Genomic DNA, 72,089 nt, shown 5'->3' on the forward strand with positions numbered 1-72,089 from the left:
GATGAAATGATGATGAGGACAAAACAACACCCAGTCCACGCGCAGAGAAATTCTCCAATCCGGCCGGGAATCAAACCAGGGCCCACTTGCACGGGAGGCAAGCACATTACCATTCATCTAAGCAGGCGGACAGCACTATCCCAGATGACCATCGTCAAGGAGTATGGCAGCAAACAAGGAGGAGGTCCCAGTCTTCCAATGTTTTGGAGAGGCATAGCGGTGTTATTCCTGGTGTCATGTTGTGGGCAGCCATTAGGTATGACTTCTGGTGACGACTGGTAGTGACTGAGGAAATTGTGATGGCAGAACAGTACATCACAGACAACCTGTATCCTTATGTGTTACCTCTCTTGTGACAAAATCGTGATTCCCTTTTTCAACTGGATAATGCTCCTCCACACATAGCACATGCCTCTGTGAACAGTCTGTATGATGCTGAGATACGCCTATGACCAGTAAGATCCCCAGGTCTGTGGCCAATAGATCATATGTTGGACCAGCTTGGACGTCCATTCCGTCTAGTGCCAGTACTCAGCGCACAAAGGACCAATTGCGACAACTGTAGACCAGCTTGCCGCAAGAGAGAATACAACAGGTTAATGAAACCCTTCCCAGGTGAATCAGAGCAAGCACCTAGGCCAAGAGGGTGCAATGTCTTGCGATATGTGGGCTCATATTGCCAAGTTCTTTGTAAATTTGATTCCCTATTGTAATCGCTGAAGTAACATCACATACCCTTCAGTGCAAGAAGTTTAATTTCATTTCCTCTCCCCTTTCTAGGTCCTAAACTCTTTTTCTCATACAGTTTATTAGAATGTTTTTACTTCCTCAGTTTTATCTCATATTTGCCCTTCTTTCCTTTTTCCTAACAATTGTGTTCTCGGTTTTCCTCTTATTAAGTTTAATCCCACAGCATTGACATGTTGCGTTCAGATCTTCTATCATGGTCTTCGCTGTTAGCTAAAATCGCCAGATAATCAGCCAATTTAACAGTTTGAACATATTACTGAACCATACTGATTAGAATAACAGGGAAACAAAAATATTGTCTGACAGTTGCACACTAAATATTCATGAAAAAATTTGCCTGCAGTTTTGCGTTGCTCATTAGTTACAATCAATACTCATCACTTTGTGTCTCAAGTGTGATAAGTGTGATCCATGAATTCGTTAAACCAGGAAATATCATGCATTATGGTTTGCTAAAATAGTTGAACTGATGTGTGACAGAGTTGACCTCTAACAAGCAACCGCTTGAGTGCGAGGTCGCGAAACGCCAATGATGTTTCCAGCATTCGACGCCCCACATATTGCCTACAGTGCAGCCACAATGTTGGCTGCTAATTGCAACAGGCGTCGGGACTGGAGGTGTCCAATGCTGAGTACAGCATGAGATATGGAGCATAGTTGCACTACTTAGTGGACGAGTAACTCACAACAGTGTTACAGTGCTAGTGGTGTCGATACAAAGCAGAGTAAAGGCAACGATAAATAAAGCAAACATTGCAATATATCTACAACAACAACTGCTGAAGTGACATTTCACCGAAAGGAGCCCAAGGAATTTCGCAGAGAGAGGGAAGTGGTAGATGAAATATCAGCATTTCTGCAAGATGAGTCACTGGAATGTGAGGTATCATATACGCTCGACTGTGCGGACAATTGTGCATGAGGAGTAGAAGGATGACGATACGTTCTTAACAAGTGAAAGTGATACTGAAATAGGCTCCGAACCATGTAGTTCATCACCCTTGTCAGACAGATAGCCACAAATCTCGTCTCCAGTGAAACATAGTGAAGGACAGTCGTTGTCCAAGTAGCGTTTACTAAACATAACTATGTACATGTAAGACCATCTGCAGCATAGTAAAAAAATACAATTATGAACAGATTTGGAGTAAGTCTGCAGTAATACGACCGCGTAATGCATAAGAAAAACTACGGATATTCAAGGCGCGGCAAGGCGCATTTGTTAGAAGAACTGGTGTTTGTCCATTTCAAGATTGCTCCAATACAATTAACAGAATGTGCGTGATAGTGACCTACTGCGTTATGCACATCAAATTACCCGCGACATAGATTACAGTGATTTCAAGGGAAGCAGTTGATGGTTGCATAACTGCAAACAGTCCTTCAGAATTGGAAGACGTAAGATAACTAAATTTCAAACAAAGCCTCAACTTGACGATGCACAGCAAACTTCGGAATCGGCCTGAAAATAGGTAGATAAATTAGAATACCAGTGGTGTTTGTTATAGGATTCTAGTGCGAGTCGTTTACGAGATATCGTATTTTGAAAAGCTCCCACACCAACACTTGTACAATACCTGTGGTAGCACGCACTAAAGAACAACACACGTGCATACAGTCGTAGGTGGATGCTGACCAGCAACGAGACAACTTTTCATCACAGGTTGTGTTCAAAACGACCACCGGCAGCTGCAATACACGCTTCCAGTCTCGTATGGAATGAGTGCTGCACACCTGCTAGCATTTCAGTGATGTCCGAGCAGGCTGCAGTAATACATCGTTGCACATCATCGGGTGCAGCGTCTTTCAGCTTTCCCCGCAGAGCAAAGTCTACAGGCGTCAAATCCGGGGAACGGACCGGCCAACGTACAGGTCATTTGCGTCCAATCCAACGGTTTGGAAACAATTCATGAAAACATGCTATAGTACGTCGTGTACTATGGGCTGGAGTGCCGTCATGTTGGTACCACGAGTTCCTCCTAGTCATCAGAGGAACGTCTTCTACCATCCCTGGAAGATGTTCTGTTAGAAGGCTGTGATACTTGAGTGCGTTCAGTGTTCCGTCTACGAAAAACAGGTTCACTACCCCACACCACACCTTTACCCTCCATGGACGCTGACGTTCCACTTGACGAAGCCAATGGGGACTGTCAAGCGCTGTTGGATGCTGTTAAAGCACATCATTCTGTTTAAAAATTCACATGGGCTTCCGTATATCGATCGATACAAGAGGTAAGATTCTTTATTGCATACTGAATTACGTGCCCCTTAGCGTACTATCATTTGCCAAAAACCTCGTTTTGATACTTGTTCAAATGGCTCTGAGCACTATGGGACTCAACATCTGTGGTCATCAGTCCCCTAGAACTTAGAACTTAGGTTTAAGTAGTTCTAAGTTCTAGGGGACTGATGACCTCAGAAGTTAAGTCCCATAGTGCTCAGAGCCATTTGAACCATTTTTTGGGGAGCACAACTCAGAACGACTTACAGCAACATCAGGTACAGAAAAGACAGGTAATGCAGTGCCGGTGTCGGATTGCATCATCTGATCACCAGGATGAGAACCCGTAGAATCCCGTTGTCCCACCGCCTCAAGGTGGAGGAGGGTTGGTATTTCACTGGACACAGTAAAGACTGGTCAGCAGGCAACCACTCTGCGGGAACATCTGAACACACGGTGAAGTGGGGGACGCAGATACAACACACATTTCAACATCAACAGAAGCAGCTACATCATCTCTGCAAATACTGAAATCACAATGAACGTCAGTAGACAACTCAGTACCGCCAGAAGGTGCACCCTCTGTCAACGCCGTATCAGAAGAACGAGACTGGAGAGGGACGCTCTCGAAATCTGTACCGTCCTCAGTCTGACGGCGTTCGACTTGCGCTGCAGGAGCCGTCGTCGCCTAATGGACAGCGGCCGCACCGGGACGGTGGAAATTCGCGAGGAGTACGGGGTAACGTTGCCCCAACATCGCTTAAAGCTGGAGACTGACTGTCAGTAGCCTGTGAACACACTATGTCTGCTAATGTTAAAGGAAGACATTCCTGATAAGACGACATCAGAACAGTAGTACGGCGTGGACAATCGGATCTGAGATGACCGCTTTCGTTACAGATAAAACAGGTTCCTCCTTGCCCTGCATACGTAACATGGATCCGGTAACCACAAACATTTAAGTGGGAAGGAATATTCTTTTTAACGCCCATGTCCACAGCCCGGATACCATTATAACACTGGAAGCGATGTTGTGCTGACCAGCGTTCCCATCGGATATGCCCTATGACTCCAGACGGAAGCAACGCTGTTTTAAGAAATGAATCGTCCACTTCAGGAGGAAGGTTATAAATTCTAACCGGAGTATACTCGAGTGCCGCATTTTCAAGGAGGACTTGACTAACGGAACCATCTCGATGTGTAAACAACACTTTGGAACCAACCCGAGAGAGAAGCCGTTCTACTTGAACGGGATCATAAAACTTCATAAAGAATGCATACAAATCAGAATCAAAGTAAGCAGTATCTACCTGATCAGGTGTAACACGGACAACATCAGCCAACCAATCGTGAATTTCTAAAGAGCCGGGATGAACACGACGCGTACTCTTGTCAAAACTGAAACAAACAGTAGCTCGACGAAGAATAGACTTAGAGTCGACAGACACCATGGCGCGGGCAGAAAACACCGCCGCCGAGAGAAAAACGACAACAAACTCCGCTACGTAACTACGACGAGACTCCGGCCGATACACAAACAAGACTGCGCTGCGGCGCAGACGGAAGTTAACTACGACCAGCTCGCTCGACGCGCAAGGCGACACATTAATTGGGGTATACGTATTTCTTTTTATTATTAGTTTTGCATTCTGTCTTCTAGATAGAGAAGTTTGTGAAAAATAACGCACAATCATCTTCTACTGGTGACATATGGTTACCTTTCGATGACGTTTATCTTTATTTCATTGCATCCCTTTAGCTCTTAGGGCTTGCCAGCATATTGTTTGTCTTTTTTATAAAACTTGATCAAGAAGTTTCCGTTCCAAGGCAGCACAGTCAGGAACCGGTATGCTAGTCAGCAAAGTCGCCTTGAGCATTGAGGCAATCACCCCATCGACGCAAAAGGTTGAAGATACCCGTTTGCTAAAACACCGTGTCCTACGTGCGGAAAACCATAACTGGCTGCTGCACATCCTCGTCCGACAGGACTCGTCCAACCTTCAAGGTACACTACTGGCCATTAAGATGCAGATGATAAACGAGTATTCATTGGACAAATATATTATACTAGAACTGACATGTGATTACATTTTCACGCAATTTGGGTGCATAGATCCTGAGAAACCAGTACCCAGAACAACCACCTCTGGCCGTAATAACGGCATTGATAAGCCTGCGCATTCAGTCAAACAGAGCTTGGATGGCGTGTACAGGTACAGCTGCCCTTGCAGCTTCAACACGATATCACAGCTCATCAAGAATAGTGACTGGCGTATTGTGACGAGCCAGCTGCTCGGCCACCATTGACCAGACGTTTTCAATTGGTGAGAGATCTGGAGAATGTGCTGGCCAGGGCAGCAGTCGAACATTTTCTGTATCCAGAAAGGCCCGTACAGGACCTGCAACATGCGGTCGTGCATTATCCTGCTGAAATGTATGGTTTCGCAGGGATCGAATGAAGGCTAGAGCCACGGGTCGTAACACATCTGAAATGTAACGTCCACTGTTCAAAGTGCCGTCAGTGCGAACAAGTGGTGACCGAGACGTGTAACCAATGGCACCCCATACCATCATGCAGGGTGATACGCCAGTATGGCGACGACGAATACACGCTTCCAATGTGCGTTCACCGCGAAGTCGCCAAACACGGATGCGACCATTATGATTCTGTAAACAGAACCTGGATGTATCCGAAAAAATGACGTTTTGCCATTCGCGCACCTAGGTTCGTCGTTGAGTACACCATCGTAGGCGCTCCTGTCTGTGATGCAGCTTCGAGGGTAACCGCAGTCATGGTCTCCGAGCTGATAGTCCATGCTGCTGCAAACGTCGTCGAACTGTTCGTGCAGATGGTTGTTGTCTTGCAAACGTCCCCATCTGGTCACTCAGGAATCGAGAAGTGGTTGCACGATCCGTTACAGCCATGCGGATAAGATGCCTGTCATCTCGACTGCTAGTGATACGAGGCCGTAGGGATCCAGCGATTCCATATTCTACTAACAGTCATTGGATGTCGACCAACGCGAGCAGCAGTGTCGCGATACGATAAACCGTAATCGCGATAGGCTACAATCCGACCTTTATCAAAGTCGGAAACGTGATGGTACGCATTTCTCCTCCTTACACGAGGCATCACAACAACGTTTCACCAGGCAACGCCGATCAACTGCCGTTGGAAACTTTCCTCATGTTAGCACATTGTAGGTGTCGCCACCGGCGCCAACTTTGTGTGAATGCTCTGAAAAGCTAATCATTTGCGTATCACAGCATCTTCTTCCTGTCAGTTAAATTTCGAGTCTGTAGCATGTCATGTTCGTGGTGTAGCAATTTTAACGGCCAGTAGTGTATTTTTGAAGGGACCGAAGGCGCGATAATCGCATGGGAAGAGATGAGGACTGTAGAACTGGTGCTCGAGTGTCTGCCACTTGAGTGGACTTAAGCTTTACGATGATCGAAGGACGTCTTGTGTCGAATCGCGACCAGAGAGAACTTGCTCTTCGGCAACCAATAAAAGAATAACAGCACTTGCTCCTGTTTGGACACATTGGTAATAACGTCAACATAGTTCACTTTTCCGCATTTACCGCATGAATGTCGGAATGGCAAGAATGCCACACTAATTCCTTGCCTACATGTCGGTGATTATATACCCGCATCGGAGTCCTGTCACGTTATGCTACGCAGTCAAACAGAAACTTTTGATCGCCCTTTATAGAATTTCATCTGTGATTTTTAATTGGATAATGCTATCACTATCCATCGTTCATGCCTTTGACTCTTTCTTTAACATCTTGGCGTTATTCTACTTATTCGACTTCTTTCTTCATTACTTCTCACCCATGAGTGGATGAACGTGTGAGACGCGTACACTTTGTTGTAAAAACGTTGTAGTCCTAGACAAAACAGCTCTTTCCCTTCCTTTTGTTCCGTAGCTTCTTGTACAAGGTACGTATGGAAGTTTCTTGCAGCGTAATCGGTACTTCTTAGTGCATTATTCCGAATCTTGTATCTTTCGAGTTTTGGCCGCAGAGTCCCATGCTGGCAATACATAACAGAATTTAAAGTTTTATGGGAGTACAGTGGATTCGTAAAATACTGAATCGACACATATCACATAAAGAAAAGTGTTGGACCGCCAGGATAAAGATCTGTAGCATCTTACACGTTATGTTTCTAGCTGTGCCAGAGGTATAATATCGTACCGAAACATTTTACTGCCTTCGGCGAAGGAATCCGTTCCCTTCTGTTCCGCAGAACTTGCTCTCCGATGAGTCTATGTTTACGACTTTTGGGCGGCCACATTTCGTCAGACAACAGTACAAAAACCAATGCGTTATCTTGACCAGTATACATGTTTGGCAATGATCACTTTTGAGACAAGCTCCCCTCTTCATTAAAAATATGAACGCCACTAACACAATGACACTGTTACAACTGTGTGTGTATGATGATTGTGTTTGTGTTATATTTACGTACACTATTACCTTTGCTTCTACTTCTGGATTACCTCAGGGAAGTGTATTGGCGCTTTGCTGTTCATGTTATGCATTAATAACCTGGCAAAGAATATCAAAATAAAGGATTTTTTTAAAAAAATGATGCAGTTATAAATACTGAAGTAATACCTGAAAGAAGCTGCAAAATTATCCAGTCAGATCTCAATGAAATTTCAAAGTGGCGCAGTATTGGAAATTTGTTTTCAGTGTACAGAAATGAGAAATTATGTACTTCACAAAACAGAGAAAATTAGTACTATGACTTTAATATCAATGAGACACAACTGGAATCAGCCATCTCATACAAATACCACTGTATAACGATTTGTATGGATAATGGAATAATCACAGAGTCTCGGTCGTAGGTGGAGCAGATGACAGGCTTCGCTTCATTGGGAGGACGCTGGGAAAATACTATCAGTTTGCTAACCAGACTGCTTACAAAACATTTGTGTGTCCCACATCAGAAACTTAGTCAAGTGTATAGAACACATACCGAATAGTACTAACATAAGATACTGAACGTGTTAAGAAACGGGCAGCAACATTGGTCGCAGATTTGTGGGAGTCACGGGAGAGCGTCATGTAAATGCTGCAAAACCAGCATCAGTACACGCTCGAAGATGAACGCCAGTTATCCATCGAAAGCCCACTTATAAAGTGTCAACAACCAGTATTGAGTGAAGAATTTAGAAACATACTTCAAGCCCCTATGGATCTGTCCATAGGACCGCGAAGACAAGATTAGATTATGTTCATATTTGACATTTCATTGTCTGAGAACACCATTAATTACTATGAAACTCTTAATCTGCGTTGCAGTTAGGCGTGGCTCAGCCCCATTTTGAGAGATCCTGTAGTTGAGTTGATTTGGGGGGAAGAGACCAAAGAGCGAGGTCATCGGTCTCATCGGATTAGGGAAGGTTTGGAGAATGAAGTCGGCCGTGCCCTGTCAAAGGAACCAGGAATTTGCCTGAAGCGATTTAGGGAAATCACGGAAAACCTAAATCAGGATGGCCGGACGCGGGATTGAACCGTCGTCCTTCCGAATGCGAGTACAGTGTGCTAACCACTGCGCCACCTCGCTCGGTGATCCTGTAGTGCCTGACATTTTTATCACTTGGCCTTTACAGGGATTGTGGCTGTCATCACATCTGTGCCAACGAAGATAAAAAAGAATGAAGTACAACCTAACACACACATTTTCTCAGTCAGACGTCGAGAGTCACTCACATGCTGATCCGCTCTCCCATGACAGCGTAGCCATCCGTCTTCATCACCTACTTGCAGGGGCTGGTCGCCCTGTAGATGAGATAAAAATGAAAGCAGGACAGGGAAAGCTAAAGTAAGTGAAATGTCTTAAGTAAAGTTAAATGTGAATGTATTTTGTGAACAAAAATAAACATAAATTGAGGTAGCTCTGACAAACAATTATACTTTTCTACTAACATTTACAAATGATTTGGCGAGTTGCTTGCCCACTGTAGGAGAGATACCACACACGTAAAGAAGGGTGATATTGTAGTGGCCTTGTTGCTAAGAACGACGCTCGCGGTGCCGAATGCGAGCGGCGCTTTCGGTATGACTGCATGGTAACAGCTACCGTAACAGCTGAATCTCCCAACCACCTACCACGCTCCGTACACGTTGCTGCTTCCATGAGGTTCGAGAGAAATTCGTGTTGAAATAAGGCGCTAACTTCCATGTTGCAACCACAATTCCTATATCTTCAAGCGACTGCATAAATTGAGACCTGCAGATTTATTTATTTACTAGCTGAGTACCCGACTTAATACGTTTATGTGTTAATTTCAGTCATCTACTAGTCGATCTCTCCCTTCCCTCTCTCTCCATTCATCTCTCCCTTTACCCCCTCTCTGTCTGTCTCCTCCTGCCCCTTCTATCTGCCCATCTTCTCCTCCTCCCACTCCTCTTTCTTCCCCTCCTGTCTCTGCCTGTCTCTTCCTCCCCCTGTCTCTGTCCATCTCCTCTTTCCTTTCTGTGTTCACCTCTTCTTCTCTCCTCTTTCTGTCATTTCCCCCTCCCCTCTCTCTGGCCATCTCCAGCTTCACGCTCCTCTCTCCACGTTACCACGCCCACTTCAATAGGAGGCTGGTAGTTCTGAACCCCACGGTATTTCTGTACAGATCGTAACTAATATGTGTACCAAATTTGGCTGTAATCGTTCCTGGGGTTCAGAATGAGCCTTTTACCTGTGACTTTGCCCACTTACGCACAAGTCAAGTATACACAGTTGACCATCGAAAATGCAACGCCAAGAAGGACTGCAATTATGACAACCATGTTGAATTAGGAGATAACACGCTTTACAAGATAACATGGTTGAAAATACAGCAAAATGTGAAGTGAGGAAAATGAAATCGATACTGAGTGTTGCCGCCATTGCTGGCTATAACAGCTGTAAATGTCTCGGCATTGAATCAAAGAGGCTCTGTATGTTTTGAAGGGGTATAGCAAAATGTTTGGGTTGGGTTGGGTTGTTTGGGGGAAGAGACCAGACAGCGAGGTCATCGGTCTCATCGGATTAGGGAAGGACGGGAAAGAAAGTCGGCCGTGCCCTATCAAAGGAACCATCCCGGCATTGGCCTCGAGCGATTTAGGGAAATCACGGAAAACCTTAATCAGGATGGCCGGACGCGGAACTGAACCGTCGTCCTCCCGAATGCCAGTCCAGTGAGCTAACCACTGCGCCACCTCGCTCGGTAGCAAAATGGTTCAAAATGGCTCTAAGCACTACGGGACTTAACATCTAAAGTCATCAGTCCCCTAGACTTAGAACTACTTAAACCTAACCAACGTAAAGACACCACACACATCCATGCCCGAGGCAGAATTCGAACCTGCGACCGTAGCAGCAGCGCGGTTCCTGACTGAAGCGCCTAGAACCGCTCGGCCACATCGGCCGGCCAGGGTATAGCAGTGCGTACTGCTTCCACATATTGAAAGAGTTGATCTGGTGTAGCTGCGGGTGCTGTATACCGGGCCAGTCGTTCCGCAATCATCGACCAGACGTTTTCCATAGGCGAGAGATCGGGAGAACAGGGACACCAAGGCAGCAGCGCAGTCCAATGGGCGACGAAGAAGTCTCGATCATTACGTGCTAAGTGTGGTCGCGCATTATCCCGTTGCAATGTGGCCGTCAGTAAGCTCCGAACGTCGGAGATGTAACTTTGGCCGGTTAATGTACCGAAAATACGTGCTAGAGGGGAGCGGGAGTGGAATCTAATACCACCCCAGGCCATAATATCGCGTGCAGGACCAGTATCACTATGCGTAAGGCAACAGTTCCACAGTCTGTCACCATGGTGTCTCCAGACTCTAATCCGACCACAGTGGTTGTGCAGCCAGAATTGCGATTCGTCGGTAAACACAACGTCGTTCCATTCGGTTGTCCATATAGCGGGTGATCAAAAAATCAGTATAAATTTGAAAACTCAATAAATCACGGAATAATGTAGAGGGAGAGATACAAATTGACACACGTGCTTGGAATGACATGGGGTTTTATTAGAACCGAAATAATACAAATGTTCAAAAAATGACCGACAGATGGCGCTTCATCTGATCACAATAGCAATATTTAGCATAACAAAGTAAGACAAAGGAAAGATGATGTTATTTACAGGAAATGCTCAATATGTCCACCATCATTCCGTAACAATAGCTGTAGTCGAGGAATAAAGTTGTGAACAGCACTGTAAAGCACGTCCGGAGTTATGGTGAGGCATTGGCGTCGGATGTTGTCTTTCAGCATCCCTAGAGACGTCGGTCGATCACGATACACTTGTGACTTCAGGTAACCCCAAAGCCAATAATCGCACGGACTGAGGTCTGGGGACCTGGGAGGCCAAACATGACCAAAGTGGCGGCTGAGCACACGATCATCACCAAACGACGCGCGCAGGAGATCTGTCGGACATTTTGTGAACTTTGTTTTTTTTCTTTTTTTGTTCTAATAAAACCCCATGTCATTCCAAGCATGTCAGTCAATTTTTACCTCTCTGTCTACATTATTCCGTGGTTTATTGAGTTTTCAAATTTATACTGACTTTTTGATCACCTGTTATATCGCTCATCGCACCATTACCGCTGCAAAAGCCCGTGGCGTTGACTCACTCTGCTGCAAACAAGGTCGAAAGGTATGCGCGGACTGTGGTTGTTGGGCGACAGACCGAATTTGTTATGATATGGTTCGTTGGTTCGTAATGTGGCAGAGCGATCCATCACCGCCATGTGCTCAGTATGCCTGACATCACGTGCACTGGTGCAGCGACGTGGGTGCAGCTATCCCGTCGGTCCCTCATTCCCGCCTGCATCCAGCGATTACAGATCCGCGTCAAAGTCGCTTGGTACCTTCCGAAACGATCACCGATTTCTCTAAAGGATAATCCGCAATCCCTAAAGGGCAACTATTCTTCCTCGATCGAACTCCTAAATGTGCTCTCTCTCTTCTACGAAGCATACTGAAACTGCTTGCTTAAACCAACTGCATGTCAGAACAATTCCAGTATGTGCACACGGCCGTCTGTTCCCCCTTTATATACACTACTGGCCATTAAATTTGCTACATCAAGAAGAAATGCAGATGATAAACGGGTATTCATTGGACAAATATATTATACTAGAACTGACATCTGACTACATTTTCACACACTTTGGGAACATAGATCCTGAGAAACCAGTACCCAGAACAACCACCTCTGGCCGTAATAACGGCCTTGATACGCCTGGGCATTGAGTCAAACAGAGCTTGGATGGCGTGTACAGGTACAGCTGCCCATGCAGATTCAACACGATACCACAGTTCATCAAGAGTAGTGACTGGCGTATTGTGACGAGCCAGTTCCTCGACCACCATTGACCAGCCGTTCTCAGTTGGTGAGAGATGTGGAGAATGTGCTGGCCAGGGCAGCAGTCGAACATTTTCTGTATCCAGAAAGGCCTGTACAGGACCCGCAACATGCGGTCGTGCAATATCCTGCTGAAATGTGGGGTTTCGCAGGAATCGAATGAAGCGTAAAGCCACGGGTCGTAACACATCTGAAATGTAACGTCCACTGTTCAAAGTGCCGTCAATGCGAACAAGAGGTGACCGAGACGTGTAACCGATGGCACCCCATACCATCACGCGGGGTGATACGCCAGTATGGCGATGGCGCATACACTCTTCCAATGTGCGTTCACCGCGATGTCGCCAAACACCGATGCGAACATCATGGTGCTGTAAACAGAACCTGGATGCATCCGAAAAAATGACGTTTTGCCATTCGTGCACCCAGGTTCGTCGTTGAGTACATCATCGCAGTCGCTCCTGTCTGTGATGCAGCGTCGAAGGTAACCGCAGCCGTGGTCTCCGAGCTGATAGTCCACGCTGCTGCAAACGTCGTCGAACTGTTCGTGCAGATGGTTGTTGTCTTCCAAACGTCCCCATCTGTTGACTCAGGGATCGAAACGTGGCTGCACGATCCGTTACGGCCATGCGGATTAGATGCCTGTCATCTCGACTGCTAGCGATACGAGGCCGTTGGGATCCAGCACGGCGTTCCGTATTACCCTGCTGAACCCACCGATTCCATATTCTGCTAACAGTCATTGGATCTCGACCAACGCGAGCAGCAACGTCGCGATACGATAAACCGCAATCGCGATAGACTACAATCCGACCTTTATCACAGTCGGAAACGTGATGGTACGCTTTTCTCCTCCTTGCACCAGGCATCACAACAAAGTTTCACCAGGCAACGCCGGTCAACTGCTGTTTGTGTATGAGAAATCGGTTGGAAACTTTCCTCATGTCAGCAGGTTGTAGGTGTCGCCACCGGCGCCAGTCTTGTGTGAATGCTCTGAAAAGCTAATCATTAGTATATCACAGCTTCTTCTTCCTGTCGGTTAAATTTCGTGTCTGTAGTACGTCATCTTCGTGGTGTAGCAATTTTAATGGCCAGTAGTGAAGTTCTAAGTCTAGGGGACTGGTGACCTCAGATGTTTAATATAAACGGTGTATACGTTTGTCTTATCTGTACCATTGTAATTTTTATTTTTCTACATTTCGTATAGGATGCCCTACTGCAACACAAGCAATGTAAAACGTGTAGAACGCCTGGTTAGGTGTAAGACAGGGCCTCCTGCTTTTTAAACCCCACCCCACTCCATCTGTGTCGTACCTTCACAGTGCTTGTTTCCAGACAGTAAGAGACATGTGTATCAAATTTGGCTGAAATCGACTCAGTGCATCAGGAGGAGATGTAAAACGTAAAAACATACATACATTGAAGCGTCAAAGAAACTGGTACAGGCATGCGTATTCAAATACAGAGATATGTAAACAGGTAGAATACCGCGCTGCGGTCGGCAACACCTATATAGGTTACTGTTGCTACAATGGCACGTTATCAATATTTCAGTGAGTTAGAACGTGGTGTTATAGTCGCCACACGAGCGATGGGACACAGCAAAAAATGGTTCAAATAGCTCTGAGCACTATGAGAAAATGGTTCAAATGGCTCTGAGCACTGTGGAACTTAACTTCTGAGGTCATCAGTCCCCTAGAACTTAGAACTACTTAAACATAACTAACCTAAGGACATCACACACATCCATGCCCGAGGCAGGATTCGAACCTGCAACCGTAGCGGTCGCGCGGTTCCAGACAGAAGCGCCGAGAACCGCGCGACCACACTGGCCGGCTGGGACACAGCATCTCCGAGGTAGCGATGAAGTGGGGATTTTCCCGTAAGACCATTTCATATCAGTAATCCGGTAAAACATCAGATCTCCGACGTCGCTGCGGCCGCGAAAAGATCCTGCAAAAAACGGGACCAGCAATTGAAGAGAATCGTGCAACGTGGCAGAATTGCAACCCTTCCGCAAATTACTGCAGAGTTCAGTGCTCAGCCATCATCAAGTGTCAGCGTGCGAACCATTCAACGAAACATCATCCACTCGTGTACCGTTGATGACTCCCCGACACAAAACTTTGCGCCTCGCCTGGGCCCGTCAACACCGAAATTAGACTGCCGATGACTAGAAACATGTTGCGTGGTCGGACGAGTCTCGTGTCAAATATATCGAGCGAATGTACGTGTACGGGTATAGAGACAGCCTCATGAATCCATGGACCCTGCATATCAGCAGGGGACTGTTCAAGCTGGTGGAGGCTCTTTAATGGTGTGGGGCGTGTGCAGTTGGAGTGATATGGGACCCCTGATACGTCTAGATACAACTCGACAGGTGACACATACGTAAGCATCCTGTCTGGTTACAGGTATCCGTCATGTCCACTGTGCATTCCGACGGACTTGGGCAATTCCAGCAGGACAAAGCGACACTCCACAGGTGCAGAATTGCTACAGAGTGGGTCCAGGAACACCCTTCCGAGTTTAAACATTTCCGCTGGCCACCAAACGCCCCAGACATGAACATTATTCAGCATATCTGAGGTGCCTTGTAATGTGATGTCGTCAGTCAGACGACCACACCGCCGTCTGAGAGATCTATCCACCGGATGCGATTCTCTGGATAAACGGAACAGAAGAACGGCTGTGTTAGCCAAAGAGTACACAGCCTGTCGCACTACTTATGCTCGTCGCGTGGCGGCGCTAGGCCACTTGATGTGCAGCAGGCGAGTAGTGCAGTTGTGCCAGTCTACAGTTCGTAGCCGCGCTCAGTGGTCAGCCAGCGCCGATGTTAGTCATCGTCTGTAGCTCAATCATTGCTGCCATCAAATCTTTGTAGCTCCGTTCCAAGTTAGTCTTCAAATCCACCAGATTGGACATTCAAGGTTACAAGAGATTAATTCGTCACTGCAAGATTTGTGACTCGTAAATTATGTCATTCTACAGACGCTTAGTCTAGTCGCGTCTCCTTATAATTGTCAACCAACTGATCACGGACTATAGCAAAGTTAAGTAATAAATACTTTCTTATTTTGTACTCCTGCTAATTCATTGTGTTTTCCTGTTGCAGCTACCAAGGAGTCTTTGCATAGTAGAACCCACGTTTCCACCTCCTTGGTTACCTCATATTTGCCACCTCATGTTGATGGACTCGATTATGGTGAAAGATGGAGAGCCATCATGTAACGTGCTGTTCAGAAGAGATATCCACCCCCTCGTACTCTCACGGATTGATGGCCAGCCTTGCAGGATTCACGGTGTCAATTCCCTATAGCACTACTTCAGACTTTAGTTGAGCCCATGTCACTTCGTGTTGCGGAACTTCCGCGTGCTCTCTGGGGTTCTACACGATACAAGGCATGTGTACCAATTTCTTTGGCTCTTCAGTGTACGTCCAGCTATTTTTATAATATGAATGGATTTATTTATGTATTGCTCATTTTGCCTGACCAGATCGATTGTCCGAAATTTTGTTACTTCCGGCGCCACCCCGCAGTACATTTCCATGGGAGGCAAAGGGGTGCTCGATACCAACATAACTTGAGGGTGAAGCGTTAACTGTTTCTGAGGCCCCAGACCGTAGGAGCCGCTCGGTCTTTGAAGTTCAAGTTACAGTGCTTTTTTGACCTCAAATCTTCGAATCTCGTGAAAAACTTTTGACTTCGCACCGGCGTGGCCTCTGGTCACTCTGAAAGGGGCGCTTTTAAGAAAATTTGCTATCTTGAGTGATTTTAATATTAACTTTGTGGTGAGCGAGACAAATGTTTAGCGCCCTCCAGCCGATAGTCTGCAGTGCGGACATGACACTGGCAGAGTTCGTTGGCCAGACAAAATTAGTTTTGATACACAAATTGATTTAATTAATGAACTTTTTAATTGCGCAGTTGACAGCTCTGTGCTTGGTACCGATAATTGTCGGAATTATGAATCTGTAATCGGATATCTGGATTAATTTTGTTTGAGTCTCTCTCTGTATTTGTTTGTTCTGGAAAAGTCAGTCAGGGTGCCATCGCCACGTGCTGTGTCTGTCCACTAAAAGTCTATGAGATACACTCCCCATTTCTTACTGTGCATGTACTGCACCCATTGTTGAACCATTGTCACCAAAGTTTCAAGCATTTAAGGCGCACAGTGTGTTCACCTTCTTCACTAGAATCTGAAGGTAAGGATCTCATTCCGCCCATAGTTTGCAGAAAATGGACCTATATGCGTGTTTCTTCGGTTTGCATGTTCTTGTTTCACATATTCGGCTATTTTTTTCCTTTCGCCAGCGTCTCTTTTATTTATTTATTTATTATTTTCTGTCCCTGTCTTCACTGACGGACCAGTCAAAACCGCAGATTTAATTTTTCTACGGTTGGTTTTTCTTTGAACTGAGGCTGTGACTGTAGATCTTGCTGATTGTCTTACAGCATAAAAACAATAATAACATCCACTCTCCCCAACCTGAAAGTGACAACGAGACACATAGACATTAAATTAATGATAAAGGGACACGAATTGTTGCTCAAAAAGCTGTTGTCTCTCCCAGACAACATGTCTATATGGATTCACATTCAGCAAATCTTTCCCCACACATCTTCTTCATGAAATACAAAAACCATAGAGAGTAAGTGCAGTTTCTTTCTCGTAGTAAATTCTACTCATTCTCCAGCACCGTTGAAGTTCACCAGCGCCGCTTGCCAGGTCGACCTTCACCGCGTTGTGACCTTTGAAGCTAAGAGGGTAAGATATAAAGGCTTAGCGGGAGAACGAGTGGATGATAATGACATCGATCAACACACAAAAGCCGTTGATAGCACGGAAATCTTGCATCTGGCGTCAATCACAGTTAGAGCATTCAACTCAGAACGATAACGATCATCCATGGCCCACGGAGTATGGACCTTCCATCAGAGATACACGTCAAAGGCCGCTGTAAACAATGGTGCCAACGCTTTCGATTTCGCTGCAGTTTCGGATTGGCAGTTATTGCGTGAACACCATAAAAATTCTTGACAGAGCGCCTGCGACAGGCTAATGACTTTCTACACGCGTTCTGGTGGAAGGTGAATAGCAGGAAGGAACCATAAAAAATTCCTCATGTACGCTGTACAAAAAACAAGAACCACGGGGATCCGTAATTTTAGCTCATCCAATTGACGTCGACGTGGCTGATAATTACGAGAAACAGATTTTTTGAGTTACAGAAATGTTTAAAATTCATCATTACTTTATGGTAGGATAGCTCTTCAAAACAGTAATATCACTGTAACTAGACATGGTGACACGAAAAAAATAAGCAGCAGCACGAAATGCAAATAACCGGGAGCAGCACTAGTACGGGCGATGGACTGAATTCTACATTCTGTGTATATCAATAATGTAGGCGAAGATTGTTCTACGAATGCCATCTCCGTTATAACCACTTGTCCTAAACACTTTGAGTAACGTATTAAGCGAACGAGGTGGCGCAGTAGTTAGCACACCGGACTCGCGTGCGGGAGGATGACGGATCAAATCCGCGTCCGGCCGTCCGGATTTAGATTTCCCGTGATTTTCCTAAATCTCTCCAGACAAAAGCTGGGATAGTAGCTTTGAAAGCGCACGGACGATTTCATTCCCCACCTTCGTCTCAATCGAAGCTTCTGCTCCGTCTATTGTGACCTCGATGTCGAAGGGACGTAAATCCTAATGCTGTTTCCTTTCTTTCTCTTCTTCAATGGATTAAACGCGTATACTTTCATTTGCCCCCATACCCGAGGCCAATAACGCACACAGTTGCGATGGAGGTTTTCCGAAAACTAACAGTAGAATAACTTTTCTTCATGAATATTTGGCGCACGAGGGAGGGAACCTAGTGACACGTAATTCCTTATCAGTATAGCTTGTACCGATAAACTTGACCCATAGTCGAAAGGAAAGACGATTACTGTTAATCGTACCGTCGACGACGAGTTCATTAGTGACAGCACAAACTCGAATTTGTGAAGGACGGGGAAGGAAATCGACCGTGTCCTCTTCAAAGGAACCAATCTGCAGTTCACGTTAAACAATTTAGGAAAACTCTAAATCTGGATGGCCGGGCGAAATTTGAATGACAGTCCCCGCTATTTATTACCATTGCGGTACCTTACTTCATAAGGTCAGAGCATCGGGCTGTTGGATGAATACGTTCATCTCCGTAGTCTCGTTGGTGCTATACAAGAAGACTGTGCTATTTTCGGCCAGCAAGCTTCACTATTCCCAATATTTTCCTTCAGTACTAAGCCTTAACGAAACAAACGCGATGTTATAGTGCACAAGTATTCATTACAAACGTCCGTACGATACAAGTTTATACTTGACACTTTATAGCTTGTCGGTAGAAGGGAACGACAAACTACGTACGCAATTTAGCATTGCGGGCTGTATGAGTAGCCCGTAGCATTCGTTGTCCGATTTTGACGTGTAGTTTTCAGGAGTCCTTCGACTTCCGATGTTTTGCGATCTACGTCGTATGCCAGTGAACACATGTATTCTGTTAACTCCGTAAGTTAGCCTCAAATCTTAAAATAGCACACATTTTCATTATCGAAATGTATTCGCAGATCCCAATAGGAAGAACCATCAGTTATATCAGGGAATTAAGTGAACGGCGATAATAAAAATTTGTGTCGGACTGGAACTCGAGCTCGAATTTTCCCGTTTTACGTGAGCTGTCGCCTAAACTGCCTTTTTTTTAGTGGAACTGTCGTAGGTGAAAAGTGGACAGGGGATCAGTATACGAGATATGGACACAAAGAAATGGAAGGCTTAAATGGCCACAGAATAGAACTCATTTTATTTGTCGACAAAAAATAAATAAAACTTTTCCATGATGTGTCTCTGTCGCCAAGATTTTAAAACATGAAGGGATACGTACTAACTGCGTGAAAAAAAAAACACAAGGGAACACTCCCGCTCATGCGGCTTCGATACTCCACGAAGCCGCCGCCCCATCTTCTTGACATGTTTTTTCGTACTGTTTTTTAGGTACCGTTATCTGTTCAAACACCTGCGTGTGGATGCATCACATTCATCTCCTGCCATGAATAATCACGTTGCGGAGCGGATCGTGGAACATGTTCCGCAATAAGTTCGGAAAGTAGTGACTGTACTTGGGATTCTTCACAGTAGCACAATGGTGAAAGTTAAAATAGTTTTAAAAAATCCATGTGACTTATGACACCAACTCCAAACTAAAAATGAATCTCATGGCTTCTGATTCACTTGACGCAGTTTGTTTCGTCCTCGTGTAAAAAATATCGTCCTGGTAGAGGACAGTGCGTGAATCGACAGAAGAGAGCGACACGCGTAGAAAGAGAGCCAAAATTTGACGCAAAAAATACCAGATCTCTTCCGTCCGCCCACAATGTAGCCGTCGTTCGTCTGTGTCATGAACGTTGCATTTCACGCATAAAGGCGAATCGATAAGCTGGATCCTGTGTAGTCCCTCTCGAATCATTTGTTTTTTGTTCGCCATGACGCACCAGGTCTGACGTACGTCCGAATCTAGCGTTACCGCGTTGACAGTGCGCCATACTACCCTCCAATACAATTCAATTCGACGACACCGGGCGAAGCAGGGTGCGATAGATGTCACTGACCGTTGGTAAACAAGAGATGGGGAGAACGCCCCGTAGATGGCTATACTCCAGATAAAACCTCCCCAGAACCGAGTGGGGTAGCGCAGTGCTTAGCACACTGGACTTACATTCGAGAGGACGACGGTTCAAAACCGCATCCGGCCATCCAGATTTAGGTTTTCCGTGATTTCTCTAAATCGATTAAGGCAAATGCCGGAGGGTCAAGTGAAGATGATGCCAGAGCTTCCATCAGTAGCCCCGTGAAAGTGGTCGGACCTCGCGGCCAAAGCTTGAGGTGCATACCAACGTAGGAGAACACCATTAGATCATAAACATTGAAAAGGCCATGTCTGCCGCGTTCTTTAGGAAGAGTGAAGGAGTCGTACCGTGCCTTAATAATCATTCCAGGGCTAACAAATGAACCGAATGCCGCCATGAGGCTCCGGACTATGTGTTTAAGCACTGCTAGGGTCTGCTACATGGAGAATTCTGGATGCCAGATAGACATTGATAAATTAGATCGACTGATGAAGGTCCAAATCCCGGGGACGATTATCACAAGTCCAGCACGGATATGTTGCAAAAGTCTCCGATTAAAGGTCGTCGTGCGTGAGATGTCGTCCGTGAAGTCGATCCCAAGACAGTGGATTGTACCGTACAGTGTGAGTGGAGCGAAGCTTGGAGGTGTCATCCCAGTGGCAATATTCAAGGCCATCGATTTATGCACATTTAAACGGCTCCCCGAAGTTCACCATGAGTGGCTAACAAATCCATAATCCTGCGAACATCATATTCGTCACGAAGTGTTAATATCAACTGTTCCAATGTTCCATCTGCTAAGAAGAACGATGCAATGCTTCTTCTGAAGTGCATTAAACTGCACCGTTCTTCTTTGCGACACAGGCACGGCAATATCTTATTTATCCGCCGATACCAGGCAGCCACTTTCAGTTAAAATGTCCTCCTCTGTACGGGAATTACATAATGTGTGACACAGGAGCGACAACATATAGAAGTGTGGGTCTGGCCGTGATTTGTGAACGGTTAGCCAAAGCGATTAAGGCGACCGCTCGTGGAAAGCGGGAAATCCGGCACAAATTTTCATTGTCGTCATTCCCTTGTACAGCTGATAGTTATTCGTATTCGCAAATGCGAATACATTTCATGTATATCCTAACGGCTGTGGCCGCCACAGTGCCTGTTCCTTCGGACAAGCATGCATGTATGCGTGCTTTCAATCTGAAATATCGTCCGCCGGACACCATAGTTTGTGCAGGAGCAGCTACTATCCGTTTTGTATTATTACAGAGGCCTCCTCTAACATTTTTAAAATAATATTTGACAAACGCACGGATATAGCATTTTGTTTTTAAAATTCGATAGTGAATTAGTGAGTTCTGTGACATATACCAGTATCCGTGACAAAGAAACTGATGTACATTGTTCTGAACTGAAAATATAAAACTAAAATAAGAACATTACTATCTTATGCTTTTCTCGAGAGATAAATGAAGACTTTGGCTTATTGACTTGTGTGAACTGAAATTTTGCCAGAGGAATATCAGTCTGCCGCGAATAACTTTCGCTGTCGTAACTATCATTTCCAACGAAGACAGAACTAAATCATATAATCATTTAGGTGTAAGCTGACACATATGCACAGACAAAACGAGAAGAGTTCAGTTTTGTGGGATCGTAGGTTACGATGCCATGAGTCGATCAGATAGAATGGTACACTGGATTGCATCTGATGTGTGAGTGTGGGTGACAGAAATGGCTCTGAGCACTATGGGACTCAACTTCTGAGGTCATTAATCCGCTAGAACTTAGAAATAGTTAAACCTAACCAACCTAAGGACATCACACACATCAATGTCCGAGGCAGGATTCGAACCTGCGACCGTAGCGGTCTCGCGGTTCCAGACTACAGCGCCAGGAACTGCACGGCCACTTCGGCCGGCGTGGGCGACAGAGAAATAAGTCATTAGGAGTAGGAGAAATTAGGATTCATGCTGGACCATGGTTGTGAAGAGGGATGACCAGGGAAGGACGAGGTGCCCTAAATTGCGGAAACAGTGTCGAGGTGTGGGTTAAATTTGACGTGATGGTGGATTTCGCTGTATAGGACAGGTGAGCTGTGGTTACGGTGGGAGAGAACATGGAGAGTATGTAGGTGTAGACTCGGTTGGATGTGTTGATACAGACGCAGCAGCGCATCACACTCTGAAATTTGAGGATAAATGATGGGACTGTTGAATTCAGCCTTGTAGTGGGTGTAGGGTACGCAGAGGTGTTCATTGTAGATTAGCAAGGGTAATTTATATTCCTATATAAAGACAAGTGGGCGCTTAACGTTGTTACCAAAAATCTCGAAAAGTTCTTGACCGACTTACCTCAAATTTTTACCCGATGCTCTAATAAAGATATGGCATTTCAGTCTTTGATCGCTATTTTCTTATTTTCAATGACCGGTTTCAGGCTAGCTGCCCATCTTCAGATCTGTTAGACAAAGTTAAAAATATAATTAACAAGAGAGATACATTTACTGATAGAAATATCGTAGTTTACAAAAAGAAGAAATTTTGGAATGTATTAAATGCCAGCATACCATATATTGCAGTTACAGTGTTAACTTGTCAGTACAGAACTATCGGTTCACTGTCATAACTAAAGTAAATTTTAATCTGTTAAAAGCTCATATCGCAGTTTTGGAGAAACCTGATTGGAAACAGTAAACAGTGCCCTCTACCTATAAGAATTGTGCATATGTTATTTTCTGCCGTACATATTGATGGCGAATATACTTTTTAATAAAACAATTTTTTTTGAGTGGGCTATGAACCGAAATAATTTACACTAATATAAAAAAATTATAAAGGAACTTAAAAATATAATTAAAATGTAGATATTCTTTCGAAAATGTGCGTTTCCTCTTCTTTGTATTGATTGGTGGTGGAGAGGGTTTCCCTACGTCAGAACGTATACAACGCCACGCCAAGTCCTCTTCCGCCGCGCCCAATTCACCTCGCCGCCAGTACGCTGAGGGCCGTTCCGCTGCAGCTGGTTCTTACTGGAGCGTGCTGTTCCATTCTAGAGTAAGCCTAAAACAGGTCTTTAAAAATTTCATAATAACTTCTGTGCATGAAATCACTTTGCTCATTAAGTAGTAGATCTGGGTTTTTTCTTTGATTAGCGTATATTTCAATCTCTTCGAGCACGTTAAGATAGAGACTTTTTGGAGCTTTATGTAGCACCTCCATTTTTTTCATTTATATTACTCACTTCATGTTTACTATTTTTTACATGCGCTCCAAATGCTGTCCGATTGCTATGACTGCAATGTTCCCTGTATCGAATTTCAAAATTCCGCCCTGTCTATCCTATATAATAACTGTCACATTCAGCACATTTGATCTTATATACTCAGGAATTGTTGTATTTCATTTGCTTTGTCGTTGCTGGCTTATGTCTTAGTCTATGTGCCATTTGCCCTTCATTCTGGAATGCCACTGCGATGTTTTTTGGAAAGCATTTAGCAATTCTTTCCGACACACGCCCTTTGTATGTCATGGTAACAAACTTCTTCTTAACTTTAATTTTCCTGGAATCATTATTGATACCAGCGGATTTGTTTTTGATCTTGTTAAACATACGTGTAACATCTTGTGCCCTGTATCAATTAGCTGCTGCTACTTGCTTAATAATACCTAGTTCTTTCTGCAACTCATCTTCCTTTAGTGGCAATCTCAGTGCTTTGTTGCTCTGTATAACAGATCTGAAGATGGGCAGCTAGCCTGAAACCGGTCATTGAAAATAAAAAAAATAGCGAACAAAGACTGAAATGCCATAGTTTTATTTAAAGAACGATCGCGGAAATCCCATTAAGACAATTATGTTTTGATAAACTCTAATAAAGGTTCGGAGGGAGATTACGTGTGCTTCTAACTTCTCTGTCTCAGCACTTACCCAGTCCTCGGCACCCACTCCTGGATCGACCCAGCAGTCCAGGGAGCGACTGTAAACGATAAACGTAAAACAAGGCAAGATAAATTAGTGTACCATCACTGACGAGTATCGAAGGCTGGAGAGAACAGCGAGACCTGGAAGACAGTGCGGAAGACTGGAGAGAACAGCGCGTTCTGGTAGACAGTGCGGGGCCGTGGTACTTGCAGCCACTCTCACGTGTAATCGGGCCCACACGACCAGCCCACAGCTGAAGAGGCGCCGTCTGCGGGAGCAAGCCACGGTCGCGCCACGAAGCCCGAGAACCTCTGGGCATTCTTTCATATCGATACTCGGACTGAATGGGAAATCGGGATCACTATCGGATACTAAAGAAACATATGTGACTGCAAAAGCTTTCTAAAATGTCATTCTACGTATACAGCAAAACAGCTTTCAAGTGTCAGTGCGAAGTCGTGTGACTAATATGTAAAGACCTCCTGTCGACGTAACGCGTCCTCCCTCACGTAGTAGGACGCACTGAGAGCAAGACGGACAAGCCAGTGTGCGACGTGTAGTGAGCACTGGCGAGCTATCACTCACGCAGTCTGCTGCAAGAAACTCTGCGGCTGTCTGTAGAAGCAACGGCGGCAGCCGCTGTGGGAAAATGTAACGGCTTTCTCACCGACACGAGCAGACAGGCTCAATCAGTGCTCGTCCTTTACTCTCCACTTTCTAGTCTGCAGCCAAATCGGGAAACTTGGCACTCCGGCAGCGTCGTATTGTTTCCGCTCCACGTCTCGCCGTGTTCTGAGGTGGCAGGTCTTGCATCAGTACTGTACGCTGCTACCCACTGACGTTCGCGGCTCGCACTGAACATGCACTAAATTTCAGTGATTGGAGCCTGTTTCCTCTCTTTGTGTAGCAAAGACATCTCCGGGACCCAGTATGGACATCGACAGCCTCGTCTCCTACACTGATTACCTCTTATTTAGAAAACAACGATACGTCATGCGCAGCGAAAAGTGCGTCTTGAGTGAATTTTTTTCAGCTACAGCATCTGCTCCGACGTAGCACGGTCCACTAATGATTGGCAACTGCATATCCGTGGCTTAGCAATCACTTAAACGAAGTGCCAGGAGGAGTTTCCCGTTGTCGCACTCATCAGTTACTCGAAGTGAAGAGAATCTATTTGCCATTCGTAAAACTTTCCTCCGTTTGTATATTTTAACTGTCCGTGTACTATGTTTATGAGGAAGATATAAGAAAGTAGCCCAAAATTTATCTAGACAACTGTGAAAAACTGCCTAAAAAGCACAACCAGAGTTTACTGTAACAGATACTGTTCTTTAATGCCACGTGTACATTTGAACTGAGTTGTGATTTCCCTCCAGGCGTGGCTCGCCTACATGTCTCGCTACCTAGCTCATTCTACATTGTGTATTACATACAGGGTGAAAAGTATTGAAACCGACAAACTCTGGGAGGTTGTAGGGGACATCAAAACAAATATTTTTCCCTCATGTCATTTTTTCCTGAGGAGTATTTAAACTAGTAGAGGAAGATTTCTCTGGCGGCAAATCAATTAAATCAACAAATACTTTTCCATTTTTTTTATGACCAAGAGAGAACAGATTAGCACAACCCAGTTTCAATTACAGTAGATTTTCAAAAATGTGTCCATTGACACGTAAACAAAGGTTACACCGTCGAATCATGTTCTGTCTGACACGGGCAAAAACTCCAGGAGTACCCTGAACTGTTCCTGCTGCTGCTGCTACTATCCGGGCAACCAGATCCTCTTCTGATGCAACAGGAGTTGCAGAAACAAGGTTGCGCATCTCTCCCCACACAAAAAAGTCCAGAGGGGACATATCTGGGGATCGAGCAGACCATGGTACAGGACTACCTCTGCCAATCCACATTTCTGGGAACCGTCGGTCCAGGAATCGAAGCACACGACGGCTGAAATGTGCCGGCACCCCGTCATGTTGGAACCACATACGTTGTCTTGTAGGGAGCGGGACGTCTTCCAGAAATTCTGGCAATGCTCTGGCGGGAAAATTGTAATAGTGCCTGCCATTTAATGGCCTAGGTAGCAGATAAGGCCCACTTAAACAGTCCCCAGCAACACCGACCCACACATTAACGAAGAACCGCACTTGATGAGCGCTAGTAACTGTGGCATGTGGGTTATCCCCACTCCAAACATGCAAATTGTGAATGTTGAGGACTCCATCACGCCCGAACGTTGCTTCATCGGTAAACAACACAGATGATGGAAATGTAGGATGCATTTCACACTGTTCCAGGTACCACTGCGAAAACTGTACTCTGGGTGGATAATCAACTGGTTCCAGGTTGTGGGCACGCTGTAAGTAAAATGGTCGTAACAAGTGCTCTCGAAGGACTGTTCTCACATTCGTCTGATTCGTCCCCATGTTACGTGAAATTTTACGAATGCTGATTGAAGGCTCCCGCTCCACATGTTGCAAGGCAGCGTCCTCAAATTGCAGCGTTCTTATCGTGCGACGGCGTCTCTGTCCAGGTAATCTGCTAAATGACCCGGTCTCACGCAGACGTTGGTACACAGCAGCAAAGGTCGTATGATGCGGGATACGGCGATTAGGATATTGTTGTTGATAAACCCGCTGTGCACCAACCATATCAGTGTACTCACTCCAGGTGTATCGCTCCACTAGTAAACAGAGACAATGCACTCCTACACTGGTGGACAGCAGTTGTCTAAAACTGAAGAGCGTAATACGCCCTCTAACAACTGAAGATCGTAATACGACCTCTAACAACTGAAGAGCGTAATACGGCCTCCACCGGTTTAAATAATCCTCATATGAAAAAATGACATTAGGGAAAAATATTTGTTTTGATGTCCCCTACAACCTCCCAGAGTTTGTCGGTTTAAATACTTTTCACCCTGTAATAATATCATGAAGACAATTAATACGCGTGCCATATCCGTCGTGAGATACACTGCAGGCATCGTCAACTGGACACAATTAGAGCTGGATAATCTGGACAGGAAAGCAAGAAAACTTGTAACTTAACCGCTTGTCTGCTTCTCCCTATCGGAGTGAATCTTCCTAAAACTGTCTACCAAAACCTTCCTAAAATGCTTACCAAACAAATTAATTCCAGAATGAGATTTTCACTCTGCAGCGGAGTGTGCGCTGATATGAAACTTCCTGGAAGATTAAAACTGTGTGCTCTCTTTCTGTAGCAAGGACATCTCCGAGACCCAGTATGGACATCGACAGCATCGTCTCCTACACTGATTCCTTCTTATTTAGAAAGGAATGACACGTCATGCGCTGTGAGAAGTTTCAGGAAGGAAGTTTCAAACAAATTAATTCCTAACGTAAACTCGTGTACTGTGTAAAACTCTGACTATACGGAATTATATAAAGACTTAATACGATTTGATCAACACTGTCTACAAACTGAAGCCAACTATTTCTATAAAAACGCTACTCAACACTGCTCAACTTAGAATGCGTATAGTTGTGCTTGTGCTCTCAGGCAGAGGCGCTGTAGCAACACGAAGATATTGTAGCAATCGCCAAAGACTACTCAGCTACATGGTTTTGCTCTGTGTGAGCTATGCATATCGATATACACTTAAGAAATGGAATTTACACAGTGACCAAATTAATATGCATACATCACAAATCCATGAGAATATGCCACGCTCTTCGTCCTCACAGTGACGTCATCAGGCTGTACCTGTCCAGAAAAACAGGCGAAAAGGACTCAATTTACCATCTACTGGCGGGAGTATAAGCCAGAAGAAGTTGCCGAGAACGAACGTACCAGATTACTGTGGGATGTCCAGCTTCGGAGAGACTGATTTCTGGAACACATTACACCAGATGTCACAACTGTGTAGAAAAATAAACGGTGGACCATTGACTTTACCATCTCAACTGATGGCAGAATCGACGAGAAACAACGTGAAAAACTTACCGGTTAAGAACTGTTGAAAGTCGAAGTACAATGTTTCGCATAAACAAGTGAAAGTCGCCCCAGTGATTCTCGGCACACTAGGAGCAGTGTTAAAAGATCGTAATGGGCATTTCAAAACCATTAGCATCGACAAAATATCTCTCTGCCAACTACCAAACGCCACTGCACAAAATATCCGTCGATACACCACGGCCACGCGGGATTAACCGAACGGTCTCAGGCGCTGCAGTCATGGACTGTGCGGCTGGTCCCGGCGGAGGTTCGAGTCCTCCCTCGGGCATGGCTGTGTGTGCTTCATAGTGGTCTCATTTGACAACAATAATAATAATGAGAAATGAAAGCCACCGACGATCCCTAATACAAGTGGGTAAAACACATTTGGTTGAAAACAATGACAACATTTATCTGCCAATCACGCCGATAGTGCGCCTCTTTCGTCTGTATCCCAGGTTCTTGAATATTTCTTTTTACCTACACGAGAAACATAGCTGTTAATTTGTTAGTGAACACCACGGTCAGCCAGTGCAAGCCAAAACGTCACGCGTGCAGTGTGTGCAGACCAGTACGGACCAAGGTCCTGGCCTGTTACTCGTCTTCGCTCAGACTTCGCGGAAGTACCCAGAACAGCGTGACATTTCAGTAGTACAGCGGTGCGTCATTTTGCGGTCGGCACAACTCTCTGACTTCTGCAGAATGGTTGTGTCAGCTCTGTTTACCCTCAGCTATTTGTTCGTGTGATGAAGGACGTTCACGGGTCCAGTGGCTATTTGCACAAAAAGAGGTAATCTAGGGATCTATCGTCACAATCCTTTAAAAGGAATGGGACTGACACAAGAGAAGGATGTCAATTCTCAATTCGCACAAGCGACGAGTAGCGCTTATTTGCTACAAAACGACACTATAGTGCGATGCAGAAAGAATTTAATATTTTAGATGACGATGAAATAGCAAAAAATCACGATGATCAACAGACAGGATTCACTGTTTTGTACATCAAGAAGGACATTGTGTTAAATTTTCTGACATGAAGAAATTCGTGGTACAAATACTAAAATTTCTGAAGTCCCAGCTTTTAATCCATTTTCAGCTACAATTGAAGTGAACGAAGAGTACGAGGACTTCATATATTATTGAAAAGTACGTTGGTTAAGTCAATGGGCATGCTTGGAAATATTTTTTCTATTTAATCTCACTATTGTTGAATTTATGACGGAAACAGGAGTGCAGGAACGAAAATTAGAATATCCGGAATGGATTACAATTTATAGGGCAAGGGCGGCACCATCCCACGTTGCATTATTGCCAAATTTATTCATGATGGCGGATCCATGTGGCGGTCATAGATGTGGCAACATCACAGTGACATCATGGTGGGAACTTCAAATTTTGGGGGAAATAGATGAACTGGGCTACCTCCACTATCCCCTAACCCCCTCCCCTTCTCCCTCCCCTCCCCTCCCTCTCCACTCTCCTCTCCTCACCCCTCTGGAAATTGATGGGAAAAGGACTCAGTCAGTGCTCGTCTGCCAGATGGGATGGATGTAAGTCTTTCTTTGGCATACATTGCTCCCCTCCCCCGTCAGAAAATTGGCAGGAAAAGGACTCAGGCTGTGCTGGGCTGCCAGATAGGAAGGACGTAAATCTTTATTTTGCATTCATTGTTTATTTAAACAATTTGAGTTGTCATAGACGACAGCTTCATCCAGTGCGTTCACCATGAGGACTGGAGTCCAACTGACATAGTTCACAACACCACAAACAGAGGGCGCTTTCGTCCCTCCCCCTCTCCCCTTTTGTGACGTAATCCAAGAAGACAGTATGCAAAAAGTGGTGGCAAAAGGACTCAGTCTGTGTCTAGCTGCTGGAATGGGAGGATGGACGTAATTGTATGCTGTGTTCAACGGACAAGATATCTGTTCTGGAGAAGGAGGAGTATATTAGCATCTGAGGACTGTGTTGACAGCAATGATATTTGGTGAAGACGAATGCACTTCACGAAATAATGAAGATAGGGCTAAGTTACTCTTCAAAACTCATGCTGATAAATGCAAGTGCTGTAACCGTAGAACAACTGATAACAGTTCAGTCATTCAGTCAGTCTTCCAAAGTGCAAAAGACAAGATCTTGACCCCAGAGTCTCTGCAACCCACTAGAAAAGAGGCAATACGCCGGATTATGCCACAAAAATGGTGCGCCGGCTTACAGCACTGTCATGCGGTAGCTGCTAAGCACTTCCTGTCGTGTTGGAAATACCCACGGCCTCCTTCCTTCCCATCCCTGGCACATGGATAGCCTTTGCCACTGAAGCGGAATATTGTCACATACATAACTCGAAGATATCACAGGAACTAAATGTACCATTGCACAAAGAGAGGGCTTTGCAAACGATGTGAGATTATTTAGACAATTGCACGTTTTGTTCCGAGGAATACCACCACTGCGACACATGAGCAGCAAGATCGTGGCACGCTTGTGAAACCACCTCTGACACGCTTCGCGAGTTTTTGTGGGAAATACACTAGTCTTTGAGTATGAGCTGCTTCATGAGTTTCTAAATCCAAATGAATACGTCTCTAAACGCACTTTCAAAGGATCGCTCCATAGTAATTTTCCTCAATTTCGCGACGTATACCACAACACATGAACACTGACACTAAAAAACGTCGCTGTACACTTGTGAAACCTTCCTGAGACACTTCACACGCTTTTGTGGGAAACAAATCCCGAAACCGATATCAGCTGCAATATCTGATTTTACACACCAAAACGATGATATTTGGAAGTCAAAATAAATATCTCTGGAACTCTAAACAGGGCCAACGGCCTTGCCGCAGTGGTAACACCGGTTCCCGTCAGATCACCGAAGTTAAACGCTGTCGGGCTGAGCTAGCACTTGGATGGGTGACCATCCGGTCTCTCGAGCGCTGTTGGCAAGCGGGGTGCACTCAGCCCTTGTGAGGCAAACTGAGGAGCTACTTGATTGAGAAATATCGGTTCCGGTCTCGGAAACTGACATACGGCCGGGAGAGCGGTGGGCTGACCACATGCGGTGTACCGTAGGTCTCTAGAAGAGCGTAGCGTTCCAAAGGATTGGAAAAGGGCACAGGTCATCCCCGTTTTCAAGAAGGGACGTCGAACAGATGTGCAGAATTATAGACCTATATCTCTAACGTCGATCAGTTGTAGAATTTTGGAACACGTATTACGTTCGAGTATAATGACTTTTCTGGAGACTAGAAATCTACTCTGTAGGAATCAGCATGGGTTTCGAAAAAGACGGTCGTGTGAAACCCAGCTCGCGCTATTCGTCCACGAGACTCAGAGGGCCATAGACACGGGTTCACAGGTAGATGGCGTGTTTCTTGACTTCCGCAAGGCGTTCGATACAGTTCCCCACAGTCCGCAGCTCGTGGTCGTGCGGTAGCGTTCTCGCTTCCCACGACCGGGTTCCCGAGTTCGATTCCCGGCGGGGTCAGGGATTTTCTCTGCCTCGTGATGACTGGGTGTTGTGTGATGTCCTTAGGTTAGTTAGGTTTAAGTAGTTCTAAGTTCTAGGGGACTGATGACCATAGATGTCAAGTCCCATAGTGCTCAGAGCCATTTGAACCATTTGAACCAGTTCCCCACAGTCGTTTAATGAACAAAGTAAGAGCATTGGACCATCAGACCAATTGTGTGATTGGATTGAGGAGTTCCTAGATAACAGAACGCAGCATGTCATTCTCAATGGAGAGAAGTCTTCCGAAGTAAGAGTGATTTCAGGTGTGCCGCAGGGGAGTGTCATAGGACCGTTGCTATTCATAATATACATAAATGACCTGGTGGATGATGTCGGAAGTTCACTGGGGTTTTTTGCAGATGATGCTGTGGTGTATCGAGAGGTTGTAACAATGGAAAATTGTACTGAAATGCAGGAGGATCTGCAGCGGATTGACGCATGGTGCAGGGAATGGCAATTGAATCTCAATGTAGACAAGTGTAATGTGCTGCGAATACATAGAAAGATAGATCCCTTATCATTTAGCTACAAAATAGCAGGTCAGCAACTGGAAGCAGTTAATTCCATAAATTATCTGGGAGTACGCATTAGGAGTGATTTAAAATGGAATGATCATATAAAGTTGATAGTCGGTAAAGCAGATGCCAGACTGAGATTCATTGGAAGAATCCTAAGGAAATGCAATCCGAAAACAAAGGAAGTAGGTTACAGTACGCTTGTTCGCCCACTGCTTGAATACTGCTCAGCCGTGTGGGATCCGTACCAGATAGCGTTGATAAAAGAGATAGAGAAGATCCAACGGAGAGCAGCGCGCTTCGTTACAGGATCATTTAGTAATCGCGAAAGCGTTACGGAGATGATAGATAAACTCCAGTGGAAGACTCTGCAGGAGAGACGCTCAGTAGCTCGGTACGGGCTTTTGTTAAAGTTTCGAGAACATACCTTCACCGAAGAGTCGAGCAGTATATTGCTCCCTCCTACGTACATCTCGCGAAGAGACCATGAGGATAAAATCAGAGAGATTAGAGCCCACACAGAAGCATACCGACAATCCTTCTTTCCACGAACAATACGAGACTGGAATAGAAGGGAGAACCGATAGAGGTACTCAGGGTACCCTCCGCCACACACCGTCAGGTGGCTTGCGGAGTATGGATGTAGATGTAGATGTAGATGCCCCTCCATATCCGCATCCAGTGACGCCTGTGGGCTGAGGATGGCACGGCGGCCAGTCGGTACCGTTGGGCCCTCATGACCTGTTCGAGAAGAGTTAAGTTTTTTTAGTCTAAACAGGACGCTCACCTGGTTTCCAGTTTTAGCAGTAAATTTACACTGTGCGATGCCCAGCTTTCAGTCAGAGCCAATGGATTGAAACATGTTAATGTCGGTTTAGAACCTTACGCAGACCTCGGAGTCGTGATGGAAGAAACAAAATGCGTGGCGGTGTAGAAAGCTGTGCCATACGCTGTTTGGATGCGTCACAGCAGAAAAAAGACAATGTATCAAACAACAACACAGAGAGCCTCTCTTGTGACTGATAGCCTGTGGGATATGGTCCTCCTATAGTACAGGCGCTGACACCTGTGTCTATGGAAGCAGCTTCGATCACTGAGTGGATCAATAGCTGTATATTTAATGGGGTCGGAGCATATTCACGATGCAAGCACGCAAACAGAATTTGTTATATATCGTGAGACAGGTTACAGTAGTGGAGCTTTAAAGTTTGTAGTTTTTTATTCTCGGTTGGATGGTGCGTGACAGAGAGAATGTTTGGGTGACAGAAGTGAATGGAACCTGAGGGACTGCAGTACCTGAATGTAGTTTGGAAACATACAACAATGCAGCAGCAAAATCCTCATCCTTCTCTCAGTTCCCATACTGTCTTTATATATCCTTGTGTTGCAGGAGAAAGTTTCGTTTGGTGCTGGCCTTACACATTGTACACGATTGGTGGAGCTACGACAACATGATCACATTTCCACCAAGCGGTCAAAACATGGTCTTGTTGCATTAACTCAGATTACCCTGTTTCTAAACAGGTTTCAGAATGTGGTAGATATAGCGCTCTCCGACTTCTTCTCAGTTCCGACTTAAACTGGAATTATCACATGCACAAAGTTGCAGGCATGGCGAGGTAGAGACTGAGGAACAGTTACAGGATGCATAGGGACTGTCTAAAACCACATTCAAGTTTTACGGTAGCAGATAGGTTCAAAAAAGGTGACTCGATTCGAGAAATGAGAGTGCCACGAATATGATTCACTAGTGGCTGTAATCATTAAAAGACATCTCCACAGGATCCAATGCATGTATGTGGTTGAATGGAAAGATTTGATTTCAAATTGCAGACAGCATTTCTACCAGAAAGCGTAACATTATAAATCTGAAAAGCTAGTGTACATTACTTATGACCTCAATCTAGCATTGCATTTTTTTAAAGTGATTCATCACATAGCACACCATCTATTGTATGTGATTATTCTCAATCAACCATCACATATAACCCCGTGGATATATAGCAGAACCTGTGACAGTGCATTGAGATACAGTGTGTTACAAATACTGGAGAAATATCTTGTGGCCTCAAGACGGAGTTGCAAATACCAGCTTCATACAATGTTCCTGAAAGGACCAGACGTTGTACAGAGTTTCAGGGAGAGCATAAGGGAACAACTGATAGGAATAGGGGGAAGAAATACAGTACAAGAAGAATGGGTAGCTTTGAGGTATGAAATAGTGAAGGCAGCAGAGGATCAAATAGGTAAAAAGACGAGGGCTAGTAGAAACCATTGGATAACAGAAGAAATATTGAATTTAATTGATGAAAGGAGAAAATATAAAAATGCAGTAAATGAAGCAAGCAAAAAGGAATACAAACGTCTGAAAAAAGAGATCGACAGGAAGTGCAAAATGGCTAAGCAGGGATGGCTAGAGGGCAAATGTAAGAATGTAGAGGCTTATCTCACTAGGGGTAAGATAGATACTGCCTACAGGAAAATTAAAGGGACCTTTGGAGAAAGGAGAACCACTTGCATGAACATCAAGAGCATTGATGGAAACCCAGTTCTAAGCAAAGAAGGGAGAGCAGAAAGGTGGAAGGAGTATATAGAGGGTCTATACAAGGGCGATGCACTTGAGGACAATATTATGGAAATGGAAGAGGATGTAGATGAAGATGAAATGGGAGATACGATACTGCGTGAAGAGTTTGACAGAGCACTGAAGGACCTGAGTCGAAACAAGGCCCCCGGAGTAGACAACATTCCATTGGAACTACTGACGGCCTTGGGAGAGCCAGTCCTGACAAAACTCTACCATCTGGTGAGCACGATGTATGAAACAGGCGAAATACCCTCAGACTTCAAGAAGAATATAATAATTTCAATCCCAAAGAAAGCAGGTGTTGACAGATGTGAAAATTACCGAACAATCAGTTTAATAAGCCACAGCTGCAAAGTACTAACACGAATTCTTTACAGACGAATGGAAAAACTAGTAGAAGCCGACCTCGGGGAAGATCAGTTTGGATTCCGTAGAATTACTGGAACACGTGAGGCAATACTGACCTTAAGACTTATCTTAGAAGAAAGATTAAGGAAAGGCAAACCTACGTTTCTAGCATTTGTAGACTTAGAGAAAGCTTTCGACACTGTTGATTGGAATACTCTCTTTCAAATTCTAAAGGTGGCACGGGTAAAATACAGAGAGCGAAAGGCTATTTACATTTTGTACAGAAACCAGATGACAGTTATAAGAGTCGAGGGACACGAAAGGGAATCAGTGGTTGGAAAGGAAGTGAGACAGGGTTGTAGCCTATCCCCGATGTTATTCAATCTGTATATTGAGCAAGCAATAAAGGAAACAAAAGAAAAGTTCGGAGTAGGTATTAAAATCCATGAAGAAGAAATAAAAACTTTGAGGTTTGCCGGTGACATTGTAATTCTGTCAGAGACAGCAAAGGACTTGGAAGCGCAGTTGAACGGAATGGACAGTGTCTTGAGGAGGATATAAGATGAACATCAACAAAAGCAAATCGAAGATAACGGAATGTAGTCGAATTAAGTCGGATGATGCTGAGGGAATTAGATTAGGAAATGAGACGCTTAAAGTAGTAAAGGAGTTTTGCTATTTGGGGAGCAAGATAAATGATGATGGTCGAAGTAGAGAGGATATAAAATGTAGACTGGCGATGGCAAGGAAAGTGTTTCTGAAGAAGAAAATTTGTTAACATCGAGTATAGATTTAAATGTCAGGAAGTCATTTCTGAAAGTGTTTGTATGGAGTGTAGCCATGTATGGGAGTGAAACGTGGACGATAAGTAGCTTAGACAAGAAGAGAATAGAAGCTTTCGAAATATGGTGCTACAGAAGAATGCTGAAGATTAGATGGGTAGATCACATAACTAATGAGGAGGTATTGAATAGAATTGGGGAGAAGAGGAGCTTGTGGCACAACTTGACTAGAAGAAGGGATCGGTTGGTAGGACATGTTCTGAGACATGGAGGGATCACCAATTTAGTATTGGAGGGCAGCGTGGAGGGTAAAAATCGTAGAGGGAGACCAAGAGATGAATACACTAAGCAGATTCAGAAGGATGTAGGCTGCAGTAGGTACTGGGAGATGAAGAAGCTTGCACAGGATAGAGTAGCACGGAGAGCTGCATCAAACCAGTCTCAGGACTGAAGACCACATCAACAACAACAACCATGTTTCTTAGCCAAATCACTTTTTTAAATTCAATGATTTTAATACTAGCTTATACCACAGGTGACGTGCACCCGCACTTTTGGTCTGTTAATACACATCCCAGTGATCTCCATGTATATTCAATGTCGCAGTATTTGTGTGGAAGACGACTTCATTCAGAATCAATACCACACCTCGACTTATAAAACCAGTATAGTTTTTAACGTGGATATTTGCGTGTGCCAGTAGAACCAAGACCGCTTGTGACAATAACATAGCCGTTGCGATCGTGTTTTTAACATCTGGTGGCTTGTAAGACGATTACGTCTCTGTTCCTAAGACACACCGGTACCACTCGCAAGAAAAAAAAACAAATGAGACACATCCATCCATCTCGGATTTTCGTCCAGTACTGTTTGGCATCACCAGCATTCAGTTATTGGCTAAGTATTATACTTAGTAGTAGGGGATGCATGATGGATTCACTGTGATCAGCAGGCCTATAAAGTATATATGTGTTCCAACATGTGCAGAGAAAATGACTATGTCCTGTTTAAGGAAGGTATGGATTTGATGTGGAAAACTGCGATAGCCTTAAGAGGAGTGTAAGATTATTTTATGTGGAAAATTAAGTCCAGTCATAAGTATGGTACAGATATTTCTTTTTCCAGAGCCACAGCTGTCAGGACTATGTATTTCTGATACTATGCTCATTGTCGAATGTTGTCAGACTGAGGCTGCAACCGTACATTTAATTTTATTTACAGCAATAAAATATATGTGGCTGATTTCTTAGGACGATTCTGTCTGGGTTGTGGGGCGCATGGTAGCAGTGGCCTGTCACCAGAACGAGTTTGACGTCTCCAGCTTATGGTGGGAGCCGTCAGGACTGGAGAAGCTGGCTGGGATGCAGGAATGTAGCTGACCTAACTGTGTTGCACTCTAGAAGGCTGAATAGTGAAATAATACTCAGTACGTGTTGGACAGCGTTTGTGATCGCGTATGTTCTCTGTGGAAATTTGAGAAGATTCAATAAGGGCTGTGTTTGTGCTGGACAGTTATTTCTTCACATGTAAATTGTCCGGTTGACTGCTTCTAAACATTTCCCGTCTGTATTTGGTTGAGAGAACATAAATTGTGTTGTGTACATTTAGATGGGGAAAGACGGATGAAAGACACGTTTGCTGGTTCTCTAGACATGAGAAACACCTTGGTTGACTTTGTAACATAGAAGGATGATTTGGAATCTGTTGTATCAGTGACTTCGGTATTCATGGGTAGAACTACTAGTTTCCTCTATTTTTTTGAGTTTTTACATAAAAATTTTCGCAGACGAGATAAGTTTCTAGTTACTCAGTGGTTTGGAGCATATTCTACCTCACTGCATCTCACTGAAGTTCCGGGTTTCTAGAGAAATAATTTCCACTATTTATCTTCGGAATTACACTGTGCAAGCAATCGTAAGGTACTGTTACGTGCTTCATATCGAGAACTATAGCGTAAACGGTATGATGTTCTGGCAATCCACGTGAAACTACATGTGTTCTTGTAATCCCAGAGTGTGGAGATGAGTGTAGAAAGGCAGCAAGCAAGCAGGTCAGGACCGGAAACAGTAACGCCTTTGTGCCAAGGGCAACCACCCCAGCCTTTGTACAACAGTTTGGAGAGTGACTACAGTCCGCTGAGGGTGCTCTGTTCGCATCTCTGGCAAGCATGTGAAAGGGCAGTTGACACATGATGGCTGACCACTGTGGATGACCGACCGACCTCGTGGAAAATATCCAGTGCTGCTAGAACTATATACATGCTAATGCTGTCTGTCTTTGTGATTATGTAGAAGTGTCTGGTTGTCAATAGCTATATGCAGGATGCAGAAGTGATGATTTTGTATTGTCCAGGACACGAATTGTGTTTACTATAACATCGATATGGTATATGGTGATTTAGCCCAGTTGGAGATCGGTTTCACGCTGAAAAATTCAACCTTTTCTCAACAGCAGCAGGGTAGTGTAATTGACTGATGTTAAAGAAAGTACGAGGTTTGAAGAATTCCTTGTAGCCTTGCAGGAATTGCAACGATAGTTTTATAAGTTTTATAAAGGTTTTAAGGACACTGCCAGTTTTACATCTACTTTCGAGTTGTTTTCAATAATATTTGCCGTTTCATTTGAAAGTGCCTCTGTGCATGTGCGGATATAACTGACTGACCTGCAAGGTAACTCTAGTTTTAATTACAAATCTTTCTACTTTAAAACTGTCCAGGATGTCTACATTGCTTTTCTCAGGTACATTTTCCAAGTCTTCATAATGAGGTTGCACAATTAGTACAATATTTCAGTTGACGTATTTGTATTTGTCTGAAAGATCTTTTTTCGATTACGAAACTAAATAAGTCACGATTATTAGGCGACTTGAGTGCGAAACTCTGTGCAACTGTCTGAATCTCTCTATATGCCGACAGTTTTTACCAGATAAAAACTATGTTATGTTATCGGCGTTCCCAGCATTAATTCATTGAAACTGAAAACTTGTTTCGTTTGTGGTCTCTGTTGTTGCGAATTGTGAAGTACAAAACCAAATCATATGCAGTACTACCGTGCTGCTATTTAAATACGGCGCATTCGCTGTTTTCCAAGATATAGTATGAATCCAGGATATAGTATCAGGAGTGACCTGGATAAAATAGGAGCAGAAATTGGACATACAAATGTCGCGTTTGTGGAGGTCCTTCAGCGCCATGATCGGTCCTGGGTAAACAACTGCTGTAAGGCATGTTAACATTGAGCTGAACAGAATGCTCCAGACACCGCCAAAATCTCACGTAAGTGTTGTTCCAGTTGATGCTATTGGTAGGTGGAGATACATTACACATGGCCTGCACCTAAGTGGGAAGGAGAAAGGTAAGTTAGCTTCTCTATTAGCAGATACTGGAAACTGGGCGGTGGGGGGGGGGGGGGGGGGAGGGGGGCACAATCACACAAGGAGTGATCCCTGTGGTTAATGTGGTTAATAGGACCAGGCAGACAGGTTTTTTTTAGGTTAAAACCAAAGTCCAGACAGACAACAATCAAGAAAAATAGAATAAAAGAAGCTTCATGTACAGTAAATAGGGATAAAGCTAAAGGTTGTATCAATTTACTTCATCAAAATATCAGGGGAATAAAAAATAAAGTAGATGAGCTGTTAGTGTGTTTAGATGATCTCAATAATAAGAATGAGATTGGTATACTTTGTCTATCTGAACACCATGTAACTGTGGGAATGGAAAATGTCAGTATAAATGGGTATAATTTAGCATCTTATACTTGCAGATCTGGCATGGATAAAGGAGGTGTTGCCGTTTACACAAGACAAGGATATAAATACAAAACTGTAGAAGTAAGCAAATTTTGTGTCGATCAGCACTTTGGATTTGTGTATATGAACTACAGCTAGGTTGGTTGGTTGGTTTGGGGAAGGAGACCAGACAGCGTGGTCATCGGTCTCATCGGATTAGGGAAGGATTGGGAAGGAAGTCGGCCGTGCCCTTTTAGAGGAAGCATCCCGGCATTTGCCTGGAGTGATTTAGGGAAATCACGGAAAACCTAAATCAGGATGGCCGGACGCGGGATTGAACCGTCGTCCTCCTGAATGCGAGTCCAGTGTCTAACCACTGCGCCACCCCGCTCGGTACAGCTAGATAATATAGTGTTGATATTAGCAACGGTGTACAGGTCCCCATTACGAGATTGGGAGCTATTCATAAAAAAAGTTTGACTTCCTATTAGGCTGTCTGTCAAACAAAAAGAAGAAGTGGTGATTTCAATGTAAACTTTTTAAGCAATTCTAATAGTAAAAGTGAACTAAAAATGTTATTAATGACATATAACTTAGATTCAGTGATCAATTTCCCTATACGTATAGCTCAAGACAGTAGCAATAGATAATGTATTTGTACAGCAAGAGGATGTAAAACTAACACATGCTTTCCCTGTGATAAATGGTTATCAGACGATGAAGCACAACTGATTAACTTAAAAAACTTAGTAGGGGGTACAGTTCAGAAATCATTAAGTAAAAGTGTAAGTTTGGTCCACCCAGTATCTATAGAGCACTTCAGAGAAAGTATAAGAAATGTTAAATGAGAAGATGTATATAATGAGACAAATGCCACTGATAAATGCAACATATTTCTTGATAAATTTACACCCCTTTTTGAACATTGTTGCCCCGAAAAAGTTACTAAATATAACACCAAACAGTTTTCAAAGAAACCTTGGATCATTACAGGTATTAAAGTGTCTTCAGAAAGAAAAATAAAATTGTATGAGACAGCAATAATTAGTAAAGACCCAGAAGTAATTTTGTACTTTAAAAATTATTGTAACATACTAAGAAAAGTTGTCAGAAAATCAAAAAATATGTATATTAGAGATGTAATTAACAATTCGGGCAATAAAATCAAATCAGTATGGAATGTTGTTAGAAGAGAGAAAGGAAAAGTAACCACTAGGGTAGTTAGTATTACTATTACAGAGAATGAGTCCACCTTAACCAACAGTACACAAGTAGCTAATATACTTAACAACCATTTTCTAAGTGTAGGTCAAAAAATTGTTGAGAATAGTCCAAAAGAAAAAGCCGAGCAATACATTGAAGAGTCAGTTTTGAGAAATCCTAGTCAGATTAATTTTCATCTAACAACCACTTGTGAAATAAGGAAAGTCATTAAATCTTTGAAGAATAAATGTTCTGTTGGAGTAGATGACATCTCTAACAAGATATTAAAACAATGTGGGGCATCTACAGCTGATGTTCCGAGAGACATCTGTAATATATCAATAACCCAAGGTATTTTCCCAGGCAGGTTAAAATATGCCATTGTCAAGCCTCTCTACAGAAAAGGGGACACCACAGATGTCAATAATTAGCGGCCAGTATCCTTGCTTACAGCATTTTCAAAAATAGTCGAGAAAGTAATGTGCTCAAGAGTGGTTAGCCATCTCAACAGTAAAGGGATACTTAGTAACACACAGTTCTGATTTCAAAAATGCTGTTCCAGTGAGACAGCAATATACAATTTCACTGCCAACATAATAAAGTCTTTGAATAGTAAAATGTCACCAATAGGAATTTTTTGTGACTTATCCAAAGCGTTTCATTGTGTGAACCATGACATTTTGTTACAGAAATAGCATATGAGTGGTTTAAGTCATATCTACAGAACAGGAAGCAAGAAGTTTCTATGTATGGTTTACGAGATTTAAGGAAGTTTCGCAATTCATCTAATTGGTGTGAAATTACATTTGGTGTTCCACATAGTTCGATCATGGGTGCTCTTCTGTTCTTGATATAAGTGAATGACCTCCCTTCTGATCTGAAACAAGAATCTAACCTGACACTGTTTGCTGATGATACAAGCATGATTATTACTCCAGCAAAAGAAACTCCAATAGAAAATGATACAAAAAATGTCTATGTAATAGTTATAAATTGGTTTACAGCGAATGGCCTTGCTCTGAACTATGAAAAAACGCAGTACATCCAATTTTCTACTGCAATAAGTACAGTTCCTTCAATAAATATAACACATCATCAGAAGTCAGTAGTCAGGATAGAACATACTAAGTTTTTGGGTGTACATATAGGTGAGAATCTTAATTGGAAAATTATTATTTTGGCTATCCTAAAGCGACTAGGTTCAGCAACTTTTTTCAATCAGAATAATTGCTAATTTTGACGATACTGAAATAAGCAAACTAACGTATTTTGCATACTTTGACTCTCTGATGTCATACGAAATAATATTTTGGAGTAACTCAACACTGAGGCAAAAAGCATTCACTGCTCAAAAGAAAGTAGTTAGAATAATGTGTGGGCTCATACTCGCACATATGGTAGGCATCTGTTTAAAAGGTTAGGAACTCTTACAACAGCCTCACGGTACACTTACTCAGTAATGAAATTTGTTCTCAACAACATGGACCAGTTTAAAAACAACAGTGACATTCGTGTTTATAATACCTGAAGAAAGAAATACTTACACTACACTCTACTTGACCTATCCTTGGCACAGAAAGGGGTAAAATATGCTCCTGTAAAACTTTGCGGTAAGTTACCAGATGAAATAAAATGTCTGACAGATAGCAGTAATAGTTATGCATTTTGTGCCATTTAAGGGAATGGTGTAGGTAATAAAAATTTTAAGCTTTAAATTTAAAAAGAGCTTGATTCATGTGTGCGTTTCTTATGCACTTGACATGTTCCACATCATAATGGTTACCGCCAGATTGATCTGTGGAGCACGTAACTAACTAATTTTCCCCTCGTCCCCCTCCTCGCGCTCAGACCGCGCAGCGTGTGGGTGTGGAAATGTCAAGCGAGGCTGAGCGCTTTGACACTCAGGTATGAGCGTGGTCCGCGAGCCGAAATCTTCGCCATCCCTGGTGAACACTAAGGAACGGAGAAGGCAATAATAACTCAGCACATTATGTCAACCTTTTGCATTGTGAAATTACTCAATCGGCACGAAGCACTATTCCCGACAACCTACTACACGCGAACGAGCTATTTTAAGTGAAATGACTATTCCCAGAAGTGGACCACGATTTAGAGCGAGGTGCTGAAACAGAAGTGACAGAGCGCAGTTCTTTTATTGTTATTATTTATTTCGCCAATAGACTCGGTACCTACCACGAGAGGGACCAATGACCTCAGCAGTTTGGTCCCTTAGGAATTCACACACACACACCTGCCACGACAAGCTTCGTTTAGCATTCGAACTTCTCATTCTTCTTTTTACCCAGTTTCTTGTCGTCAACTCGCTGTCTTGTGCGCGTTTTTCCATTCATTTGCACCTGTTGGCTGTTTCTAATCGGAGGAAGTCCCAAAACTCATGATCGTTATTTTGCAGGAACCTCGATCGTGTGTCTCTTCTGTTCGTATGTCCAATCCTTGATGATGATTTGACTTTAATGCACCAGTAAATTGTTGTATTTGGCTTTGAATTAAAGATATTAAATACCTGTTCTGTTCAATACGCATCATTTATCTGTCTTATATAACCAGAGATTAGATTTCATTTCCTCATAATATTCACAATCTTCTCCATACTGGAGAATATTTTTTTTTTGTTTCAATAAACCTACATAGATCTTGTCTCTGTATTTTAGGCAAAGTACGTTGTGCATTCTCTTTCTTTTCGTCCTCATTCAGGAAGCAAACATTATTTTGGGTACAGTGTGGTACTCAGAGGAATGTAGTCATTCCGGCTTGATGAAAGTATTATAATGGCGGATTTAAGCGTTAAACATTCTTTAGGTTTTGGGTGATCCTCAAAGCAATTTAGATTTTCCTGGTTCTTGCTTTTAAAATCTCATCTTTTCAAAGGACTTCTGGAAGCCTATTTATTCCGCTAATGTGAGTTCCTAAATCAATCAGTGTGTAGACTGAGACGGTTCCTTTGGAAGAAGTGCTGCCAATGTCCTCCCCCACCCTCATGTTCTGTAAGATGGCAAGAGCTATGCCCCTTACATGAAGTCATTAAAGATCATCGAACTAACATTGAGCGAACAGTAGGGCTGAACAAAAATGACTGACAAGGCATAATGCATCTTGTAGAGGGTATAGTATGGACGTATTGGAATAATTAATGTTGGGTGATGGCTTTAAAGCAATTCACACGACATGAAAACTTTGTGGAAACGCGTCGATGTACTAGAGGCTAGTTCATCCTAGGGAAGTATGCAGAGTTGACCATGGCGCGCAGCTGGGGAGCGGCGAAGGGAAGCGACAATAGGCAGCTTAGGGCGACTCAAACTCTTGAGAAAGCGGTAATGGGGCGAGGCCTCCAGCTGCCTTAAGATGAGTGACAGTGAGTGGGTGGTTGACCCCATGCTGGTGTACCGGGAAGCACATGGAGAACTTGTACACCTGTTGATAAATGTCCGTCGTCCCGTTTTCAGTGAAACACGACAGAAAGCCGCGCAAAGCTACGGTGGAGCGGTCAACAGAGGCCAAAATATGTGTGTTCGTGACTATAGCAACTTCACGCTGAATTCACGGTCCACAGAGTCTGAAGTAAATCAGGTGAAGAGCGAGTGACAGAATGAAATACACCAGCCTCCGAAGGGAACATAGGACCAAGGAATTTGAAGGACTCTCCTGGGAGTCAGAATTCCGGAAAAATTGGTTTTATGCAGACGCTAACCTTGATGGGTGGCCTGGAAGGAGCTAAATAGCAGAAGGTGAGAGGAAGGGAAATTTTGTGGGAATTTGTTCACTTCGCAGAGCAGGCATTGGTCGCCACTGGGAAGCGACGCATAATTAACGTGACTTGCGCTGCAATTGGCGTAAGTGATTTTGCTGGTGGGGAAACGGACTGGGAGAAGTCCCCGTAGAGGTCTTCTGTTCCCAGCTTGCCTAGAGTGTGGACGTGGCGTTCTTTACTCAGCTTGCCTGAGAGAGAGTGAGCATCTCTGCAGTTTAGGACTTAGCAAATGGAATGATTGAGCTTGGAGATAGAAAGATTTCGTTCAGCTATGTACTGAGCAAGATAGCTAGAAGTGAATAGACGAGCGCAGCCTTGCAGCACCACTCGGCCGACGTCCGCATAACGACGCCGCGCCACCACGCTGAATTCGGTGATATTGCGCCCGCTCCAGCTGCTGATTAATTTGTTGGATCACGTCGGCAAAGTTTCCACAAGGGTTTCATGGGCCGTGTATTGTAGAATTCTTCTCGCACTTCGCATTACGCCTGGGTCAGTCGATAAGAATTACTTTTGATTTATCGCACTTTACTCCATGCAAACGCAATTTATTACCACTGCCTGTTAGGAGGGTCATGTAATGTGATGATTGAAGGTCGTGAGTTAAAATAAATCTGTGCTAATCGACTGCATCTGTTTTCAATCAAGTAGTTGAAATCCCAAGTCACTTTCTTAATTAATTTTATGTTCAACATTTGCATCTGGTGTTCAATAGCTGAATGTAACATCAATGTGCACCCCTTTTTAATTAAAAGAGATCAATTCTGAATCAATTAATGACAACACTGCCACCACAGTTCAATCAGGAGTTACAGGGCCTTATTACTGTCTTTGCATTATCTGACATTGCGGCAATTTTGCACTCTCTGTTTATACGTTAGTCAGTTACCTGGGGTGAACACACACCAAAACCAGATAAGTGATGGGTGGGGTGTTACAGTTCTATCTTTAACGACATCATCGTTGACAGGATGTTGAACCGTAAGCTTCTATTTTTCGTTTTTTGTCATTTCCTTTGCTATGTTAATTCTATCCGTTATATTTTAAAATTCCTTTGTCGAGATGGTTACATCACACACAAAATATGGATTATCTGTTTCCACTTTGCATTGTGTTCTTTTACCCTAGTGGCATGAAAGGGGACCTCATTTTTTAATGTCATTGCTCAACTTTCTGCGACATACGACTGGAATGATGAGAATGCATCCACTGCTGGAATTCGATGTTGGTCTCAAAAGATTCAGAATAGCATTCTTGGCATTTCTCTTTGAACTGCATGTTTGAGAGTGCAGCCCTTCTTGTAGGGAACAATCTTTCGCCAAGTTCCATTTGTGCGAGAAAGACGAATAGCTCCATGAGGTTGATGTAATGGCTTCCACAAGAACACAATGATGTATTCACATATCCAGTGTCTTAGCATGTGATATATTACTACAGTTTTCAGATATAGTGTTTGCTCTTCCCTCGAGCAGTCTTTCCAAGTATTCACCAAATTTGTGTGTGACTAGCTTTCCAACGAAAATATTCATAAGATATTTCATGTGAGTAATGAAATGTCTCAGTAGTTGTTTACGTCTCTGATATTCTCCAACTTAAATAAAAGATAAATTTCCTTCAGGCGCTTTCTCCCATACGTCCAAGATGGTCTAATGTAAGGTACCTTTTTCTTCTGGAGCATATCACCATAATTAATACTTTTGCTATTGAGGAGTCTTCTGTAGGAGCCTTGTTGTTTTCCAAGGATTTGACGTAGTGCTCAATCTTGTTACGTTGTTGGGAACGGGTTGGTGGGTCCTCATCACCTAGTTGTTAGTTGCAATGTCGCTGGCTCTTTCTTTTTTTTAAAACATTGATGTTTTTTTACAATTTTACTAAGATTTCGTAGGTTTACTGGTTTAATATTGCAATTATTCCGTATTTCCCTTCGAAGCAAAGAGGGAGGCTTTTATCTTCCAGCCTTAATTTAAAATTGTTGTGTATTCCTTGGAATAACTTAAAATTTGGTTCAGCCTTGTTCATTAATTTTTTACGCGTTAGTTTCTAAATGTGTACTATCCTCAATGTGTGTTCATGGTGTATTTTTAAAAAAAGCAGTCTTTCCCATTTTAGGATGCGTAATATATTGTTTTACGTATTCGTTCCACCATGCAAGTTTCTTTCTTTTTTCGATCGCTGCTGTCTTATTTCGAACTGTATCATCTGCTTCATGTTGTGTTTGTGGCTTTTACACTGGCAGAGAAATCTGAATTCATTCTCATTGTGTCAAAGTATCTTGTGATCAGTGTTTCCCTGTTTGTAGGGCAATAGATAAGTCTGTGTTTTCGATGTTCATTCCCTTTTTAATTCATTATTCATTGCTTCAGGATTTTATCTTTGAGATACAGTTTAGAAACAGCAACCAGCCAAAAGCGCAGTTCAAACCATCTATTTAAAAAGTCAATGGAGCCTATTTCTCTTTTACAAAATTTATATTTAATTGAGTGCAACAGGCTTCCTTCTTGAACCCTCACCTCATATTGATGCTATAGTGATCTGAGATAAGATTTGTCCATTTAATCTGAAAAATAAAGTCGAATTACAGTGCAAAAAGAGCGATCCAACGTCAGTGATCTCGCATTAATAGCTTTCATGAGTAAATTTCGATGGTAGGTTAGGTTAGGTTCGGTTCGCTGATAAGAAGTACGTTCCTGTGCGATCACATCGTGGTAAATTTCGAATGAAGCCTTTCGGGACGTACTGTACATAGTATGATGCATGTGCACTAGACATGTAACATTGAAATTCGCTTAAAAATGATGGAACAAGTACCACTATCATTTCTTGGGAACTACTTGCTGTTAGAGAGACTCTCAACATGTGCTACAGTTTCACATGAAAAACCATAACAACAGTGCCACTCTATCGAAGCAGTCTGGTTCCAGAGACTGTGTAAATAAAATGTGTTCAATAAAATATGTCGTTGATAAGATGACAAACTAGAACAACAAATACAGAAAACGTACAGTACTGACATTTTATTTAGGTTACAAAGACACATTGCTTGTTAATCGGTTGATTCTGATAGATATAGCCTCTGAGAGCACTGTATATGGTCCTGTCACATCTATGAGACCACTTTCTTAGTTCGACGTCAACGTGCGATAGGCAATAAACTTTCACAGACAGCAGGTGGAAGCACTAGCAGTGAATGGTATACAAAGCGTGTAACAGGGATGTGGAAAGAGTGAAGTCTTTAAATGAACGCACTGCCATTTGACTGTATTGTTATTTATTTAATTACGACCCAGGTTTCGGCATTTTATGCCGTATGATAATAATGTAAGAATCGGACTGAGGAGAAACGCATGTAAAATTTGGATTTGAATGTTACATAAGATGTTAAATGACACATTACGCTCACTCAACGGGGAAGTGCTTCCTCGATATAGGAGAGAAATTTATAAATTGTGTAAATTGTTCCTGAAGATTGAATCATGTACAGTGGATTCACAATCTGTATGGATAATTACAGAAAATGACATAATTATTTTCTTCTTAAATACTGTCTGTCTCACAATGGCCGATGGCGTAATTATTTTCCAATAATTTCGCAAGTCGCCTCGTGTTAAATAAGTAAATGACTAAACAAACGTGCGGAACATACTTTATAATTTAAGTACGGAGGTCATTCAACAAGTAGTGCAACATATTTTTGTCTCGACCAGTTTCGGTTGAAAAAATTCGGAATTTGTTGTGGAACATCATGGAATATTCCTGCTTCAGCCCACTACAGTTTCATGAAGTTCCGATAGATGGTGGCGCTATACGTAGTCTTCAAACTGGCGTCTGAAACGAAGGTGCGTTCCAAGCAGAGGACTGTCACTGAGTTTCTTTTTACGGAGAACAAGGGCATCGCAGATATTTATAGGCGCTTGCAGAATGTCTACAGTGACCTGACAGTGAACAAAAGCACAATGAATCGTTGGGCGAGGCGTCTGTCATCATCGCAACAGGATCGCACCAATCTGTCCGAACTCCTGAGTGCTGGCCGACTGCCAACAGGTGTGACTCATGCAATGTTGGCACGTGCGGACACTCTCATTCGAGGTGATCGACGGATCGCACTCAAATATCTCTCTGCACAACTGGACGTCTCTGTTGGTAGTACTAACACTCGTCCACCAATTGGGGTACTCAAAGGTGGGTGCCCGGATCTGGCACCTTCCGTTTTTCATCTGTTAGGCCCAATTAAAGATGCCACGGGAAGCAGCACGTAGAACCTACGTCGTAGATGATAGGGAGGTTATTATGCAGGAAGACTTTGGCCTCGACATCGACCAGTAGAGTGGTACAATGGGAGCAAACAAGCCCTTCCAGTAAGGTGCCGCAAGGCCGTCGCATTGGACGGAGATTATGTTGAAAGTAGGATTTCGCAAAAAAAAAGCTGGGGAATAATATGATGAATTGGAATCCTGAATAAATCCAACCAATAAATGTGTTGCTGAACTCCCCCCCGTACATGGTCGTGTTGCGTATTACCTTTTCTTATTGCATGTTGGAAATCTGCTGGCCATTTCCTCGAATCATTGGAGAAGTATCTCCCAAGTCATACATGTGTAGAGTGATCGTCAACTGCTGAGGTAACTGTAGTTTTCTGGATATGGCAATTTCCACAGCATTCTAGGGGGAGGAGGGAAAGGGGGATACTGCTGACTCGTAAATTGGAGATTAGGGCTTCTGAGTGTCGCTGCGGACGTAAGTGTAGGGTTTAAGAGTGATTTACTGCTATGTATATCCTACAAATATACCTGGAACACAAGATAAAGACTAAGGAAAACAGTAGGAAGAGGAGGAGGAGATTGGGGTTCAACGTCCCATCGACAACGAGGTCATTAGAGGGGGAGCACAGTCTCCGATTATGGAACAATGGAGAAGAAAAGCGGACGTGCCCTTTCGAAGGAACCACCCCAGCATTTTCCTTAAGCGTCTTAGAGAAATCACGGAAAACTTAAATCTTGATTGCCGGACGCGGGTTTGAACCGTCGTCCTTCCGAATGTGAGTCCAATGTGCTAACCACTCCGCTACCCCGCTTGGTGAAACCAGTGGTATGAAAGTATTATTACACCTTCTTAACTTAGCTCAAAAGCTGAGGACTCGAAACAACATCCTCCATAAGCTATGCGGAACTACCTGGGGATCTTCAGCAACCACCCTGCGAACTTCAGCTCTGGGCTTGGTATACTCAAGTGCTGAGTATTGTGCACCTGTTTGGATGAATAGTCATCATACAAGGCTTGTTGATACCCAGCTGAATACGACAATGCGCATAATATCTGGCACAATCAGATCTACTCCAGTTTATTGGCTTCCACTGTTAACTGGTATAATGCCTCCTGATCTACGCAGATGTACTGCCCTTATGAGAGAATTCCACAAGATCTCCAGGAATTCTAACCTACCCGTGCATAGCGACCTGCCACTTTTAAATCGCAAGAGACTGAAATCACGTCATCCAACTCTGTGCGATGCTGCTGACATGGTGGCTAAGAATTTCAAACCTCTTGAAGAATGGAAAGGTCGGTGGGAAGCAGTGACAGATGTGCACCTGCATAACATCTTCTCAGGTGCTAAACTTCCAAGTGGATTCGACTTACCACGCAAGACGTGGTCTACTCTCAACAGAATCCGTACCAGCCATGGGCGATGCAGGGATGCTCTCTTTAAGTGGAACAAGCTGCCTGGTCCAGCTTGTGACTGCGGGGCTCCATACCAGACTGTTCACCACATCGTCAGTGAATGCAGGATTCGAGCCTATCACGGCGCCAAAGAGGACTTCCTGCTAGCAACTCCAGATGCAGTGCGCTGGATTGAAGGATTGGATATTCAGTTGTAAAAACAAACTTAAGTTTCTTGTGTGCCAATATGTACATATATATATGTAATTTCATGATATGTCTGTATTAGCCATACGCTAAATAAATAATTATTACTCCAGCAGAAAAGACTGCTGCCATACTGTACATGTGTGCAGAGTGGTAGTCAACCTGATCCTTGCTCACAAGTGGGCGTTTCTGCTTTCATAGAGGGCGGTAGGCAGTTGGGATTTAAAAAAAAAAATTGCATTAGGTTTTCATAAAATTTGGACATAAAGTAACTGGTAAGTAATTATTGTTAGATGATTTAACTTTATAACTTTATAAATTTCATAAGGTAAAGTTACTTCCTTAGTTTATAAATTACCATCACTGTTGAACCATTGGGCGGTAAGAAAATTTTACTGCAAACAGAGACTCGAAAGTGGGCGGTATTAAAAGGTGGAGTACCTCTAGTGTATACCTTCATGCAACAGTCGACGTGCAACCGGAGGAAGTTTCTTAACAGTAATATATTATGACCAGGGTTCTAGGCGTGTTAACACTCGAATGAAACACGTCATTAGGTAGATTCATGTTTATTAATCAAGCTTCACTTACGCTTTTAGCATAACATTAGAATAATGTCACGAACTCAGTCAACTTTTAGACCTTATCGTTGACGTTATCAACCAATAGCATTTATTTTAGATATACGGAAAAGTAACTTCTACAGACACGGAAGCACCTACAGGTTTTCCAGAATTCCATAATTTACAAACATGAATCCTTCCACTCCATTTTGCACCGTCTGCTAGCTGCACCACAAACTAAATCACATTTTCAGAATGAATTAAAAATAATTAAAGAAATAGCATACAGCAGTTGTTATAGCCCTACCTTAATAGATAATATACTTAACAGTAAGAAGAGTCAGTGGATAACAGCACTTCTGTGTTCTCCTCAGAAAGCTCCATGTTGTATGTCGGTAGGACTTCACAGGTACTTGCCAGCAAACTAAAATTCAGAAAATATACTCCAACTTTTTACGCTAGGAATACTATTGGCCCCATTCTAGTAGTAACAAGATTCCACCTTTAAAATAGAATGAAATTTATAGGGCTTCCGGGAAACCTGTGCGGCAAACCATGTGTAGGTCGATTAGGTAGGCTGTAACTACTAGACTGACTGAGCATGAAAGAATTGGATTTTGCTGAACATGCTTTGCATGAATGTCACGTTTATGATTTTAAATCTGGTGTTCTCCGGAGAGGAACTAAACGCAGCAAACTAACAATTCTCAAAATTATGGCTGTTAATAAACACCAATCAAAGAATCCTGAGCCGATCCTTAACGACAAAACACAGTTTCATTATTCACCCTTACTAAAGTAACAGCAGTCAGTTAATATTTTTCTCGCCATTAAAAATATGTTTGTTACAACTGTTTTACACCTACATCCCGTAAACTCCTTTCTCCCCCCTGTCCCATATCCGTTTTTCGGTCTGTTCATTACGTTGACCAGTTATTTTCTCTCTCTAACATAGTAATGTGTGTCAATACTCATACGTACACCCTTTTTGGACTATACTTTCTTACACTTCTAATCTTTCAGTATAAACTAATATATGAGACGTTTAAATATTTTCAACAAGGGAGTAATCACTATACTCTTGCCAACATGTTTTTAGCATTCCTGTTTGCTGAATAGCTGGGATTATCTGATATTTCAAACCCGTAGTTATCCTCCTGCGGTCAAGTTCGATGATTGCCCCGAATATGCTAGGTTGGCTTAAAAAAGTAAACGCATTGCTCCCTTCACTTTTGACGTCCAACAAATTATTACAAATGTTAAGACGGTCGATATATCTTTGTTCCTTATAGGATAACGCATACGTCAATTTCGTTAGCCGCACCTGGTTATTCATAAACTTTAAAGTTTAGGAGTACATGTTGGTACCAGAGTTAACAAGTACGCATGACACACTATCGCGCATGCGCTCTCGAGGCTATAGCCAGTTCCAGTACAACATTCGTTGCTGCCGTACCCCGGTCGCGAAGTGGGGCCGAGGCAGTTTCCCAGAATAGTTCAAAATGGCTCTGAGCACTATGGGATTTAACTTCTAAGGTCATCAGTCCCCTAGAACTTAGAACTACTTAAACCTAACTAACCTAAGGACATCACACACATCCATGCCCGAGGCAGGATTCGAACCTGCGACCGTAGCGGTCGCGCGGTTCCGGACTGTAGCGCCTAGAACAGCTCGGCCACCAAGGCCGGCCCCAGAATAGTTATTTCAATATGACGATGTATTACTATATTATAGTTTTTAGTTTTTCACGTTGTCCATTATGGAGAAATCGTAGTTCCTTTTATTCTGAAGAAGGTTGGGATATCCCAACTGAAACCTAGGTAAATGGCTCTGAGCACTATGGGACTTAACATCTATGGTCATCAGTCCCCTAGAACTTAGAACTACTTAAACCTAACTAACCTAAGGACATCACACAACACCCAGTCATCACGAGGCAGAGAAAATCCCTGACCCCGCCGGGAATCGAACCCGGGAACCCGGGCGTGGGAAGCGAGAACGCTACCGCACGACCATGAGCTGCGGACAAACCTAGGTAAATCTAGGTAAACAGTGCAACTGAGGCTGCTGTTAATTTAAAATTAATAAGATATATTTGTTCGAAGTTTCTTTTTGAATTTCATCATGCTGTGTTTTTGCCTCGATGTATAGGTGCAAAACGTCACGTATCATTTGAAAAAACGTCTTTGTAGAGCTATGAACTATCGCTAGCGTTGTGTGGACTATCTGTTAAGTCTTAAGCTATCTGAGGATGACCTAGAAAGGCGTTCACAACGAACTATAAAATAAATATATGAAACACAAACTTTATCACGTTTAATACATTGCTGGTAACAACACATGTGTCTAGTAGTTGGTCAATACGCTAACATCTCACAACTGTAGCTGAAATGGAAATATTAGGTTTAAGCTTCGCGGACAGAAACGAGTTCCAACAACGCTTCCTGATACCACGCACGACGACGCACCACATCGCCTGTTCATCTTATCGACACTCTAACAAGTATCCAATAGAAGTGAACGCCTCCTAGCCTACATGACAATTCATCTTTACCACGTATTTAATGAAAGGATGAGTCAATCATTGGCAGACGCTGCCTGCATATCATTCTAATTTTCAGTATTTCGCTATTTTAAATTCCTGTTTTATTATGGAAGTCGATCTTAAGTTTCCAATTCTCTCTTATAAACCTTAATTGTAGCTATTCGTGTGAGAGTCTGTAATTATTCTGTTTTCTGATTTTCTGGGACGCTATGGGCTAGCTACCCTAGTAGGACTGTTAGGTGCCCTTTCAGCTCTCGGATGCCCAATGGCGCCAATATTTTGGATTCCCGACTACAAATTCCGAGAAAATAATTATTACCACTATCGCACAGCTTCCGCCCAGCCCAGCGCACATACATCCTAATGCAAAGAATCCAAGTCCCTTCCATGTTTAATTTATTTGTAATAATTTCATTGGAAAATTCTACCCTTACACCCATCAGCGAAGCCAAACGTAATTTTTCATATTTTTTCCACACTTGTGGTGATTCGAAGAATGCTACTAAGAGACAAGAATTATTTGTTTTTGATCTCTCCTCTTCTTGCATAGGTGTCACTCACAGTAATTATCTTTCTAAAAGTTTTGGACCTGCATCGACAGCAAAACTTTTCAGGGTTTTTGGAAAGACTTCGCAAGTTAGGGAATTTGAATCTCTCTCCGACCCTTCTGTGTTTTCGGTGTTTCCCCTAAATCACTTCAGGTGATCGCTAGGATGTTTCGTTGCCGAGGCTACGGCTATATCTACGTCCACGTTGACGTTAACATCGCTGGGCAGTTAAATATTCGAGCTAGTGTTCTGTCTGCAAGGACGGAACGTTAAACCCTGAACTAGCTTTTACATATTCCCTAAACTAAGACAGAAAAACCGCAGTTTATCATACGTAATTATGTTGTTGCTGACAACATTATATAATAAGGGGGAAGGCGTGTCAGTTTACGAGTTAGGTGTCCCCTAAAAGGATATTTCTGCAGCGCATAGCAGATGTAGTAATACTGGCCACTCTGGCGAATTGTTATCTCGGTAATATCTTTTTTACGCGTGGATCGATAGGTGGCTGCTCACATTTGTCTCTTAGATTACTACGCCGTTGCTCTTACCACAGACTACCAAGAAACAGCAGAAGACTGTGCTTCATGGCTGCCCTCAGACGATCACGAGAATGGTTTACTTTATAAACTGTGGTTATTTAACTTGTATTTGAAAAGTCGTCGAACGATTGGTCTGTGCTTTCTTAGTGAATTTTTAGTGATGTGCAGAGTGTTTCCGCGATGGTGAGGCAAATATTCTTCAAAGAAGGATCAGAGCAAGTATATCAATGTGTGATAGGAAACTGCTCCGAAGATGAATGAGGAAATATCAAATAAAATACGTCATCTTAACAGTAGATAACTGCTTTAAGTTGAATGTACTGCACGAGACTCGAGTAAACTCGGTTCAAATGGCTCTGAGCACTTTGCGACTTAACTTCTGAGGTCATCAGTCGCCTAGAACTTAGAACTAATTAAACCTAACTAACCTAAGGACATCACACACATCCATGCCCGAGGCAGGATTCGAACCTGCGACCGTAGCGGTCACGCGGTTCCAGACTGAAGCGCCTTTAATCGCACGGCCACAGCGGCCGGCCAGTAAACTCGGTGCACTACACGTCCAAATGTGCTAAAATAACTTTCCCTACAAGGTCAGCAACTCTTAGAGAATTCCCGTGAACGATATGATTGCTTAAAGAAAAGTAGTACGCAGTGAAAATTTTGCGACATCCAGAAACATTCAAAGAAGTGAAGAACTTCGTGTTGTGTTTAACAGGTCATCTCAGATAACAAGCAAACATTAGTACCCTACGTGAAAATTCCCGATGTCATTTGGGCAAACAATTTGTAATTAAGGATTAAGATAGTAACATCGGTCAAACACATTGCGTGACACAATTAAAGTGTCACTTCTTCGAAACACTGTAATTGTATCCCATTGCGATGCAGCAGTTTGAGATTTCATTCAAAAGTACCTACAATTTGGCTCTCTAATGCTGACAATCCAACATACCTCCTGAACCAAAGGCAGCGCCTTTAGGATGAGTTAGAACGTCGACTCCGCTCCAGAAGTTAGCATACAACATCTGGTTCCGGCTCTTGAGAAAATATGGACTGCCTCTTCTTCTCAGAGATTCAGACCTCGTTGCAAGTGTCTCGATGAGAGTTAAAGCAGTCATCAAGGTGAAGAGTGGACACAGCCAGTATTAACAGCTATCCGAATACTTTGCATCAGTAGTGCCTGTCTATCAGATTCTCACGTGAAGCTCGCCAGCATCCACTCATAACTACCATCCACATAACAAAAACACACAGTAGGTGAAAGACACTGCAGATAAGAGTGTGATGCAACATCAGTACTTCAGTATGTTCTTCGAACAACGCAGAAACGGAACTGAGTAGCAAACATGGAACATTTAAGTGGCTAAATGAAACTGGCGGCATCCAGCCTACATCGTGTTTTGTATCGTGACTTCGGAACATAAATGCCACATCATTTCTCCAGCACAGAATGAGATTTATCAGTGTTTTGGAAAACAATGACAGTTTCCGCTGCTAAGTTAAGGCGACACTTTGCCATTTCGAAGAAGGGCAATCGTTGACAGTTCCTTATACAGCCAAGCTGCGAATGAGCCTGTGAATAGGACAGCAACACTTACTCCAATGCCGGCCGGAGTGGCCGTGCGGTTCTAGGCGCTACAGTCTGGAACCGAGCGACCGCTACGGTCGCAGGTTCGAATCCTGCCTCGGGCATGGATGTGTGTGGTGTCCTTGGGTTAGTTAGGTTTAAATAGTTCTAAGTTCTAGGCGACTGATGACCTCAGAAGTTAAGTCGCATAGTGCTCAGAGCCATTTTGAACTTACTCCAACGTAAGGACGTTATCCACGGTGGCGGTTGTTATTGACACCTTAGGCAGACTTGCTAAATCCGCAAATCTTGCCTGTCTGTTTACGCTTACTAGTTGGACTCCAGATGCTATGGTTGAATTAATGGGTCCCTTGGGGGTGAATTGAAATACAGAGGTAAGTCCTACTTTTATCTTCGGCGTAATGTTCCTTATCGACATAAACGATTTGGTAGACAATCTGATCATCCGTCTTCGGTTGTTTGCAGATGACGCTGTCGTTTATCGACTAATAAAGTCATCAGAAGATCAAAACAAACTGCAAAACGATTTAGAAGAAATATCGGAATGGTGCGAAAAGTGGCAGTTGACCTTAAATAACGAAAAGTGTGAGGTCATCCACATGAGTGCTAAAAGAAACGCGTTAAACTTCGGTTCAAATGGCTCTGAGCACTATGGGACTTAACATCTGAGGTCATCAGTCCCCTAGAACTTAGAACTACTTAAACCTAACTAACCTAAGGACATCACACACATCCATGCCCGAGGCAGGATTCGAACCTGCGACCGTAGCGGTCGCGCGGTTCCAGACTGAAGAGCCTAGAACCGCAGGGCCACCAGCGGCCGGCGTTAAACTTCGGTTACACGATAAATCAGTCTAATCTAAACGCCGTAAATTCAACTAAATACCTAGGTATTACAATTACGAACAATTTAAATTGGAAGGAATACACAGAAAATGTTGTGGGGAAGGCTAACCAAAAACTGCGTTTTATTGGCAGGACACTTAGAAAATGTAACAGACCTACTAACGAGACTGCCTACACTACGCTTGTCCGTCCACTTTTAGAATACTGTTGCGCGGTATGGGATCCTTACCAGATAGGACTGACGGAGTACATCGAAAAAGTTCAAAGGAAGGCGCACGTTTTGTATTATGGCGAAATATGGGAGAGAGTGTCACAGAAATGATACAGGATTTTGGATGGACATCATTAAAAGAAAGGCGTTTTTCGTTGCTACGGAATCTTCTCACTAAATTCCAATTACCAACTTTCTCCTCCGAATGCGAAAATATTTTGTTGACACCGACTTACATAGGGAGGGACGATCACGAAGATAAAATAAGGGAAATCAGAACTCGTACGGAAAGATATAGGTGTTCATTCTTCCCCCGCGCTATACGAGATTGAAATAATAGAGAATTGTGAAGGTGGTTCGAAGAACCCTCTGCCAGGCACTTAAATGTGATTTGCAGAGTATCGATGTAGATGTAGATGTAGATGTATGTGGATGACTGATAGCTTCTTATGCACTGTAGTATGGTTATGGATGATTGTAGAAATGAAATGTGGTGCTGTCTTCGCGTTTTAATGGTGAAGGGAGAAATGAATGAAAAGAGAAGGGGAAACATAGAGCTGGTACATAACCTACTACTCTTTAAAAGTGGTTCGCCAAGCATAGCGATTCCATGTGACGGACAGAACACCGTCAACAATGCTCTCATCCCAGATGTCATTGGTTGGAGGTTTGGAATTTTGAGTACAGTCTGATAATCAGGATGCGTACGCCACTACTTCTGCTCTCCTATACTCAAAGTGACTTTAGGATTGATGCACGTGGAGACATGAAGCAGAGCTGCCACATCCCGCGCAGAACACAAGTGTAACCTTACTTTTCACTCAACTCGATAACTCTCGCAAAGCTATTCAGTGTACAAAGCTGAGACTGGAATCATTGTGTTATGGAAGAGGTGCACTATGTTTTCATTTTAGTTTTATTTGCGGCAGCAAATTGTTTAGACAATATATCGAAAGTTTACGAAAATGGATTTCCCAATGATGCATCCGAATTTCCTATAAGCGGGGAACTTTTTTGTCATTGAAGATAGGTGTACATATTATGCGAACGAAATCTAAATAATAAATCATATTTTCATCTATTCCAAACTGCAACTCCGTCAAACATTTCTAAGAGGAGGTAACAGGGTATTTTCCCATGTTAAAAATATGGTTGTGATTGTTGTTACTCGGAGTGATTGTAACATTCAGATCGCATTTATGGTTAATGTTCTCACAAAATATCTGTTATTTTTATGTAATTAAAGCTTAAAAATAATTAAATACCACGTTCTGTTCACGCGATCGAAAACGCTCTGTTATTGGTTGAAGCTGTGGCGTCGTCACAGGCTATGAGTAAGACGAAGCTATACGTGTGTTACAGGAGTGTTAGCCGAAGTTACTAGGTTTTTCCACACTTTTGCTGCAAATAGTTTAGATATCTGGTGATCGAAAACGAATTTATAACTTTTAAGTAGCAATAGAAAGGAATTTTGTGATTGCTGGTAGTGGAAACCTTACAAAAATTGATGCGTTTATTCTCCATTCGTTTACAGCGGCGAGATGTGCAAGGACGGACATTCTTTTCCCTGCTCCCAGCAACATCATTGAACCCGCTCAAAACTACAGGAATTATGAACCTTTTGCAATTGCGTCCGTACCTTATATTTAGACTGTCGACTACCAGTCATGAAATACGGCCCTAAGTACAATAAAATTATTCTTGGCAAAGCTTAGTGCTGATTTCCGCTAAACAAGATTCTTAACACAGATACTACACCCTGCAAACGTTTTGTGTCTGACTATGGGTAAAAGGAACACGAGTTCGATTCTAGACAGAGTATTAAATTTTAGAAGTTTTACACGAAATATGAAAATAGCGTTAGCAAGAACACATTGTAGCAATTGTTTCAATGGTGGGATGTATTGTATACAGCTGCACATTAGTCTTAGTCTGAGAAATGGACTAGTTACTTCCAATCGTTACACTGAAAGGTTTATTGAAGCAGCTGGAAGTTATTGTATAGTCAGTGGGCATTTCCCCAATCATTCCTACATTTACCACGTTCCCTATATTGGTGAAGCTTTCTGGACATCCTAAAGGAATGCAGTTATTACCAGTCTTTAGCCTGTATGCCCCTGCCTCCATTCTCACCCGAGGGTCTAATGGGGTAATGTCCAGCATGGTCTCGATCCTAGCAGTGGCTGTGCTGCTAATTTCGCCTGTTATGGCTAAGCAGCCCAGTCTGTGCACCTTGTCAAACTCCTTAGCAGCCACTTTCTGTTCTGCTTTGTTCTACCATACCGTAGCCCCATAAATTATCACAGATCTTATTACAGTAGTGTATATCCAGTACATTAAAAAAAATCAAATGGCTCTGAGCGCTATGGGACTTAACTGCTGATGTCATCAGTCCCCTAGAACATAGAACTACTTAAACCTAACTAACTTAAGGACGTCACACACATCCAGTACATACTCTTGGGGTTTCAACGCCAGTTTCGCTCCACAGGCTCTTCTGGTCCTCATAAGAGTGCATTTCGCCTTGGAGCATGTATTTCTTATATGAGGGATCCATAACAGTTTCGCATCCGGGTTTACCTTCAATATAGGTGCAGTTTCGTCTAGAAGCTTAATATTCCAGTACATGTGCTGCATATGCTTCCTCGTGAATGCTACTGCAACAGTTATCTTGCGGCTGAACCTTAGTTCCTGTTCCCTACGCCAGTTTTGCATAATGTTTAGTACACATGGTGTTGATCAGATTGTTTTCATTCATCATGATGGCTTGTACCTCTATCCTGTTCGACATGGTCTTAATCCACAGACACATAGTGGTCTCAATGCCATGCTCTTCTGCAGCTCTGGCTATAGATTGGAAGGTCGTGTAGCTAAAAGCACCCTTGATATGTAGGAAGATGCAAAGAACCGTTTCCTGAGAGTGTGGTGCTTTTTCAACCTTCCCAATAAGTTGTTGAAGTGATTTGCCTGATTAATACGCATGTTGGTTTACATGCAGAAGAACTTCACTTAGCATCCTTTTCATAACGTGTGCATTAGCCAGCTTTTCTGATAGCTTTAACAGAAAGGAGGAGAGACTGACTGGTCACATATCCTCAGCCTTGGTATGATCAATTATCCCTGGCTTCGGAATTAAAAGAACCCCCACTATCCTCCAAGCATTAGGAATGATTCCTGTCACGAAGCTAACTCCAAACAGCCTGCGCAGACTGCTAATTAAACTCTCTCTTGTTTGTTGCAGTAGAGTTGGAATAATTCGATCTGGGCCTGGTGACTGAACACTTGAAACGTTTCCCCCCACCCACTGCATCTTTTTGTAATCAACACATTCTCTAGCAAATTCCCAGTTCTCCCCTTCGTTACCTGCAAACCAGTGCTTTTCAGGGACTGAATGTTGGTCTTTGTTACCTGCCAGAGTGCATTCAGGGAAATGAGTCTAATAGAGCACATTCAGAATCTCATACACTGTTCTTGAGTATTCACCATCCTCCTTCGTTAGAGTATCTCCTGGCTAGCTGGTATTCTGGTGAGTATTTTGTGAACTGTTGTACTAGTTGCACCATCCATTGGCTCACAGAATACCTTCCAGGATGATAGTTCCGTTGCTTAGTTGCAAGGTTGTAGATCATTATATGAGTCGTTAATGTGTGTGACATTTCCTCGAAATCTGCTTTATTCCTTATCGAAGTTCTGACTTCAGATAAGCGTGTTTTATATATTTTTGTGTGTGTGTAAAATTTAAAGTAAATCGGTCTCAAACTTCTTGTGATTTTTGGTAACAAAAACTAGAACTTGTCTTTATATAGTAGTATAGATAGACAGGGCGAGTCAAAAGTCGCAGTAGACCCTGTTATATCAAAAACCCTGCAGGAATGTGGAAGCCTGAATATAACAGTATCTAAATTGTCTGTATTACTTATAAAAATACTCGCAGCTTGCATATTTGCGCTACTGATAAGAACTTTAGGTTAAGCAGCACGTGTTTACGACGAAAGTTCGGTATGTGTACCACACTTGCAAGCTCATGTTTGGTGGACCATATTTTTCCAAATTACATTATTAATAGGCTGAATAAGCGTGCACGTTCAGCCAAGCACATTACGACATTTTGTTTACGTGCAGAAATCCACAAGTTACATGTGAAAAAAGACAGAACTAATAAGGCCCTGTATATGGCTCACCTGAATTATCTAGTACGGTTAGCATGAGGTCCTTGAATGCGGTATGTGAGCATGTGTTGTGTGTGTCATTAGATTAAGGAATAGGTTTTCGTCAGTTCATCTGAAGAAACTACAAAATTTACACTATCGAAGTAGGGAACCTCACCCTTCCAGTACTCCTCAAACCGCGTTTAAATTTGCCCCCCGGGTTTGCAACTTAACTTGGACTAGGTTCAACGCTAGTGAAACACGGCTACTTGAGAAAGTGTTACCACATAATACCACTAAGTCGTTATTCCAACAATAAACTGATTACTCCTTAGCTCACTCCTTAGCCGCCATAGATTGCGTCCTACCTTCAACTGCCCAATTAATACGGTAATACAGGAGCACCTTCAACGGTAATGGTTTGGTCCACATGGGTATTCAGAGTCGATCTCCGAAAACGCAGCTCTTCGCACCATTAATAAAAAAGTAGATAATCGCAGAGCGATCATAATAAGGGCAGATGAGGGAGGGTAAAACGGGTATTGTTATAAAAGAGGACGCATACGTAGCCAAAGTACAGGATTTCTTCAAAGAAAACAACATTTCTCGCCGTAGATTCGATCTGACTGAAAATCTTTTGACCCCATTAAAGAAGCGTATAACATCCATTTCATCCTTTCCCGCCACTTTTCAAAAGAGTCCTCTCATACCTATGAATCCAAAAGCATCCAGGTTAAGAGCGGTTATCAAGCCACATATGGCAAGTCTTCTTGCGCGCCCGATCGTCAACGCCAGAAATAGTGTTGGCTACCAGGCAGGAATGTTGTTAGCCAATTATATTAACAAGTATTATGAACATGCATCCAGTTTTTCGCTACATAACTGCTCACATCTAATTTCCATTCTACACAACTTGAAAATTTCCACTGATGCTAATGTAGCATCTTCAGTCATTAAAAATAAGTATACCAACGTACCTACTGACCAAGTTCAGAATATTATGACTGAAAATCTTCACACCCATAAGCAATCGTCCACTTGACGAAATTAATGAAATGCTGAAAGTGTTAGAAATTGTTCTTAGTTACAATTACTTCAAATTTGGTGATTCTGTTAAGGTCCCCATGAATTTTGCGGTTCCCTAGCGGACAACTTGAATTCGCAGCAGTCTGGTATTCAATTTACAATCGAAGCCATGCCGCCTTACCTTGACCTCTTAATCGTATCAAGAAACAGTATTTTTGTTTCTGATATTTCCTGGAAACCGTCAACGACTGACACCATGCTCCATCGTTCTGCAGATCATCGCATGAAATATAAAAAAGCTGTCTTCCGTTCGCTCCTCCACGGCCTCCATCAAGTCCCTCTAACTCCCCAGGCTGTCGACCGTGAGTAACAGGTTATACAAAGTATTGCACTTACTAATGGTTACGATATAAATTTTGTTCACAATACTAATAACGAATTATTGAGCAACTCAATCCCTTCCACGAACCACACCAGGTTTTCTACCACTCTACCACCTTTTAGGCAGGACAAGAACAACAACTACCAGCGAATTTCTTACTGCGACCTCTTTTCGGAAAGAATCGGTAAACATTTAAATAGAATAACATACATCTTGCGTTTTTTATACCGCAGAATGTAGGTGCCAAATCTAGACACAAGATACAGTCAATCAACAACCCGTATAAGAACACAGGGCTTTATTCAATTTCCTGTAATGACTTTTCGAAAAAAGTACAATGGGCAAACTGACAAAGGGGTCGAAATTCTCAGTGTCAGCAGCTCAAAATTCGCACTAACATCTCACTTGCATAGTAATCAACTTTCTATATCACACCTCTACAATAATTTGCAGATACTAAATAAAGAGAGAAAGTGCGGTGAATGTGCTTGAGAATATATATATATATATATATATATATATATATATATATATATATATATATATATATATATATATATATATAGTAAACTCCATAATACAGTCCCCTGATAATACTCTCAACAACTAAACGGAATTAAGACACCGAACTTTATCGGCCAATTTTGACTATTTGAATTTTTAAAGTAAGGGGTCTCAGCATCTAACTAGTTGGTTAGCTTATTACAGCTTTTTATGTTAATATCTATGTTTACTCCAACTGCGGGTCCACATGTAGGTAATCTGATCCATTTAATGTATACACTTTTTTAATGCAACAGAAATAAGTGGCAGTTTTCAAAATGTTGTTATTAGTAACATTTTTATATTAGTATCACTCACGTTCAGTTTTTATGTAATACAGACAGCCGAGTCTAATAGTTGGCGTGGCGACTGCAGTTCCTCAGCAGAGCATTAGCAGCCCGCATCTCTTACCTTCCACGCTGCCCGCGTCAGTTCGATTTCCTTAACCGTCTAGGCTGGTCCCGGCGGAGGTTCGAGACCTCCCTCGGGCATGGGTGTGTATGTTTGTCCTTAGGATAATTTAGGTTAAGTAGTGTGTAAGATTAGGGACTGATGACCTTAGCAGTTAAGTCGCATAAGATTTCACACACATTTGAACACTTAACCGTCTCAGTACCCGAACGGCAGCCATCACATACTTTCCGACAACACATTGGACACCTCGTAGCTTGTGTTGTCAGCTGCTAAGATTACTATTACGTTGGTGACAAACATATACAGGGTGGTCAACTGATAGTGACCGGGCCAAATATCTCACGAAATAAGCATCAAACGAAAAAACTACAAGGAACGAAACTAGTCTAGCTTGAAGGCGGAAACCAGATGACGCCATGGTTGGCCCGCTAGATGGTGCTGCCATAGGTCAAACGGATATCAACTGCGTTTTTTAAAATAGGAACCCCAATTTTTATTACATATTCGTGTAGTACGTAAAGAAATATGAATGTTTTAGTTGAATCACTTTTTTCGCTTTATGATAGATGGCGCTGTAATAGTCACAAACGTATAAGTACGTGGTATCACGTAACATACCGCCAGTGTGGACGGTATTTGCTTCCTGATACATTACCAGTGTTAAAATGCGCCGTTTACCAATTGCGGAAAAGGTCGATATCGTGTTGATGTATGGCTATTGTGATCAAAATGCCCAACGGGCGTGTGCTACGTATGCTGTTCGGTCTCTTGGACGAAATCATCCAAGTATCCGGACCGTTCGCCGGATAGTTACGTTATTTAAGGAAACAGGAAGTGCACAGCCACATGTGAAACGTCAACCACGACCTGCAACAAATGATGATGCCCAAGTCGGTGTTTTAGCTGCTGTCACGACTAATCCGCACATCAGTAGCAGCGGTAACGTAAATCCGCATAATATGCACAATTGGGCAACGGAAAATCCACGATGGCTGCGACAAGTGGAACATCAGCGACCTTGGCGGGTTAATGTATGGTGCGGCATTATGGGAGGAAGGATAATTGGCCTCCATTTTATCGATGGCAATCTAGATGGGATGTTACTACAAGATGTTTCATTGCACGACAGAATGCGATGTACTTCCAGTATGATGGATGTCCGGCACATAGCTCGCGTGCGGTTGAAGCGGTATTGAATAGCATATTTCAAGACAGGTGGATTGGTCGTCGAAGCACCATACCATGGCCCGCACGTTCACCGAATCTGATGTCCCAGGATTTCTTTCTGTGGGGAAAGTTGAAGAATATTTGCTATCGTGATCCACCGACAACGCCTGACAACATGCGTCAGCGCATTGCATTGTCAGCGCATGTGCGAACATTACTGAAGGCGAATTACTCGCTGCTGAGAGGAATTTCGTTACACGTTTTGCCAAATGCATTGAGGTTGACGGACATCATTTTGAGCATTTATGGCATTAATGTGGTATTTACAGGTAATCACGCAGTAACAACATGCGTTCTCAGAAATGGTAAGTTCACAGAAGTACATGTATCACATTGGAACAACCGAAATAAAATGTTCAAACGTACCTACGTTCCGTATTTTAATTTAAAAAACTTACCTGTTACCAACTGTTCGTCTAAAATTGTGAGCCATATGTTTGTGAATATTACAACGCGAACTACCACAAAGCGAAAAAGTGGTCCAACTAAAACACTCATATTTCTTTACGTACTACACGAATATGTAATAAAAAATAGGGGTTCCTATTTAAAAAAAAAAACGCTGTTGATATACGTTTTACCTATGGCAGCGCCATCTAGCGGGCTAACCATAGCGCTATCTGGTTTCCCCCTTCAAGCTAAACAAGTTTTGTTTTTTGTAGTTTTTTCGTTTGACGCTAATTGCGTGATATATTTTGCCCGGTCACGATCAATGGTCCACCCTGTATAAGGGTGTCGGCTTCCGGTAAGTTTGATCGTCAGCATAAGCTTCTTCCTTTCGATCACTGGTGGCCTCCCAAGACGTTAAAAATAATTTTTCACATGATTTCAATATATTTATTTCATTAGTTTTCATCACTAACTACATTTTATTCTTCAGTCACTCCAGGGCCTAAAATTTTCCTACATAACATTTACGTGGGGCATCGTCTGTTGCTTCACATAGACCAACACGAACGTATTTTAATCGGTAAAGTGATAACAGTTCTTAATTTTAACACGGATCAATCCCGTTTTCGACAGTTGTTCCACGTTACAAGGGGACTGTCCCCATTTCTTTTTCATTTTAGTTACTGCTCCACTGTTTTTTAATCAAGGACCAGTTTCTGATTCCTAATTCTGTTCCTTCGTTTTTTTGGACTGGACAGTCATCATTGATGACGGTTTTTAGCTATTGAATCAGGTTGAGAACTTTACCTATCCATGCCATCGGCTATTCTGCGGCATTCTATAATAACTCCCTATACATATGACATATCATTTGCAAGTTATCTTCTTTCGGTGTGAAATTACAAATCTTATTTATTAAATACGTATAGGCCCGTTCTTTGTGGGGACTATGTGATCCACAGCTATTTTCCTAACTATATGTTTAATATTTTCCTTCTTGTTTAAGTCTGTTCACTCAGTACTTTAAGCTATCTCAGATAACAATATATTGAAAAATCCGCCTCAGTTGCGAAAACTTTCTGGTCTTTACCCAGGTTTCGGCTAGAATAATCTAGCCTTCTTCAGAAGCATAAACTTATTATAACATGCCAGAGTAAGGCATAGTCAACATTAAAAATTAAAACCTATAGTACTGTGGTACCAAGTCGAATTAAAATTACTTAACTGAAGTCCAGCCCCGGCATCACTTCACCACGCGGTCGGTTGCCAGCGGCAACTACCTATTGTAGCCGAAAAATATATTTTTCAATATATTTGTCCATCGCAGTTGCTGACGGGGCTGCACTATGAAAAAATTCTTATATCTCAGATAACTTGGCTCTCTGAGCACTATAGGACTTAACATCTATGGTCGTCAGTCCCCTAAAACTTAGAACTACTTAAACCTAACTAACCTAAGGACAGCACACAACACCCAGCCATCACGAGGCAGAGAAAATCCCTGACCCCGCCGGGAATCGAACCCGGGAACCCGGGCGTGGGAAGCGAGAACGCTACCGCACGACCACGAGATGCGGGCGTCAGATAACTTCACATCCCCATTATTAAAGCATTAATTTATAAAATTTTCTTTTTAGATATATGCCAGAATAAGCAACTTACAAGTTGTGAAACCGGCTATGTGGAGCTCTAATCGACTTAAACAAGTACAGCTACAGAGGATTACTAGACTTTTCGTTCAGATTTATATTTTAAAAGTTTTAAAAAGTGTATATAAACATCTATGATACTGTGTGAACTCGTCAGTCAATCATGTTTAACTTTAAACTAAATATTTTTCCGCTTCTAAACTGTCCGTGTACCTTATTAAAAAAACACAGTTTGCATGCCTATCATAATATGCAAGACTACTCCGAAAATTCTCTCGCCAGTGTGTATTTATAAACAGTCCATGTCGCTACTTTTCTGATAAATTTTATAGAATACTGTCGCGTCATAGCTCAGGTAAAGTAATCAGTTTGAGCCTTACGACGTTTTTGTTGTACTTAACCTCAACTATATCCTAGTCACTTGAAACAACTGTTGTCAATTATATTTTTCTATTGGTATATTATCTTCACTTACTCCTTCCCTCTCACACATACATTAGAGATCATAATCATCATGAATATGTGTGGAAAATATTTTTGATTTAAACACCGTGATAATCCAGTAAACAGTGTAGTTTTTACGCAGATTGAATACACTTTTCGTATTTAGGTACTGTTGCAACGTTAACATTACATTTTCTGATGCATTTTAGAATACTGTGAAATTATATATGAGGTTAAGTATAGTTCATCTACGAAAGGGCTGTTACTTTCCCTAACATACACGCAAAATGTGAGGGGCAATAAATGTGTGGTTGTAAGAACACAGTGAGAACACTAGTTCAATTTAATGGTAATCCTCGAAAATCCTTAAATTTGTGGCACGAAAGTAGTGCTTTCAGGCTATGAATGGTGTGCATTTTGTCACAATTCAGCACAAATAACTACAATGTTCAACGCTCAAGTGCCTACTGTGTTTCTGAATTGTCAAAAAGCAAGCAAGATTGGGTTCAACGTCCCGACGACATCGAAGTTAGTAGAGACGGAGCAAATGGTTCAAATGGCTCTGAGCACTATGGGACTTAACATCTATGGTCATCAGTCCCCTAGAACTTAGAACTACTTAAGCCCAACTAACCTAAGGACATCACACAACACCCAGTCATCACGAGGCAGAGAAAATCCCTGACCCCGCCGGGAATCGAACCCGGGAACCCGGGTGTGGGAAGCGAGAACGCTACCGCACGACCACGAGCTGCGGACGAGACGGAGCAAAAGCTCGTATTGTGTAAAGGATGGGCAAGGAAACCGGCCGTTCCTTTAAAACAGGAACCATCTCGGCATTTACCTGGAACGATTTAGGAAGATCACGGAAAACCTAAATTTGAATGGTCGGACACATGTTTGAACCAATGTCCACCCGAATTCGAGTCCATTGTGCTGACTACTGCGCCAGCTCGCTCGGTCTGGATTGTCATACAGTATTCGTTGAGGAGTACGCAAGAACAGTTAAAGTATGCAATGAGAATGCTAAATAGTACTCTCACTTTCAGGAAATTACATTCAGAACCTTAATGTGTGCTAGCTCCGCCGTACAGTGTGAGGTGTGTCAGCTTCTTGGGTGGTGGGAGTGTGTGTATGGATTTTTTTGAAATTTATTGCAGGCGTTTACAAAACTTATCTGTCAGAACACTTCGGAGAAAGTCTCTGTTACTAATTTCAATTTGTGGTGTGTGATGTATCGGAATCATCATTACCTGACATTACAACTTAATTAAGTGCATGTCTATATATACTTACATGACCTACCATGCTAGATCAGTTTAAAAAAAAAGTGTAGATGTCTGTCTTGCTAAACTATGTTTCATTTCACCAAAATCCAAACTGCCAATAGAATAACGTACACATGTTCAGCAATGAGTAGAAACGTCACATCTTTTAACTATCCATACTAGGCAATGATATGCAGTCATTGTCGCTCAGTCAGTAAGACAGTTGCAGTAAAAACACAGTAATCCTTTTACTGTCATACTCCGAAGCTAAGCTATAATTGTCAGTGTGCCTTATGAAAGAAAAAAAAAGTGTATGTCTCACATACAAAAACTTATTTTGTTTGTTCCCTTTTATAACGCTCGTAGTGCATACGCATGCATATATATAGAAACTTGTATAGGCATGTGTATTCAAATACAGTGACCAGGCAGAATACGGCACTGCGGTCTGCAACGCCTGTATAAGAATATAAGACAACACGTGTCTCGCCCAGTTGTTGGATCGGTTACTGCTAATATGGTTCAAATGGCTCTGAGCACTATGGGACGTAACTGCTAAGGTCATCAGTCCCCTAGAACATAGAACTACTTAAACCTAACTAACCTAAGGACATCACACACATCCATGCCCGAGGCAGGATACGAACCTGCGACCGTAGCGGTCGCGCGGTTCCAGACTGTAGCGCCTAGAACCGCTAGGCCACTCCGGCCGGCTACTGCTGATACACTTGCATGTTATCAAGATTCAAGTGAGTTGGAACGTGGTGTTATGGTCGGCGCACGAGCAATGGAACACAACATCTCCGACGTAGCCATGAAGTCGCGATTTTTCCGTACGAACATTTCACGAGTATACCGTGAATCAATTGTCAGAGTGCGAACCATTCAACGGAACATCATCGATATGGGCTTTCGGAGCTGAAGGCCTATTCTGTTCCTTTGATGACTGCACGACACAAAGCTTTACGCCTCGCCTACGCCCGTCAACACCGGCGTTGGACTGTTGATGACTGTAAACATGTTGTCTGGTCGGACGAGTCTCGTTTCAAATTGAATCGAGCGGATAGACGTGTACGAGTATGGACACAACCTCATGAATCCCTGGACTCTTCATATCAGCAGGGAACTGTTCAAGCTGGTGGAGGCTCTGTAGTGGTGTGGGGCGTGTGCAGTTGGAGTGATATGGGACCTCTGGTAAGTCTAGATACGACTCTGATAGGTGACACGCACGTAAGCATCCTGTCTGATCACCTTCATCCATTTATGTCCTTTCTGCATTCCAACGTACTTGGGAAATTCCAGCAAGACAATGTGACACCCCACACGTCCAGAATTGCTACAGAGGAGTTCCAGGAACACTCTTCTGAGTGTACACATTTTCGCTGGCCCCCAAACTCCCCAGACATGAACATTATTAAGCATATCTGGGACGCCTTGCAAAGTGCTGTTCAGAAGAGATATCCACGCCCCTCATACTCTCACGGATTTATGGCCAGACTTGAAGGACTCATGGTGTCAATTCCCTATAGCACTACTTCAGACATTAGTCGAGCCCATGTCACTTCGTGTTGCGGCACTTCTATGTGTTCGAGAGGGCCCTACACGATATTAGGCACGGGTACCAGCTTCTTTGGTTCTTCAGTGTATATTAAACTGCACTATGAGGATTATAAAAGGGAAGTTACATATATTCGCACGTTTACAATGTTTAAAAGTTCAGAAAGATACTCAGAAACATCCTACCACTTTCTCAGCAAGTTAAATACAGCTAAACCCATTGTTCCTAGTCACACTGTTCATCATCCATGGGTTAGAAGGCCATTGCAAACCACCTTCATTAGAATCAAGACTTTACTCCAATATGGCTTACAAATTTTCGTTCAAACACAATAGTAAATAAAATATCACAAACAGTGATGATAAGATTTTATGATTAATATGACTACTGCATACTGATGCTGGTACCATATGGGCTGGAGCTGCCATAGGTGCTCAGAAAGTGGGGCCATAGGAGACGGAGAAGCCACTGAAGAGCTGATACTGATAGCAGTAAATACTGTGTATGGGGTAGAGCTGACGTACAGATGTCTGCACTACATAGGACCATATAAGAGCCGGAGCGTTCGGATGTGAGGATGGTTGGCTGTTAATATGAAGTCAGTAGACATTATTAGTGTATAAGTGTGCAGCAAATCTGCTTTGTTTTGAGTGAATATGATGTAGTCGGATTTCTGAATAAGACGGGAAATGAAATGTTCCGTTGACATCGATGTCGCTAAGGACAGCACAGAAGGGGTCATGCATGATGTCGAAAAAGAAAAACCCCTAGCAAATCCGTGAAGTAATTTAAAGAAAGCAGCATATTCCAGGGGAGAATCTGAAGCCCACTCGTCAGAAATATTTGTATACTGTGCCACTTTGCTCAGATTTGTTAGCCTGACAGAGAGACCATTTTGAAACTTATGTGAGATGAGAAATGAAAATGTCTATCTGATATGAGTTCTTCATCCTGTAAACCAAGACGACTCTGTAAATTTTTCACACATGTCTCATTTACAGAACAGTTAATCTTTCTTTTCTTTTTCTTGTGCCGTCGTTCCCGCAGAGACGCAGGGTCGGCATGGTTAATCGGATGTGGCAATGTTAGTTGAAGGGGTGGCCGGATGCCGTTCCCGCAGCCACCCCATACCCCCCGGGAAGGAATTAGTGCACCCCAACTGTCTGCAACTAGTGTAATCCATGGAATATTGCGAAAGTGTTCAGATGTTTGCGAGCCGTGTAACTGAGGCGGGACGTGGGGACCAGCCCAGTATTCACCTAGGGGGACGTGGAAAACCGCCTAAAAACCACATCCAGGCTCGCCAGCATTAATCCGATTCGATCCGGGGCCGGCGCGCCTACCTGAGTCCAGGAAGCAACGCGTTAGCGCGCTCGACTAACCTGGCGGGTTATTTACAGAACAGTTAATCTTTAAAGAAAAAATAAATTAACATCTTTTGGGCACAACATAATATTACTATTCCATTGCTAATAGACCTTTACTCCTACCTGACGACAATGCCAGGAACCTGCTTCCAGGCCCATAATAATGTGGAAGGCAATGAACTAATCAGCTTGTTTTTAGAAGTTAATGAAGTTAATTTTTATTGTTCCACCACTATCGACTCAGAATCCGCGAACAGGTTGCTTTAAAGTTTATTGCCGGCCGGGGTGGCCGAGCGGTTGTAGGTGCTACAGTCTGGAACCGCGCGACCGCTACGGTCGCAGGTTCGAATCCTGCCTCGGGCATGGATGTGTATGATGTCCTTAGGTTAGTTAGGTTTAAGTAGTTCTAAGTTCTAGGGGACTGATGACCTCAGAAGTTAAGTCCCATAGTGCTCAGAGCCATTTGAACCATTTTTATAGTTTACTGCTCAGCCGAAAGTGTCTAAACTTTCTGATAAGAAATCCATCCGTTAAAGGACGATGACAGGACGTTAAACACTAACCGTCCGTTCTCCCACTTAAAAACTATAACGCCCAGCAAATGTTTCAAAAGATAAAAAGAATTTCCAAAGTACAATA

General features: G+C 42.9%; 1 pseudogene; it reads left to right on the plus strand.

Moving 5' to 3' along the window:
- Positions 1–30,707: 30,707 nt before the first annotated feature.
- On the plus strand, positions 30,708–30,825 carry LOC124723522 (annotated as a pseudogene).
- Positions 30,826–72,089: the final 41,264 nt, after the last annotated feature.

Source organism: Schistocerca piceifrons, chromosome X, assembly GCF_021461385.2.
Source record: "Schistocerca piceifrons isolate TAMUIC-IGC-003096 chromosome X, iqSchPice1.1, whole genome shotgun sequence".
Lineage (NCBI taxonomy): Eukaryota > Metazoa > Arthropoda > Insecta > Orthoptera > Acrididae > Schistocerca > Schistocerca piceifrons.